Raw genomic sequence first — 54,830 nt, forward strand, 5'->3', positions numbered from 1 at the left:
ATTTAAAGGAAATTTATCAAAATGCACTAACATAGGGACTTTTTACAATATGAGAAAGGGTATAGGCCTATAATGTTAATCCAACATAACCCCTCGGTACATATAAAGCTTATAGACTTCCTTCAAGTTAAAAATAAATAAAATATGTTTAACCTACTCCTTGTATTTTTCAATGTTTAAATTACTAAATTTTTTTATTTTTTTTCTATTAACCCATCGTATAGATAGAATTTTGTATGCCTTTTTTAACCTACTTGCAAGGTTCACGAGATGAGAGAGAGAGAGGAAAGGATGTACGAGATGAGGGGGTTTTCATGGACCCGAGAGCTTATTCGGAACTATAATTACAAAAATGTGGTGTACATGTATTTTTCCCTAATTATATTTTATCTATTTTCAATTATTCCCACTCATATGTGCATCTTAATGGGATTTTTGAAATTAAATCAAAAGCAATTGGCAAATGTTAAATAGATTATGTGGTGCATTTTGGCAAATTTCCCAGAACTTAGTTCGGGCAAAGTTTTGGCAAGTAAGCTAACCCACCTATTCAAATGGGTTTGCTTTACAAAATCTGATGGATTTCCGATTTAAAAATTTGTCATTCATAATCTCAACTACCACAATGCTGAATTTACGGAAAAAATAAAATCAAATTTTGAACCTAAAGAATAATCTAATTTCAACTTTCTTTTTTTTTTTTCTTCTTCTTCTTTCTTTTTTTTTCTTTCTTTTTTTTTTTTTTTTTTTTTTAAAGTTGAAAAAAAAAATCAAAATCACTCTAATTCTTTGTTGATCATCAGATTTATAGATTTATACCCTCTTTGGATATGCAAATTTATAGATGTAAGGCGGAAATGCATTGTAGTGTTCTAGACATTAAATCCTAAACCCAACCCTAGAAATGATTATGCAAGTTCTTTATTTCTTTTTGACGCTTGGATCAAGTTCTCATGAGTTAGCAGTCTCATCTATTCATATGAGACCCCACTTCAAAATCCATCTTAGAGATCAACTTCGGATTGCAAATTTCAGTGACTGCTAACCTCAACAATGGTGATCATGAAAGAAAAATTGAAATTTAAATGGAGAAATTTATTAATTTTTACATTATCCATTTTACATTTAAGAAGAGGGACCATTTTATGCAGTCCATCTTAGGGATTGTCGTTAGCTGTGGTAATGGACCTAGACCCGACCCGTCTAGGATTAAAAATTTGAACCCCACGGGTCAGTCTGGGCTCAAATTTTGGATCTGAACATTATTTGGATTTGGATTACTAAACTGTTATGTACCTCCCACTTCGAGACATTATTTTAGATCAAAAGTTTCAAAGTTTGTTAATCAGGGATCACGGATTTGGACAAAAAGAAATAAAAAAGAAAAAGAAAAAAACTTGACAAAAAGCATTTGTATCCGGTTCTATTCCCCGTGATCCGTATATTTCGGTACTTTCTTTTCGATCTTTTACCGGATCGGGGAATTACAAAGCCAATCTCGTCATTTTAAGCTTTTTAGGGGGCTTTTCCGAGATTTCTCAATTTAGGGGTAGTTTTCTTCGATGCCCTACGTATCTCGTTTTGGTACCTCTTCTTCGTAGAATCCCATATGTGTTTCGCGGGAGCCCTCACAGCGAAGGAAGGAAGAGAGAGAGAGAGAGAGAGAGAGAGAGGGCATTTTTTGGAATAGATTTTCTCTCTCTATTTTGTGGCAGGCTTTTTTTTTGTTGTTCTTTCTTTTTATTTACTGATGCTTTTACTGCCTTTGTTTCAGATGATGGTTTAATTGGTTTGTTGATGTTGGTTTTATGTTCTCAAATTAGGGTTATAGGGTGTGCATTTATCAAGGCAATAATCTCATTTTCGGTTTCCAAATAGGTAGGATATTGTTTTTATTCATTTTCTTTTACCCTGTCCTCGTTCATGGACTTTTGGTTGCATGTTAATGATTAGTTGTATACCCAATCCGTTGCATTGTTTGTTTCAGTATGATAATTTCTAACGATTTGTCTTTTGGGCTATTCCTTTTTCTCAGTTTCTGAATGGAAAAGGCGGCACCTTTGTTTTCTTTGCGTGGATATACTGGTTTTTTCTGTATTTCTTTTACTGCAAGCATTGCTTCGGTGAATACGGAATGATAATTGATTTCATGCAAACTTTCTTTCTCCCTCTCTCTTTCTCACTCTCTTTTTTTTTTAGGGAAGATAATAGATGAAAATTGGGTCTTCTCTGGTTGCACTAGATTTTTCTTGGTAGTTGCTGATTTAAAAAAACGAGCAAATTTATGTATAAGTTTCTTGTTGATTGGAGATTTTAATACAGGTTTTTATAGTACATGTATAAGTTGTTTGTTAAATTGGAGATTTAAATACAGTTTTTTATTTTTTATTTTCATAAGAATTGCTTTTTATATGGCCATACTCTGTCCACTATAGATATGGGGCAACAATGGATCATTTAGCATTGAATTTTGAACTATATTGACACTATGCCTTTTTAATGGAAATGCCTGACAATTAGGTTTTCTGGAACCTCTTTTATTGTTTGCTAGAATTGATGTCACTTTAACCATGTAACTAAATTTGATTCCTTGCTGAATTTAGGAAAATTTTATGCAGTTCAATCAACTGTGGGTTTTTTTAGTGCTGGGATAGTGAAAACTTCACATCGTGTGGTTTCAACATGTAAGGAAGCCAATTAGTCCCATGTCTAGTTAGCTCTTACTTGCTTGAAGGCAGCTCCATTATCAGGAAAAGCCATTCTCCCCTAAAGCGAGGGGATTCTCCAAATTTCATTTAATGTTTTTGACCCCTAAAATGGACTTCAGAGAGGGAGGATGGCTGTTGTGGTGTTCGGAATTAAAATTTTAGATCCTGCAGTAGATATTTGAGCCTGGTTTCAAAATGATTAGGTGGTTTCTGGGTTTTTCTTTCTTGGGTTCTTGTTTCACTCCTTTATTGGGCTCTGATGATTTAGATATTCACTGACCTTTTGATGGGTGATTTCCTCACTCACTCGGGCTCTGATGACTTAGATATTCACCGACCTTTTAATGGGTGATTTCCTCTCTCTCTCTCTCTCTCTCTCTCTCACACACACACACACACACACGTACGCTCTCTTGAAAAGTGGGAAGGTAATAAATAAATAAAGATATGGCTCTAGATCTTATAGAATCAAGTTCAGATGGTTTGTTGAAATGCATTCAACCAAATTAACCATTGGTGGGATCATGAGTTAGTTAATTTAGTACGTTTTTTAAAGTTAATTGGTGACTCGAGCTTCTAGAAGCTTCATGATGCTTAGCATTTGCAAGAGGGCTGTGATTGTGCAAAAGTGCCATATATCTCTCTTCCTAACTCTACTTTTGTCCTATGACCACTCTATGGATACGAGTTTGACAAGAGAAGCCTTGAAAGTCGTGTAATATGAAGGAAGAACATCATTTCATGTCCCATAGAATTGTAGAAAATTGAATTCGGGCAATCTAGTTTTTAGACTAACGGTTTGAATTTTCAAATATTTAGGGTTAAATTGATGTTTCATACTTTTTTCATAGGCCTTTGAATTTAAATATCAAGGTGTGAACATATTCTTTTGTTTGCGGATTACTTTCTTAACCAATTTCAAGAGAACAGAGGTGCCGATCAATGAAAAGGAGCGAACTGAAGTAGTTACAATACCAAATGGAGAATCAAATATTGTATAAGAATGCTATATCCCCAACCCCAAATTGACTTGAATTTTATGGATGATTAGGGTTCAGCATCTAAAACTTTATAACTGGGATATCACATAGTGCGGAAAGTAATGAAGATGTCTTGAATTTCCTCAAAGGCATCCTCTGAACTTCAGGAGTTAGGACTTGTCCTACTTCCCTTGCAAATCACTATCAGTGGATATCGCCTTCCAACTGTGAAAGACCAGAGACAGAATGTGAGGATATTGTTATCCAACCAAGGAGAGCTTTGGTCTTAACTTCCAAAGAAGCCATTGGTCCTGATCAAGCCAGAAAAGGTCTTCGGCACCACACAAACATCATCCAAAATCAGACCCTCCATGAAATCAGTGGTTTATCTGAGAGACAGTCAGGGTTTAGAGCCTGAGCGAAGAACAGGGGTGTCACTGTGATGATTGCAATCCATATAAGAAGGATGTGCTCCCAAGAAAGGTTCCGAAAGATGTTAATATATTGGATATATTTAATAGATTGGAAATATTGGCCAATTGGCCAACATTAATAGCACTGCCTTGCCTGAACCAATATATGGCTGTTATGTAATGGTGAACCACGAAGTCAAAATCCCCCATATTGTTAAGTATTTGTAATGGTCATTATGTATCAATGTGATGGCTGATATATCGATTTTCTCAATGTATGAAACAAACGAGCTATATGAACACCATTACATTCGTTTGTGCCTGGAAAATCGATTATAAATCCATTTTTTCTTGGAGATATTAATAAATAAAAATTACACTATAATTTTATTGGGTATAAAGTTTGTTATGTCCAATATTTTCCAAATATCGGTCATTACACTGTTACATACTGAAAAATTATCATTAGTTTCCAATTTTAATTTTTGAATACCATAAACTATTGGTTTAGGTCGAATACAATTTAAACCCAAATGCTGATCTTCTGAACATCACTCCCAAGTGCCATAAACCAGGCCAACTGTTGAAGGCCTTTTGGAAGTGGAAAATCAAATAAGCAAGTTGATCTTGAGGTCTACTTTGGGAGGGAACCACATGGAAGGTCTTCCATACTGAAGATAGTTCTTAGTTCTGTCAACCAATTCTCCATTCTCTCTCATTTTTTTCTCCTCAGATTAGCGTCCAAGACATAATATTGAACTCAATTTTCTCTCTTACCACCAGTATCTTTTCATCCTCCTCTTAAGATGCGATGATATTACCCCTTGGAATTTGTTGCAAGATTGCCAACAAGGTAGAGAACTATAGAGAAAATTCACCCACATGACCATACCTTCCTTTCAAAATTTGTTCGTATTGTTGCTCCATTCCACATTCCCTCTAACATGTGACAATCCACATAGCCAGTTTCTATCCCCCCCTAACCCACATGATCATCTCATTTCCCTCTCTAGTCTTATTTTTGGTTGTTTAGTACTATTTTTTATGCTTGATATATTTAGGATTGGGCATTTGCGGGCCTGGAGGGAACTTGTGTATGACCAAAGAGTTTGAAGGGTTGGCTGTCTTTAAAGGCAATTCACAATGGGCTCTCAGATGGCCTGAATTTCTTTGATTCTATGGAGCTAGAAGGAACTATTTGAGAATTTTCTATGATTGAATTGTCAGAGAAATTAACCTTGTGTATTTTTATTATGTAGTATGGTGGCATACAGCCTAGCAAATTTGGACATACCTAGAATAGAGTACGACATTTGGACATTTTTTTGCTACTAGGGGTACCATACTTCCATTTTGTACTTTCACTGCACTTTAGTTTTGTTTATTAGAGTTAGTTACCTATAAAGAAGAAGATTACTCATAGATGATATGAAGTGGATGTTATGGTTATTGTTTAATACCTTTAGACTTAGGGTTGGGTATGGAACTCAAGGATTTCTTTGGTTAATATCTGCGATTTATATGTGAAATTTTCAAGCTTAGCTGTGCGTGCATGTGTCGTGAGTGCGTGGCTGCATGTATGTGCGTGTACACACGTGTGTGCATGTATTCTATCCCATTTAATAGGTATGGACTGTATTTCATAATTTTAGGTTTTCCTTCTGTTTAGTAGATATACAATCAAACATTTGAAAAATTTATTCTTTTCTAATTTTTCACTTTAAAAGTTTTTTGTTTACATGTTCAATATCATTTCTATTACTTTTACTTACATTGTACAGTATGTGATGACTGGATATATATGATTTGGGTTCTCTTGATGTTTAGGTGACTTTCACATCCGTATTTTGCTTGAGTAACACTGGAAGGATGCCATCTAAGTACCCAGTTCTTGGCAATCGGCCACTTGAACAATGGAAAGTGACAGAATTGAAAGATGAACTTCGGAAACGTAATATGATAACTAAGGGCTTAAAGGAGGATTTACTGAAGCGGTTGTCGGAAGCAATTCTAAATGATGAGAACTGTGTTCAAGAAAATGTGGGCGATGGCTTGGATACTGAAGTTATTCCTCAGGTTCAGCAAAATGATGAGCTGACAGATTTGGGAAATGCACCAGTATATCGACCAGGTGAAAATGAAGCTAAAAAGAACACTACTGAGTCCATCATAGATGATACTGAAACTAAGGATAAGGATGCCACAATGGTTGACAATGATAACAGCAATGCCATTCCCAATCAAGGGGTTGAAGCTCAAGATTGTGAATTGACTGATTCTATGAAAATTGAGACCTCTGAATTTATGGTTACATTTCCAACGGGTTCTCCAGAAGTCAGCATTTCGGTGAGTCATAGCCCTGTTAAACAGATAGAATCCGTTGAGAAACAGTCTAGTCATGAAAGTCTGAAAGAAGACGAAGCATCAAAGAGTCCCGACAAAAGCGAGGAGCCCAACCTTGTAAACCTGATAGGGTCCATGGACAAACAGTGTAAGCATGAACCTGTGATAGAAGATGAGGCATCCAGGTGTCCTATCAAAAGCGAGGAGCCCAACCTTTGCAACCCAAATTCTCAGGTATCTGTGAAGGGTCCCTACAAAAGCGAGGAGCCCAACCTTGTAAACCAGATAGAGTCCATTGACAAACAGTGTAAGCATGAACCTGTGATAGAAGATGAGGCATTCTGGAGTCCTATCAAAAGCGAGGAGCCCAACCCTTTCAACCCAAATTCTCAGGTATCTGGAAAGGTCAGCCCTATTTCAGGGGTTCTGCTAAAGTGTGATTCTGTTTCTAGCGATTCTGTGTCAATTAATGAAAATGAAAAGAATGAACTAAAGGATAATTTGAATGCTGATAATTTACATTTAGAATTAGAAGCTAGTAATCCAGAGGGGGCCTACCAATCATCCACTGAAGTACCTCCAGTTGGTGGTTCTTTGGATGGTCAAGAGCCAGGTGTGTATCAGAGCTCTATGGAGATTGATGAGGCCCTTGCTGCTAGTACCCATGCAGACCTTATCAAGAAAGTTGATAGTGCAGATGGTGGTTCTTCTGAAAAACTGAATTTAGATAGAAGTTCGGGGGATGAATCACTGGAGGATGATGGATTAGAGAGTAAACAAAGTGATGTTATTCAAAATACTGTTGAAGTCAGAGACAAGGATGAAGTATCAAAATTGTGTCCAATAAAAGAGGACATTGCTGCTGTTGCTGCTGTGGCTGATTCCTCTCCAAATGAGAAGAATGTTATTGTAGACAGAAGCAATGACTCAGTGAATATTGGGGAGAAAAGAAAAATTGAAGGTGGTATGTACTATTGCATTGTCTTGTTTACATGCATAATTAGTTTTTCTTTCTGTGATTTGGACCTATTTATTGCTTGTACTATTTGAATAATTTAGCTTGAATTGTGTAATAAGTCACCATGATGTTGGAGTAATGCTCTTAGGTTTCTAGGTCTAGTAAACAGTTGTGGTCCAAGGCTGCCAAATTTTTGCAAAAGCACATTTGCAATATTGCTTTTTCTCAGTAACATGAAAAGTTGCTTATGAATTATATAAAAAAGTATGTATAGTTTTCCTCTTTGGAATAATCTAATGTTCTCAACTCTCCTATACATTTCTACAATAGTGGGAAGTTTTTCTTTCATAGATTTGGGTACATGGAATGTAAGTGATAATCAGTGTATTTCCCAATAATAGTAATTTGTATGTAGTGGGTGTGGTGTTACTATCCTGCACCTTGTGGTTTTTCACCAAAGAGATCTATGAAATTGCCTTCATGCTATCCTGCACCTTGTGGTTTTTCACCAAAGAGATCTTTGAAATTGCCTTCATGTGCATGATGCAAGGGTATTGAGGCAATAAACTTTTGTACAAGTTTTTATGCAAACCCTTGATAAATATATGGAAACTGTATAGTTTTGCACGACTTTCGCATGTTAACCAATAGAAGCTAAAAGCTACATAGTTACATATACTGTCATTTAGATGTCTTTCCATTGGTACGTTGGTCCTTTTCTCGTCAGTGTAAATTTCTTTATGGCCTGTTCTCCAAGTTTACTCTAGTTGCGAGTTGCAACAGACCATATGTCGTGCCGCTTCATACTATTTCTGGGTGTAAGGCGTTCAACTTATACCAGAGAGAAAGAAAAACTTCCCTCTTTGAAAGCCAAGTGCTTATTGGAAGTGTCTAACTTTCCCTTTTATTATATTTAACCTTACTGTACTTTTAAAAGGCTGAAAGAGGTTAGTTCATTGTGAAATATGACTTCTAACGTTTCCATGATTTGAGTTTTTCCTTTCTTGTTTTCAAGAAAAATTGCAATTTTTTTTTTCTGAGAGAATTAAAATAATAGCTAGTTTACATGTTTTATTATTGATTTTTCCCCTTTTATTATGTGCAGATCAGGAGGCACCCAGGGTCAAGGACCCTTCAAAGAGGCAATGTCGGTGGAACTCGGAGCCACTTAGGGTATCCGAATCTCAAAATTCTCTTCGTTCTGCTCCTCCCCTTAGTAATTCTTTTTCTGTGCCTAGAGATAGATTTTCATCCTTGCCTAAGACCACGCTCACTAATCCCGACTCTCCCAATAATGGAGGTGCCCCCAAAGAGCGCATTGGTAAGCTTCATTTTGTTCTTCTTCCTCGTCTTCTTCTGGTTGTGCAAGTTGGGCTTGCAATAGTTCTTTTCCCCTTGCTTTTTTAATGTGGGTAAGTTGGTTTTTAGACTTGACTTTACCATGCTTTTGATTTGTTTGAATGGGTGGTATGGTAGTAGTTTCAAGAATTACTGTGCTATACTTGGAATCATGCAAGATGCAAGCCATTTGAAATGCAAAGTTCTTTTTTAAGAAAACGTGAAATGCAAGTTGGGAAATAGAGCTTACAGATAAGCATTTGGGTATATATGCCATGAATACAATAGAAGCCCAGGAAGATTTACAAACTTCTGTGGGACAAGTTTCTTTTATTTGTCGTTTGTTAAATGAGTAACTAGTGTGGGTTCTTCTCTTTTCTTTAAAAAAAAAAAAGGAAGAAAAAGAAAAAGAAAACTAAAGTGGGTTCTTAAAATTTTTTTATGCAGTTCCTCCATCGGAAAAGCCTGCAACTACTTCTTTGAGGATTGACCAATTCCTGCGTCCATTCACTCTAAAAGCTGTTCAAGAGCTTCTGGCAAAAACTGGGACTGTCTCCAAATTCTGGATGGACCACATCAAGACCCACTGTTATGTCACTGTATGTCTTTTTGTACATAAATTCTCTCTCTCTCTCTACTCTCTCTCTCAGCCATAAATTATTAAATATCATATGCTTGGTGATTGAAAAGAATAATAGTAGCAATTCAACCAAAAAAAAAAAGATAAAGAAAATCTCCTTTCGGCTTTCCAATTCAGCTGCTTTCTCTAAATAGTTTTCATGGGCTGTAGTGAATCCCTTTCATATTATTTTGTCATTGTTTAAGGGAGAATGATTAACATACACCTAACTTATCAACTGTTTAAATCAAACGAAATAGGTCATCATCATCATCAAAGCTTTATCCCAATTATTTGGGGTTGGCTACATGAATCCCGTTTCGCCATTCTGCTCATAGGTTTAGGATTCATGACAGATTTGACAAAGTTTTACGCTGGCTCCCTACCTGACACAACCCTCCTTCTTTACCTGGGCTTGGGATTGGCTTGGGGCCAGCCAAGGCGGAGTTATGTAAAATCAAAAGAAATAGGTACAATGTTAAATCGTGCATCTCTTGATAAATTTCCCTTTTTTTAATTCTGTGTTTTTATTGTAGTATTCATCAGAGGATGAAGCAATGGCAACTCGAAATGCTCTCTACAATCTACAGTGGCCTTCTAATGGTGGCCGCTGCCTTACAGCTGAGTTTGTTGATCCTGAAGAGGTTAAGGTCAAACTTGAAGCTCCCTTATCTTCACCTGCTACTACAACACCAAATTCTAACAAACAGAACTCACGTCAACAACCTCCAAACAATGCCACTCCCTTGCCTTCTCAGCCTTCTCTCTCTAAACAACCACCCCTAGCCAGAGAGACACTGGCTCCACCTCCTCCCCCTTCTAAGAAACCAGCACCACCTATTCTCACACTCGACGATCTCTTCATGAAAACAAGAGCGAGCCCGCGCATCTATTTCCTCCCCTTGTCAGAAGAACAGGTTGCTGCTAAACTAGCTGCACGGGAAAGGCGCCGGAGGGTGTAGAAAACTCTCTTTAATTTGCTATATATAGTAGCTGAGCAGTGGTTGCTCTTTTGCAGGCCTCTCTCTCTCTCTCTAAGTTGCCATTCTTAGTAAGGAGCCTGTTTCTGGTAGTGGTTGCTCTTTTGCATGCTGCTCTCTCTCTCTCTCTCTCTATTGTGGTTAGCTTGTTCCTTTTAGCGGGTGTTGTTTTGCAGGCTGGAGATGCACCATCTCGAAGGGATGTTACTTTTGTGAACTCCGTTTCTCTTTTATGGATGTCACATGGATGGGAAATGACAGTTAGAGATACGATCTATGCTTGGTCTGTACAGCGATGAGATTCCTTATTGTTTTAACCTTGTATTTAGGGTCTAGAGTAGAGAGCACCATCTTTGTTATACCTCAAGAAGTTTGTCTTTGCCGTTCTGACCAGGCTTGTTTCCATTACTCTACTAAGAGATTAGGAGCTTTAATGTGGAAGACCTTTGGGTTTTTGTATGTGGTTGACTATGGAACTTGTAGTTTGGAGTAAATGATGTCATCTTATGTTGCAGGTTTAATTACAATGCCTATGAAAAGAAAAAGAACTAAGCAGAAATGTTTTGTACTTCTATAATGGGAAAAGCTTATATTAATGATGACTCCTTAAATAATCAAATTAAGGCGCACCTAACAATTCACTAAAAGAGGTGGTTTTGATGCCAAAAAAATCCTCAAATTGTTTTCCAGATGTATGATTAAGAGAAAAAATAGATTTCAAATCTTGAAAATAGTGTATCTTTGCCAAAATGATAAATAACATTTAAAAATACTTTACAAACAAATTTCTTAATATTTGGAATTTTATATATTTTTTTAAAAAATTTAAAATACTTAGCCTGACCACCAAAACCAGATCCATCAATGCCGGGTTTGCATTTGACCAGCTGGGTCTGAGTTGGACCGGCCAAGTTTGCGACCACTGCTTTTAAGGTTTCATATGCTTAGCAATAAAAGGTAAATTATGCAATTACTGTTTTAATTGGATTTATGCACTCAAAAGTATACATATACCTTATGCAATTACTGTAGAGAGAGAGAGAGAGATTGGAGACTCCATTAGCTAGTAGAAAAGTGGGATAAACAGGAGGTCCCATTGAAAATGGGAGACAAAATTACACAATGAATAAATCACGGCCGCTAGTCTATTTATAATCGTATCGTTCCTCAATCGCTAATAAATAAACCAATTAGAACAAAAAATTAACAGAAAATAGGTTAAATGAAACACGGACAGTTAGACACAGTTAATAAGGAGGCCTTCAAAAACCCAAAACTTGGCTTGCCAACACAGGTGGACTAACTGGAATACCCAAAGGCAAGCTCCAATCCTGGACCCACCTCTCAACATTCATGGGCTGAGTACCCACTGGGCGGGGCGGGCCAGCGACTTGCTGGAACTCTGGGTCCGAGTATTGTTGATGTGGCAAGTTACATGGCAGCTGAGTCCCCGGAATCCCCGGAAAAGTGTCGATAAACTGGCCTTAACTAGCCTCATGTTTGGGAGCAAATTTAATCTCATTCCCAACCTCTGGAGTTGCCGAAAAAGTGTGGCTGCGAAATCGCTTCTGAGAATTCGCAGCAAATTTACCCCATTCTCAACCTTCAATATCTCTATGTTTCCCCATCTCTAAAAACTGATCACGTTCTCTGATTTTGTGCAGTAAGACATCGATATGACTAGAGAGCTTCTGAAGGTCATCGATAGATAATTCATCAATTTTGTGATGGCCAGATAGTCCATAAACCATCGCTTCCAATTTAGCCTCCATGTTTTCTTCTCTTTTTTTTCTCAATCTGTTGCTTTAAACTCTGTATTTTCTCCGACATCAAGTGAGAGCAATCCTGGAGTTTCTTTTCTCTCTCGGATTTGTCGAGACCGAGATATCTTTCACAGAGCGAGAGAGTAATTGTTTGTGTCTTGAGGCAAAATATCCAGAACACGGGAAGATGAGGCGTCTGAGAAAGATATGATGCAAGCATCAATTCCACGCAGTACTGAGAGTTCGTGTAATTTCTTCTGTAAACCATTTCTTCTTTTGACATTGTTGGACGGGTTATGAACTTGAATATCCTTGGCCTTTCTTTTGGTCGGCATTCTTTCATGTCCCTTCCTCTTTCTGGACCTGCGATATTTCAATCAACTTTTAATAGATTCAACTCTCCCTCTCTCCCTCTCTCTCTAACGGTCTAACCCTTCACCTCTTCGCTCTCAATTTACATCGTTCATGGTTCCGTATTTCTCAAGCTTTTCTACGATCACTATGATGACACAAATATCATGAATAATCAATCTTCTCTTTAATTAAAAAAAAAATCTCCAAAAATTTGTCTTTTAATAACTATTGAGCAAAAATACAAGTATGATATTCCAATGAAAAAATATGATTTAAACAGCAAAAATTTGTCTTTCACAACCTATAAAAAGCCATAAATTTTGGTGATGTGGCATCGGATTCCCCCTCTTTCCTCTTTTGCTCTCTTTCCTCTTTCTCTGTATACTATCTTGGGCAAGTGTTCCTGCTCTGTCTCAAACAAATATATTACGGTAAACGAGTTTGGTGTTTAAAACAAGGAGAATGGCTAAAATTACAATTTGATCTTTTAAAATTCTTTACATCAAACATCTCCGCTTGCTTGAAAAAATCATTTCTACATATGCGGGCTTGTCCGCATAAAAACTAGGTCCATTTAATAATCCACCGAAAATATTACATTTGTCATGCCCAAAATAGGAGTGGCAGTATTGCATAATTATGTAGCCCAAAAATACCCTACAGTTCATTTACCTCCTCCGGTAAAACCCCACCGGGAGTTAATTTTAGGATCCGAAATTTTGGGGATGTAACATTTTTAACTCATTGATTGACTAAAATTTTTTCTTAATTGTACCTTCTATACACTTGAAAAAAGTAGAGAAATTATCATAAATATACCTTAATTTTTTTTTAATTGAAAAAAACTCACTTTCATAAACCTCGTTCACATCATTTTTTTTTAATTTTGGCATCTTTTTATCAAATAGCATTCACGGTAATCGTATTACTGTGAAGGTTCTATCATTACAGTACTTTTAAGTAGTGTAATGCGGTAGTCGTATACGGTAATATGCCTACCGTAAAAGCTATTTTGGTAAAAAAAATAATATCAAAATTGAGAAAAAAAGGTGTGGACGAAGTTTATGAAAGTTGAAGGTTTTTTTTCAATTAGGCAAAAATTAAAGTATATTTCAGATAATTTTCCCAAAAACTAATGTCTCTTGAGATTGAATAGAGACCTACAATTTTTAGATGGTGAAATCTAACTATTTGAAAGCTCAAATTTCATAATTTTGCTTTTTTTAAAGAGAAATGAGCTTGTATCAATTTAAAGAGAGTCATGAGTTTGTGAGATGCCACGTCAGCGTTAAGAATGTTGCAATGTAGAGTTTTTTATTCTTTGTATCATCGCTTTTGGAAACTTTAAGGAAATGGCAAAAATTATGCTTTTTATGAAGGGTGCAGTTTGCATACGGATGCATATGTAGGTGTAGAGGTAAGATGGATCTTCAAATTTGTTTTAAGGATTATCTCAAAATCTATTTTTATATCTAATTATAAAATTTTAAATTTTAAAAACGATTAAAATCAAGTAGATCTATAAACATATGAAAATCTTGAAAATGGACGGTGTAGATAATATGCTGCAAAAGCACTATTTATGAGACTTAAAATCTTTTTATTTTTCATTGTCATAGATCTCGATGTCAATTAAAGGGTCTTTCAACATTAAAACTACTTTTTCCGATGGATTTTTGAAAGGCATCCGTAGTTCTGGGTAGCATCCTTATATAAACTTTTTCCTTTTATAAATTGTAAAAAAATATATTTTAAACTTGTGTAAGTAGGTAACAACATTTTTATAATCCACTTTGTGGTTGCGCGACCCAAAATAGTGGTGGTAATTTCCAACGGTAATTCATGTCCACGTGGTCTCAATTGTTTTGGGGATTTATTAAGGGTGCGGTTTTTACACAGCTGAGGCTCTATACAATAGTAAAATGCACCTTTAAATAGTATCGAAATGTGGTTTCTGGAAATTTTTGTGATAGTTTTAAAATATATTTTTATTTTTTATTATAAAATTTTAAACTTTAAAAATAATGTAGATCGAGCATATCTATGAAAACTTGAAATTCTTGAAAATTGACGGTCCAACAATGCGTTACAAAATGCACAATTTCCAAAAACTAAAATCCATTTTTTTTCTCATGTCAATGCATTTTGATGCCGAGGATATTTGGGCATCAAAATAACTTCTTCTAGTGAAATTTTTGATGTGGGCTCTAATTTGATTGTTTAGAGCCTCAGCTCTATATAAACTTTTTCTTAAATATTTTTTAGATGGTGAGATCTAAGTATTAAAAAACTCAAATTTTAAAATTTTATTTTATTTTTAGAGTAATCATCTAGTAATTCTTAAGTGGTTCCCAAAATTTCAGATTGAAAAAATTCTTCCAAGTAAGTCTTGTGACTAAACTATGCTTCTGAAGTAGCATAGTATATGTGCTCCTTTTTTTGGATTGGATATTTTTTTTTTTAAAAAAAAAAGATACTTGCGATTGACTTAACACATGGAATATAAACAATCCGGATTAGCCCAAGGCAAGATGTAAACGAACAGAGAGAGATGGTGACTTCTTCGAAAGATGGAGGCAAAGTTGTTTTTCTTAAGATATCAAGTATTCAGATTAAATTGTTTCTTATTTGAAAGATAGACTTGAAGCTGGTGATCAAAGAGAGAACCGTGTATGCAAAGAAGGAAGAGAACCATTTCTGTCAACAAAAGAAAGAAAAAAGAAAAAAAGGAAGAGACAACCATGACAAGTGGAAAGAGTGAGATCTAAAGGAATTTTGTGTGAAACAGAGAATATAAGATAATATACGAGAATTTATTTGAGGAAAAAAGTTGTATGAGTTGGGGACGCATGCATCACATACCATTTATGGTCCATTTTTAAGATAGATGTTCAAATAAAAATAAAAATAAAACCATTTTCTAAACTGCAGCTCAATATATCTAGAATGTATAGAGAAATGGTGAATGAAATGAGTAGATTCATGAAGGGAACATATCAACAAATAATATTAATAACTGTCAGAATTTCTCTTATGAAATTCCTTCAACATGTCCAGGCAAAATATTAATAGATGTATTGTGTGTAAAACATCAGAGCCAAATATTTTGGGCTCTAAGAGAGCATAGGGGGCAAAACCCGTTTTAGGAGTATTTTTAGGACCCTAAATTTGGAGATATAACCTCCTCAACCCATATTGTATATTTAATAAAAAAAATATCTCCAAATTACATTCTCTCTGAGCTTGAAGAAAATTATGCCCCAAGATTGAATAGAAACCTTCCAATTTTTTAAGGGGAGATCTAAGGATTAGAAAGATCATAATTTAAATATTTACTTCTGAATATAATCATCTAGTGATTTTTAGGTGTTTCCCTAAATTTCATATAAAAAAGAATCTTCCCAAGGGAGTCCTGTACCTGAGGGAGTACGCATATTGTATGCTCCCATGGGATACCTTTCTTGTAAAACTTGGGTTGGGAGATAAGTTAATTTACACATGCTATGGTACATACAGTGGCCCTCAAATAAAAATAATCTCAAAAGATATAAGAAAAATGTGAAGTTTACTAGATTCTCCAAAACTTATGATCAAATCAACCATCCAAAACGATTGTTATAGCAACCATATTGCCATAAAAAAATGACTATAGTACCCTCGTCTCACTAAACCAGTAGGGTTCAAAGCTCCCCAACACATTCATCAACTCCCTCATATAAGGATTATCAAAATCCCCCACTGTAAACCTATGAAACTCACCTCTCACTTGAACCCAACTCCATCCAACCTCTTTCTTCACCCCACTCTCTCTCATCCGCTTCCTTGTTTCTCTAACTTCTTCCCACATTCTCTCTCTAGCAAACATATTGGAAACTAGCACATAAGGAGACCCAATATCAGGACCCATTTCCAAAATACTGGAACCCACTCTTTTTCCAGTCTCTAGATCCCCGTGTAACCTGCAAGCTGAAAGCAAACTACCCCATATCACTAAATCCTCCCCTCCAAATCTCTTTGCATATTCCTCTCCCTCACTAACAAGACCAGCCCTCCCCAACATATCAATCAAGCAAGAGAAATGCTCTATGGAAGGCTCAATCCCATAATCTTCTACCATCATTTCAAAGTAGACCTTCCCTTCTTCTACCAACCCTGTGTGACTGCACCCTGTTAAGAGAGCAACAAACGTGACTGAGTCAGGGGATGGTGCTTTCAAGTCGTTGCGCATGGCTTCAAAGGTCGATATCGCCTTGAGCCCGAGCCCATGGCACGCGAGCCCAGCAATGAGCGCATTCCATGAGACTACATTTCGAAGAGGGATGAGTTCGAAAACAATGCACGCTCGGTCTATGCGACCACAGCGTGCGTACATGGTCACGAGCGCGTTGCATAGTGCAGTGTCAGGGGGGTTTGATATGGTCCTCAGGGCACGCGCATGGACCATGGAGCCAAGCTCGAGAGATGCGAGGCCTGTGCAGGCAGCGAGCACACTCGAGAAAGTGAAGGCATCGGGCACTAGGCTTGTGGTTGCCATCTTAGCTAAAACGTTTAGGGCTTTGTTGTGGTCACCAAAGTGTGAGCACGAGGCCATGAAAGTGTTCCAGGAAATGGTGTCCTTCGCATCTATCTCGTCGAATAAAAGTTCGACCTCTTCGAGGCTTGAGCCACACTTTGAGTAAAGGGTCAAGATCGAGTTGGCGACGAAGGCCAATGATGCAAGGCCTAGCTTGGTTGACAAGCAATGAAGCTGATGAGCACACCACCACGACCACTCATGCGCCCCTGCACAAATAGATAGCACACCCACTAAGGTGAATCGATCAGGCATCACCCCTTGTGTGCGCATTTCTGAAAAAAGCTCGAGCCCTACCTCACATTTCGCCTTATCTATGCACCCTGAAATCACTGCATTCCAAGCTGATACTTGAGGCTCCTGCGAGTCGCCAAACGCTCTCATCCCATTATCGAACATACCACATTTCATGTAAAGCGACACAAGCGAGGCCGACACAATGGTGTTCTTCTCGTAGCTTAACTTAATGGCGTGCGCATGGATTTGTCGACCAAATTGAGCGTCTAAAAGGCGAGCTGATGCCCCCAAGGTGGCGCCATAGACGTACTCATTTGGGGTGAAGGGGAGGTTCGAGAAGAGAGAGAGAGAGGTTGAAGGATTGAGGGAGTGAGAGTAGGCAGATATGAGAGTGGACCATGAGATGAGGTTAGGATCAGGCATTTGATCAAAGAGTTGGTGGGCTTGAGAGAGAGGGAGGTTATTGTTGTTGTTGAGTTTAGAGTACATGTTGAGGAGGTGGTTGCAGAGGAAGGTGAGCAGAGGGGTTGATTTGGTGATGAGGGCGTGCAGGGCCATGCCCTGCCTCAGGGTGCCTGTTTTTGCACATTGGTGCACCACACGGGTCAACTCTTGGATGTCCATGATAAAAGTGCAGGATCTCAATCAAGTGGTGGTCTGCATCTGTAGAACATCTTAGCCGTTCATAGGGGCCATTGGCAAGAGAGATGGAAATTCCATGGCAATGAGTCGTTCAATTTTAGCCATGGGTGAAAAGTTGGGCAACCAAGCCCTAGAGAAGTAGTTCGGTTACTTTCAGAGGTGGCATCGCGGTTTGCATTTTTCTAGAGAGAGTGAGAGAGAGGTCCGAATTTATGAATACACATACCTGTAGAGGTTTACTTAGTCATAGTTCACACAATAAAACAAATGTCTTAAGCCAAATAGGAATGAGAGAGAAAAAGAAAAAAGACAAAAAAAGTATGCCCATGTCCTTTTTATATACAAAAGTCACAATCACCCCTAATCCTCAAATGTGAAAATCGTATAACTAGGGAGTGCGGTTAAACATGTTCAAAGTTCAAGAGAAAATTTTAACAAGCATTGTGCGGAAAAAATGCACCTTAGCCATACAAATTCCCATCTAAGGGCTTGGGGTAATTTTCACCTTATCTGAAAGATAAGCAGTCATATACTATAAGAATTCCAAGGAATTACCACTATCCTTTTATGTGGTAACCACTGCTAAAGATCCAAGACCAGCTCTGCATTTCTCACTAAAACCAATTCAACCCATAAAAGAAACAAAGGTCATAACATAGTTTACAAAATATATATCTTCCACATTGATGCAAACAAACTAACATAATTTTCCATAACCACCATCCAAATTTTTTGGTGAAATCCAAGATATGCCCAGCACCTAAGCCATCTCAAACTAACTTTTATATGTTCTTCATCAACATCACTAAATAAAATATACAATCCTTCTCCAAAATTTCTCCAGCATCGAGCCCAACTTACAGATCCCCAGGCAGAGTTTTGATGATATCAGAATCCCCTGGAAATAAGGCATCCATGAGTGTCTATCACATGCCTACATTCCATGAACTTGCATAAAGGGAAAAAAATGATATTTCTAAAACTCAATTACCTGGATCTGTGATGCTAAGACACGAAACGCGGTAATACTTTCCACATGCCGTCCCCAAATCCACGTTGTCTGAAGGAAAAATGCAAAGTAGAACTCACTTCCCAAACTAATAAATTTTTAAAACTTTTGACAAGTTCCCAGACTCCAAAAGATTTCTCATGAACTAATTATAAAAAAAAAAAAAGTTTCCCATGATACTTTGTAATGTTATAGTAAATTATTGCATGATGGCACTCCATTCTGGTATTATCTTTGTCATGTAAAGTTCACACAGAATATGCCATCCATAATCATGTTCTACACAGAATATGCCATCCATAATCATGTTCTACACTTCAGCTATACAACTTTCTCATTATTTTTTTTGCCGATATAGGTTTGTGTGGTGATATGACTGACAATTGACCGGTACCTTCATGCCGAAACAAAGTTGAATTTTAGTGATAAGGTCCAGCACAAGGAGGCAGACTTTTGCAACGCTCTCTTTGGAGAATGATCAGCAAAGGTATCTCACGTACAATAAAGAAGGAAACTAACAAAAGGGTAAGGATGATCTATTCTAAACAAGAACATAGAAGTTCCACTCCAGAAAAAATCCATTCCTCTTTTTATGATGGGTGAACCTTCTCATCATCTCCTATGCAAAACTGAGAATCTGCAAAACTTTCTTTCTTCTTACAAGGAATTGTGAAGCATAACGATCACATTTCTTTTCTTTTTTCTTGATAAGATAGCAAGGGATTATTGACTGCACTATCTATCCAACCACCAATTGGTTTTGAACAGTTGACCAAAACAACTATATCTGAAACATAACTATATCGGAAATCCTATTATCAAGAGAAAAAATAAAATAATATATATATATATATATATATATATATATATATGGGAAATCCAGCGTTTTAAAACAATGATTCACATGGGGTGGGACAGAACCCGGTTCCAGGAAGGTACAGTACTGGCTCAGCTTCCCCCCATCACCCCAAAAAAAAAAATCCACTTTTTTTTTCCAAGCTTAAGTGATTGCTTAGGTCCCCACTGAACCCTCTCCAACCACCCCCCCACAGCAAACCCAGCAAAAAAAAAACAGTTATTTCTTAAATTTTTAATATTCTCAGGGTCACCTATTTGGAGGAATCCGTTGATCCAACACAGATCTGTGGGGTGGACAATCCACCCCACCGGTCCGAATTTTGAAACACTGAGGAAATCTATGCGAGGCTGATGCCTTGAACAAAATAACATTTTTATATATTGGTAAACAAAATATTAAGAAACGGGCTGTGGCTTCCTTTACAATATCATATAGGATGCAAGGGAATCGAGTGATTGGTTCCATTATCGACCAAAGCTGGATTCTTGCCACATAATACATTGATAATGCACAAACCATCTCGGGAACCACTTTATTTTAAACAGTCAGCCATAACAGCTTTATCTAAAACATAACAGTCACAGAAAAAATCCATGCATGTGAGGCTGATGCCTTGAACAACATAACATTATAATATTTTGGTACACAAATTACAAACAAACTGGATGCTGTTTCGTTTATTAGATCATATAGGGTGCAAGGGGATCTAGTGCCCGATTCCATTATCGACCTCAGATACACATTGTTGCCACAGCATGCATTGATGGTATCTCTATCAGATGAACATTAGGGATGTCTCTCTTTATACCGAATATATGAAGAAACATACACATGAAGCCCCATCTTAGTTATTTATTTGATCAATATTCAGTCATCAGCTTAGGAAGTTCATTATGGTCTCAGAAAAACTCCAAGTTTGACATATTATGGGGAAATGGTTTATATTGTGCATGGTGCATGACCACTCTAGTTGGCCTGATGTTCAAGTGATTTGATAACTTTGGTCCTCACATGTGAGGATAATATTATCTTCAGTAATTTACGGGGATGACACTTACTGTTACTAGTAATGTGACACCTTGATCATGCTTTCTCAAAGAACAACAGTTTCAAGTCAAAGATACCAGGAGAGTTTTCATATTTCTTAGCATTTCAGCTTACTTGAGCATCCGAAAAAATGCATGAGAAATTTGCATGAAAGGAGAATTGATACTCCACTAGAACCCAATAAGAAACATTCAAGAGCTCCTTCCTAGTCTGACCACATTCGGGTCCTCTGAAGACTCTTTTTCTCAAAAAATTAATTAAAGAACTCCGTAATCTGTTTTAATAATTTAGTTAAAGAACTCTAATATATCATCACTAAACCAGTCGTTACACAGAGCGATGCAGGTGGTGGGTCAGTTTATTCAGGCATCACAGATCTCGCATCTAACTAGTAAATTATTATATGTACTGGCTTGACTCCATTGTATGAGGTTGTAAGGCGCTCATTATTAGACCTCTCCAGAATGAAGCATATGAACGAAGACTGGGCGATCCATATTCTACTCCTATAAAAGATTGACTTTTTCCATGGTGTAAGTTCGCAAGATACAATAAATCGTGCCCAAACCCAGTATTGTATCAAAGACAGAAACATGTCAAAAGTCATATTGGTGAGATCATATAGCATATGGTTTTGAGCTCTATTCAATTGTTAAGAAGTCTAGATTCCAAGAACCTCCAATCTTATATTATGAGATAGGACTAAATTTATTGCTACAATGTCATTGCAACAAAGTAACAATCTAATATTATGTGACAGGACTAAATGGATTGAGGTTGACTGTCATCACATTACAGAACCAATGGATTAATTGATTGTGTTACCTGTCTTTGATGTTACCGTCTCAGCAGAACACATTGCATTTTCACCAGGTCATCATTCAAGGAAAAATCTCATCTTTTTTTGAAGCAGTGACATAAACTTACTTGGAGAAGAATCTATCGATCAAATCAGTTGAGGCACTAGTTTAAGAGGGAGTGTCAAAAAAAAAACATTTATGTACCAAGGATGCTTTTAATCATGCTATACACACACGATACATGTTCTTAACGGATATGAACGTGTGTGATGTGTATGTGTGATGTGTATGTGTATGTGTGATGTGTATGTTCTTAACGGATATGTAAGCAATTAATTTAATCCCTCATTGGAATTATTCAAGAGAAATGTAATTCCCTCTTTTTTTTATCTACTACAATAAATTTCATCTCAAATTAACCCACAATTGGCATAGAGACACGGGCTCCTCAAGATAATCAAGAGAAAGCTAGATGAAAGGAAAACATAGTAAAATGAAGTTTCATGATGAGAACGGAAAAAAATGCATATGCTTGTTTATCACTACAAACTTGTACTTCACTGCCCTTTTAGAGAGTGAGCTCGATGACCATGCTTCCACCTATACATGTATACTGTGTTCTTAGGAGAACCAAACCCATTAACTTCAAGAAGAAAACCACTTTGATCTCACAGATAACCAACAAGGTTCCCCTTTTCCAAGTAGACTTAACACTAAACTAATTTGACACCGAGATTCTAACATATCAACCAAAGAGGAGCCTTCAAGCATGACCCACGAGCAGTCCTCAAGCCATAGAAAATTTTTTATGATAGAAGCCCCCAATAGAAAAGAAAGAATAGCCTTGAGTGTGAGAAAGAAGATTAATGTGTATGTTCTGCCAGTACGTTCCATAATTTAGGGCTTGGAAAACAGGTATTATAAGATTGAGCTAAGATAAGGTGCCCTTGTTTCAAAGAACCCAGAAGCTGAAAGTCTAAAACTGACAACTAAAACACATAAATGCTCATTCTTCAAAACAAAATTACATTATCACTAGATTTGTACAATAAGTTTGACTTAAGATAAGGTGCCCTTGTTTCAAAGAACCCAGAAACTAAAAGTCTAAAACTTAAAACTAAAATACATAAGAGCTGCTCCTTCGAAACAAAATTACATTATCACTAGATTTGTACAACTACTTTTGAGCCAAACGAGTCAAACAATTTCATGGTCAACTTGGGTCAGTTGGACGTGCAACTACCAAATAAAAAAAATTGCATTATGAATAATGAAATAAATCACGAGGCAAACATGTCACCACCAAATTTCTATAAAATGCTACTCATTTCAGAAGAGAATTTCATATTCCTCTTTCCTATAAGGTGAGATTTTAGATTCAATTCATGTTCACTACTTTGTTGTCCGGGAGATGGAACCAAATATGTGTATGTGCCAAGTTTGAGCATAGCCCCAGAACAGTATCCGCCCATCTTCTAACCATTTCCAGTTTTTCTCTTTTGAAATATTTTTTTCATGGCTGTTACAGTGGAGCCGAGAGGTGATGCCAAGTTTGGGTAAAACAAATGCTCCTAAGGCCCTAAAATGGGGGTCTGCAACCAATGTAGCCATGCAACTAAGGGGGGACAAAATGATTTCCCTTTGGATTTGATTCATTGTAAAACATTGAGAGGCTCCAAGAGGAGGTTTTGGGTGATTTAAAGCTCAATATTCACCCAAAACATCGAGGATTGGAGATCAGGCAACAGGGTCTTTCATTTTGCTTGCTTTTCCTTTCGTGTACTTTTCTCTATATTGTACCTTTGTGTTTATTTATTTGAGTAATTTTAGTTTATGGTCTTGGACATGGAGCAATCAGAAGTGTGGCATTGGAAATTTGACTATATTTGTGGTTATGTTCCATCTGTGAAATGTGATCCAACATTTAGCTAATTATTTTCAAAGTTTGAGTTTTTCCCATGATTCAAATTTGTAATGCTCAATTGATTATGCATATACTTCCTGTAACATAAATAATTGTATTACATGAATACATGTTAACATGATACCATACAAAGACGTGTATTCATATCCTAAATACATATGCATATTTGTACAGCAAGTGCGCCTCAAGGATGAAATGCCTGCTTAGGAGACTGCATTGCACCCAGGCAGCCTGCCAGGCGCCTACTCCTGCTTTTAATGCATTGATTGATAGAATATAAAACCTTCAAAATCGAACACATGCAGATAAACCACTACATGTATGCATATATAAATGTTTATGACAAGAAAAAGTAGAAAAGTTCGAATTAATGGATAGTGGGATTGCTTACTTCCATTAAAATGATGCACCCCAACCTTGCAAAGCATGGCATAGTACTCAATCTCGGACTTCCTCAGGGGAGGACAATTATTTGCAATAATTATCAGCTTCCCTGTCAAAGATTAACACACCTAAATAGCAACCGTGTAATTCTTTTTCATCACAAAATTCATATAATTTATTTTTTCTTTTTTGATCAGTTATAATTTTGTTTTACAGAAAGATCATTCTTAACGTACAAATAGTTGTTCAAATCTTTGTTCACATTTCATAAGTGGTTTTTCATCATAACATTCAAAACTTACACGCCTTAATATCATTCATAAAGTTCACACTGATTATCTAAACAATGTCATAAACATCAAATAAAACCATGAGAAATTCAATTAGGGGCCCCAAACACAATATCACAAAGAGATAACAACAAGAAAAATCTTATAAACTCACAAAACAGGACAAAATTCCTCTTAAAATTTACCAAGACAGAAAAAATGAATAAATTTAATCTGTGTTAAATAAAACATTTCTGGGTAATGAAAGAAATTCTCATGGGAAATAAGAAAGTAAGAATCTTGCAGGCTAATTATTATTTTTTGAAACGAATCAAAAGTACGATAAATAAGGGACCATACCTTTGGAGTTCCTCATAGATTTAAGTACAGTCTTGTAACCAAGAGTGTACTTCCCACTCTTCATAACCAGAGCCAACCTATTATTAATGGACTCATGGGTCTTCTTCTGAAAATTATAAATACAAGATCACAAAAGCATCAGTGTATTGCAATGGTTAAAATGCCATAAAACATGGAGAAGTGCATTAACCATATAAAAAAAAAAAAAAGAGAGAAAAAAGAAAAAAGAAAAAAAAGAAGAGAAAAACCATAACAAAAGAAAAAGAACGGTCCAATTATGGAAGAATGAAAATTCCACATACCGTTTTCTTGGTGTTCACCATTTTCACTGATCCCTCTCTGCAACTTCTAGGCAAGAAGAGAAAATTAGGGCAAGATGGATAAATTATCCAACCCAAGTTTTAAAAACCTAGGTATCTTATACATCGATAACGCGGTCATAAATGAAGTAGATGAGCGCTTATACTGTACTCCCGGGGGTGCAGACAGTGCATCTACTCTGTCACTCGAAACACCTATTTAGGAATTGTTTCTGGTCTAAAATTGTGGGAACAGAATTATAAGATGATTATTTTAAAAAGAAAATTTTGAATTGTGAATTTTGTAACACTTGGATATAGCTCTTCCAAAATTTAACAGCCTCTATTCAATCTTGAGGCATTATTTTTCTAGTACAAAGATAGTATGTTTGGGATATTTTTTTAATGTAAAATTACAAAAAAACCTCTAAAACTATACTTTTTATCCAACTTACCCCAGCTTAATTTTGTCTCTCACTTTTTTTACTAAATTATATTTTCTATACAAACCCCCAACCAAAAAATAAATAAAAAAATACCTAAGCTACCCTCCCATACTTTTACCTTACCCAAGCCTCTCTGGTCTCTATACCACCAAAATAAGGGCTCGGCACCGTGTAACTATGGTCCAACAGCAGCGCTCCGATACTATGCCAAGCTCGGTCCGGCAATAAGGCTCCGGCACAGTGTAAAATGCGGTTCGTCAGTAGGGCTCCGGCACTGTGTAAAGGGCAATTCGGCACAGCAGTAGGGCTCCGGTACCGCGTAAAGTGCAATTCGGCAGTTGCAAAGGAAGGTCCGGTAATTGCAATGGGTGGTCCGGCAATTGCAATGGGGGTCTGACACTTTCGCTTTGGCAATGTGATAGAGCGCTCTAGCAATGTGCTATTGGGTCCAAAAGTCAACATCAAATCTGTCCAAAATGATTTTGTGTACAAGAAGGGCATTTTCGTCTAAAATAATGTATTTTTTCCCTTGGAGGTATTTGCATTAAAAGTAAGTTAGGGTAAGTTGCATAAAAAGTGTGGTCTTGGGTTTTTTTTTTTTATAATTTTCCCTTTGTTTTACTAAGACTAATATATATGTGGTAGGTATTATATATCCAAAATTTGACCTCCAAATAATATCCCTAACATATAGTTTACCCAAAGGAATAGGAAATCTTTTAAATAGGGGGACCATGCTCGCACCAAAAATACGCTAACCTTATACACATTACATGATAAATAAAAGAAAATGGAAAGTATATGAAGGCATTATTTAGTTTTAATACAAGGAGGTCACAATCATTTTTGTCTGTGGCATTTTAAATAAGATGATTATGAATGTGTCATTGACTAGATTCACTTAATTTTATATCTAATGGTTATTAGCATTTGTGAGCTCATTGTAACAAAGATAAATAATCTTATGGTATACAATCCCGAAAAGAGGAAAATATGCAATTAGATGAATTTAACTTTGATACAAGAGGATTACAATCACATTTCGCATTTGGATATAAATTTGAGTTCATGAAGTTGAGTCACTGTCAAAGATCAAAGTCTAAAATAAAAATTCTCAATTTTTGTGACACTCCCCACCTTTGAATTTCTATATGTGGTTGTGACCTCCTTGTACCAAAGATAAGTAGCCTTGTAATATATAATCCCGCGTGTAAAATACACCCTAAAAAACATGTCTCTAAAAGTTAGAGTAAATAGTGCAAGTTATAAACTTAAAAAAAAAACTAGGAAAACAGTTTGATAAACCTGTCAAAATAAGTAAGTCTTCCCTTTTAACTCTAGGCCAACCTGACGAACACGGATGTCTAGTAGTGTTTGAATTTTAATTTTTTTTTCTACAAATCCAAATCATTTGAAATTTTAGGCGTGTATTCTTCTCATCAAGCCGCACCTATTAAAATTATATAAAAAAATAGTTTACGAAAAAAATCGACCAAAATACCATCAAAATTTTTCGAGGGTATTTTGATCAATTTATTTCATGTAAAATATTTTTTTGATATTTTTTGAAGATTCACCTAATTTTTATGTACACATGCTCCAAAGTTCAAGTGATTTAGATTTGTAGAAAAAAAATTAAAATTCAAACACTATCGGATATCCGTGATCATCAGATCGGTCCAGATTCAATCTGACCTGTTGGGTTTATACTATTCCATGATCTAGTAGGTTCACCCAAGATTTTTCCTACAATATATATAGCAAGATTGAACATAGACCGTCCAATTTTTGAAGCGCGAGATCTACATGTTATAAAAAGTCAAAATTCAATTTTTTTTGAAAAAAATCATTTAGTAATTCTTAGGTGGTTTCCAAAAATTTTATATTGAAAAAATGCTCCCATCGTTTGAGTGAGGGATTAGGGGCAAGTGTTGCTTCACCAACCTTAGCACCTATACTATATGGTTTTGTAGGATCATACTATGTAGCTACTCCCTCACGCAAACACCTATTTGAAAATATTATGTTATTCTAAAACTTTGAGAGCCACGTAAGAACTACTAGACGATTATTTTTAAAATAAAACTTTGAATTTTGAGTTATGTGAAACTCATATCTAGTTCTTAAAAAATTGAACAGCCTCTATTCAATCTTGAAGCATTATTATTTTTAGTATATGGAGATTTATTTTACTTTATTATTAAAATTACTTTATGGCCCGTATAAATTACGTATCCAAAATTTGAAATCTAAAAAGGTAGTTTCAGCATATATTATATCATAGGAGTAATGACTATCAATGTTATCAAATTCGTTTTGCTTTGGCCAGATTCGGACCGTTTTGAGCTGTTTCGGTCAAATTCGAACCACTTCGGGTTTGCTTTGGATATGCTATGGCAATCAAAGAAATAGCTCTATAAATGTATTTTTTAATATATATATATTTTTTATTTTTATTTTTTTTCATTACTTATATATATTCTATATATAAATATTTAATTTATTTATACCAAATTAAAAAAAAATCCAAAGTCTTCTTTCGAATCGGCCGAAGCACTGAATAGCTTCATTTTTTTCATCAACCTGAGGAAGACTCCGAAACGAATCCGAAAACATTGATGAATACTGTACTCCGGCGGGAGTACAAAATATTTTGGCATAATATTATATCTTTGGCCTAATATTTAGTATCTTTGGTAGTCCCCGCTTCTCTCTCTCTCTCCTTGGTAATCACATCCTGTGTCTCTATTGTGCTCGTTCCCACCGCTCTATCACAACAAAAGCATTTGCACTTTCTACTCCCACCTCTCTCTCTTCCCTTTGTAACATTCACAGTCACAGTCACATTCACTCAGAAACGCACGCGTGGTGGTGCGCATGGTGGCTCGAACGTGGTCTTGCTGCTGCAATTAGTACATACCTAAATCTTCGCAGGAGAGCATCTAGGAGTAGGACGCAGCGGTGCACGTGAACGCTAATGAACCTTAAATCCAATTCCAGGACCCCCATGTTTCGCTTTCATTACTTGTGAGTTCCCAAAATAACTCTCTCTAACCCCTCCTTTATTAGTTTCATAACTTGTAAGCCCCCTAACATCTCTGATTTCTCTCTCTCTCTCTCTCTCTCTCTAACCCCTTCTGTATCAGTTTCATTTCTTGTAAGCCCCCCTAACATCTCTGATTTCTCTCTCTGTCTACCTCTTCTCTACTTTCACTTGCAAAACTAGGGTTTGCAGCTTTATTTCAGCAGAACACAAAGTGAACCAGAACAGGTGCGCACAATAACTTTGCTTATTTTCTCTTCCAGTATTTTGCCCTAATCGTACTGGATCTTTGCTCTTTTTGCCTGCTCTTCACAAATTCTATGTTATTTTCTTTATATTTGTCGCATTCTTTTTCTGGTAAATTTTCCCACTCTTTTACCCTTTTTTGTTATATATATATATATACATATATATACTATGTTCAATTCATATTTATTCAATACATCAATTATTGATGGCAAACCTGTTGATTGATATGAATCTGCTTCTCCTAAGTACTTGAACTAGGATATGTGATCCTTTTGGCCATTTATGTGCAAATTTATTGCTTATGTTCTTCATCTTTTTCTGAGTATACGTACCAAATCTTGTTCAAAATATGAAATGATTCTCTGCAGCGCCTGATTGAAGTAATGAGAATCGTAGTCCAGTTCGAATGGAATTCAAGAAGTCCAGTTCGAATCGTAGTCCACCTAGCCTAGAGCCCATTCCCCCATGTAATTATAAAGAAAGTTTATTAAAGAAAGTTTATGATTCAAGCATTCATTCTTCTTTCGTCAAAATGATAAACAAAGTTTATTATTTAATTTTAGTGATAAAAAAAAAGGTTGTTGTTTCATCATAGAATGTCCTGGCCAATTTCTAAGGTATGGTACCTGTTCCACGTTGTGCGGGATTTTTTTTTCCCTTTATCTATATCTTATCTTTTATTTTGAATTTGGCGGTTAATAAAGAGTAAATAACTATTGTTTTGAAAGTTATTATTCCTATGTCCTATTTTTGTTCTTTCTTGTTGTTATATTTATGTGATCAAGAACTTAGTTTCTGTTATCTGAAAAATATTATTGTCTCTAATTATGACTGTCTAACACAGGGAGCTTTTAGGTATATGAAAAGAGCATTTGGAAAGGCGGAATGAATAGTGTATTTAATGAACAGATATTGGCTGATAAGCTTTCCAAGCTCAACAATTCACAACAGAGCATTGAAAGTATCCTTATATCACATGTATTTATTTTTATTGGACTAGATCTTGTTGCTTCTTATGAATTCATTTCTCTAAGTAGATTAAACTAAGAAACGACCTGTAGTTTGGGCCTAAATACCCCAGAATTGTTATATGCAACATTATTTGCTTAGTATGATGGTACACCATTGACTATTTGATTATGAGCACTATTCATAAAATTTATGATTCGAGATGGAGCTCCACGATAGCGTTTTCTGTAACTCCCAGCGTTAACTGTATGCATTATCCTCTCGTTTGAGTTTTTGATAGCTAATTATCTGTACAGTTTTGAGAGTTGGTCAATATATTCATGGACAGTGTCACTGTGGTGTTTATGAATAAGCTTTATTTGCATAAGAGCACAATGGGGAATGTTGTGAGAATTTGTCACATCAGGGGAATAATTGATTGGTGTAATTTATCTGTGATCCAAGATTTTTGTTATGAGAATTGGGAGCCAATCCGACCATGGTAGTCAAGTGAAATGGAATTTACTTCAAAGTATATATCTCTGGGTCATGCTGTACGTCATTTGTTTCAAGTTTAACAAGAGGTGCAAGAAACTACCAATTGCATGTGAGGTGCACGTCTCATGCCTTACAGGAGCGGTTTTGTGGTTGCCAGCTTGATTTGCATGCTCTTTTTGTGAGTTAGTGAGGTGCACATCTGTTCTCACTGTAATCCAAAGGCTTGAAGGGTTTTGTCATCTTAAGTCCACACAAGCTTTGTAGTTCCCCAGCCCTTTATTTGTGAGTAAGTGCAAATTCGCAGTTTTTGTCCTCTTTTCACGAGGATCTGTCTTGGTAGTTGGAGTATAAACTAGCCATCCGAACTCAGAGCTACTACTCAAGAACTGTGCAGTCTTCGCTCTAGAACCCTTGTTTAAGTTTTGCCATGTAAGTAACAAGCTTTCTTCTCATATGATGAACAGATTCAAATCTGACAAGGAGAATTTCGACATTTATACATAATATTACGATTGGTTGGATCCTAACAAGATGCTTTTTCTTTAACATGGAGCCATTGTTCTTCCTACAACCAAAGTATTGACCAAAGTACTGTTCTATTGAGATGGCGATTATCTATTCGATTAAATCTTAGTATTATAGAAAAGGAGAAGCTTCTTGAACTTGCCAAAAGTTTTCTATGGATCAAAGCTGTTCTTGTTGGTGTTTGCAGAAAGACAAGAAAAAGTTGACGAAATGGACAGGAAATTTACTGCTACCATGGTTTTATCAATCCCGTAAACTTTGTCCTGAAGGTTCACCTGTACAGCCATTCAATTTGTTCTGTCATTTAACAATCTCTATTGCCAGTCAATCATTGGCAGTTGTCTCAAAATCATGACTCGTTTTATTGATAAAGAAGAAAAATATTCTTACTTGCTTCTTCCTCTGCGTTTACTTTCTCATTTGAAACACTCGGCCTTTGATCATTTATATGAATCAATAAACTTTCCAATGTCTTCAATGATAAACACCAGTTACAAGAAAACAAAATGAATGATAATTGGATTCTACAGAGTGCTTAGTTAAAAAAAAAAGAAATGCTAGCTAAAATGCTCAACAACCCCCCCCCCCCCCCCGCCCCCCTCTTGTACCCCGACAGACCCCGTATACACAACACATACAAATATAGATTATTATGTTCCTCTTTCATTCTTTTCTTTTTTACATTTTTCGGAATTCATGGTAGTTGTTCTTTTATTTATGGCTCTATACAATTATCTTTGTATGGCGTAATATGGCTTAAATCTCGTAGAATCCCATTCTTTATGAGTAAGCCTTCAAGTTTAGTTGTTTATGTAGAGTTTCTTGCCTTGACTCAAAACCCAGCATTATCACATTGGTGTATTTTTCACCGAAAGAAGGCAAAGCAGGTAGTGGAAACATGGGAGAAGCAGTTTAATAATTCTCTCAAAGAGCATCGGGTTCCTTTCCTCTATCTTGCAAATGACATCTTGCAGAATAGCAGGCGCAAAGGAAATGAGTTTGTGGTTGAGTTTTGGAAGGTTCTCCCTGCAGCCCTCAAGTACGTCATTGAAAATGGCGGTGACCATGGAAAGGTTGTGGTGTCCAGACTGGTATAGTTCTCCTCATTTCTTCTGTTGTACACTCAAGTGTAAATGACTATTAATTTTCTGAGTTACGAAATCTAGTGTACATGACTACTAGTTTCTTCAATTGTGAGATCTAGTGGTTGCTAGAGCTTTACGGCATCTCGTATCAATGGCTTAAGTTCTTGTTTATCCACATTGTCCCTATCATTTCCTTTCTAGAATTTTTCTCCTGAGAAGTGCTCAAAGTTTGGTAACCATTTTCATATTTAAGGGTGTGTTGATGGAACCATAGAAAATTATCACTTGATGGAAGACACCATTCGTTGATCTTTGCGTTTATTAGATGCTACACTTGGGTGTTCATTCAATACACTTTTACAATGAAATGAACACAGCAATAACTCGGTCTGCCGCTATTCTGATAGGAATATATGGTTAGAAGTTTTATGATGGACCCATGTTTCCTTACCTATGATAGTCATCCAAAATGAAACATCTCATAGGCTGTGACATTTTGTCATCGTTTTACCTGCTGCGTCTGTTGTGTGTTGTGTGTTGTGTATGCTGATTCACATGCAGTTATGTAGTTGAGTTTTCTGTAAGATAGACAATCCTGTAAGTCAGCCTAGAGTCTATGGTTGAGTGGATAGCTGGTTAAGTTGCATAAAAGTTTCTATGCTAAGGTGCCGAGTTGTTAAGAGTAGCATGACTGACATCAAACTGGTGCTTGAAAAACATTTATAGGTTAATATCTGGGAAGAAAGGAAAGTATTTGGATCTCGTGGGAAGAACCTCAAGGAAGACATGCTTGGAAAAGATCCTCCTCCTCCTCTGGAGCTTAATTCCAAGAGTTCACGTTCAGTACGGATAGTAAGAAGAGATCCGCATTCCATAAAAATTGTAAGGAATTGACCCACTTTGAACTCCTCTTCTTGAGGGTCTTACTACCTTCTTCATGCATATATTTCTACAGTAGTTTTCTATTTTCATTTTGAGCTCTATTTTTTTTATTTTATTTTTATTTTTGATGGTTAGCAATATAAGCTACTTTATCACATGATCATTTTTCTATTCTATGTTAAGACTTTCAGATAAAGCTCACTTTTCACTTCTTTTTGTACCAGAAATTGGCTATTGGAGGTACCCCAGAGAAAATAGTATCAGCGTTTCAGTCTGTGCACAATGAACATGCCAATGAAGAGACGGCTCTAAATAAATGCAAGACTGCGGTTCGGCGAGTGGGAAAGATGGAGAAGGATGTTGACAATGCTTGTGTGCAAGGTAAGGATTTTAGGACAATTATACGCTCTTTGGTTGCTGTTTGTCTTTTGGCTCTTGTCCTGCTCTGCATAACGTTGTGGTCTCTGGATTGTGCCTTTTGTGTTGTGGAGTGTTATCTGAAAATCTTGACTTCTCTCTGCTTTTCTTTCTTCAATCTTTCTTATAAATCATGTTCTATGTTCATGTTTGAAGCAAAATGTCAACTGCTACTCAAGGCAACCTCTCTTTTGCTACTGTTCTGAACCTCTTGCAATCTGTAGATAAACAACTCGGGGCTATTTATAGCTAAAACATTATGAGCTCAGCTGGTTTACACAAACATCTGAAGATATTCTGGGTGTGCTGTTTAAAGATGGCAATTTTACTCTTATTTTTTCCAGGTGGTGATCCACAACGTACTACCTTGGCTAATGAGCTACAGGAACAAGAAACCCTTTTAAAACAATGCATTGAGCAACTTGAAACGGTTGAATCAAATAGAGCTGCTTTGGTGTCTCAGTTAAGAGAAGCACTCAATGACCAGGTTTGGGATTAAATAAATAGTTATATTTTCTTTTTGTAGAATCTGTTACATTATTTGTGATCAGACCGAAAATTTTGTTTTGCATTTATGAAATAGAGTTCTGTCAAGTTTGATGTTCTCACTTCTCACTGAATCAATTTGGTCAGGAATCTAAACTGGAGCATGTTCGCACACAATTGCAGGTCAGTCTTTTTATGTCCATTCTTTCTTGGAGATTGCGCTCTTGGAGATTGTCTTCTTCATAGATTTCTTTTTTTTGATGAGCAGCTTTTATCATTGGGTGATGCTCAGGGGCTCAAACCCCACACCATGTGGAGGGTCTCTACATGTTCCTATACAGTCTAGATGATTGTTTATTCAGAGTCTGTGTTGTTTGACTAGGTTGCGTTCATTTTGCGATTCATGCATGGTCTTGATTGGTTATGTCATACCAACAGTACGTGCCATGTTTGAAACCCATTGCTGATCTACCCGAAAAACAAACAATTGTCGTGTTCATTTTGCAACTGGCTTATCTCCATGCGTAATTGTGCCAGAAAATATGTTTGTGCTTGTAATGACTTTTTTTTTAATCATGCATTGTGTTGAAATCAAATAAGAGTCACTAGAGAACTGTTTTGGGAGAATTGAATCAATAGCATCTGGCATTTGCACTAATATAAGTTGAAAACATCAATGGGCTATCTCCAACTGGTTTTTGTTCTATTGAAGAAATTATTTATTTATTGAAGATGTCCTTTTCAGTTCAATAGATCTTATATGGTGCTGGTATTGGGACTTCAGGCTAGTGCAGTCAATCTGTTAGTTATGGTTTCATTGACTTTTACCTGAGTGAGGAATGACCCACAAGATCAATTACTAGTCACAATAGCTTCTATAAAATGGAGGTCTATTTATAACGCTGTTTTTATTAGTATCAATGTCAAATCTGGGGTTGTAAGATCATTTTTCGTTTTGATAAGCTAGCCCGAGGCTTGTCTCCTTGTCCTCTTCAGTAAATTGGCACCGTGGTTGCCTAATGTGGCATGGTATGAAAGCTGGGTGTGTCGGATATTGATGTTAAGATTGGAAATTGATTCATCAAACCGGAAAACTGTGCGGGATGGGGAAATGCAATAAGGTAGCAGGAAAACACCTGTCATCCTTATAATACCTGTTGACTTAAAGGAGGCAGATGGAAACAACAAAGGATGTTTGATGGAACTATATAGGGTTCAGACACATCATTTTGTACCCAACAGGTCGAAGTGATGCTTAGGTCTTTTAGTTTATAATATGCGTCACCTCCTTTCCTACAAATACTTGGTGCCAAAATATCAGAGCCTACTTGCTTTTACAAAAACCAACATTTAAATCTTCCAAGCTCGAAAGCAAAGTTTTATAGTTCTCGAGAGATTTTTTGATAGTTTGAAAGAAACCAAGGATTGTATTCTAATAGCTCTATTGTGGTACGTTGAGTTACACTCTGGACAGGCTAATGAGAGTGTTGACTCTCTTGCTCCTAGGGTGTTGGGTATATGAAGAGAAAAACCAGCATTTAAAATCTTCCAAAGGTTGAAAGCAAAGTCTTATAGTTCTAAAGAATTTTCGGTAGTTTGAAGAAACCAAGGATTGTATTCTAATAGCTCTATTATAGTAAGTTGAGTTACGTTCCGGACGGGCTAATGAGATTGTTGACTCTCTTGCTTCTAGGGTGTTGGGTATATGGAGAGCTAGTTATCTGGAGGATATTCTCAGTCTCTAGTAATTTTTGAAGTGTTAAGGAAACAAGATTCTTTTCAGAAACAAATTTCATAAATGCTCTCTCTCTCTCTCTCTCTCTCTCTCTCTCTCTCTCTCTCTCTCTCTCTCTCTCTCTCTCTCTCTCTCTCTCTCTCTCTCTCTCTGTGTGTGTGTGTGTTAGAATTACCATAGTTGTTCTTTTAAATATGGGTGTGGTTTCTATAAGGTTGGAACCATAAACAATCCAATTAAGGCGCACCTCCAAATTTTACTTTAAATTTTGGTGAAAAAATTCTTAGGATTATCTCAAAATCTATTTTCATATCTAATTATAAAATTTTAAACTCCAAAAATGGTTAAAATCTAACAGATCTGTAAATATATGAAAATCTTGAAAATGGATGGTCTAGATAATGTATTGCAAGATGCACTATTTCTGGGACTCAAAATCTTTTTTTTCTTTCATAGTCATACATCTCAACTTTGAGATGATCAATTAGAGGGTTTTACAACATTAAAACAACTTTTTCTTATGGACTTTTTATGTGCATCTGTAATTCTATAGAATGAACAAGGACAATTTTGTCATTAGAGAGGGTATTGTTGATATTTTCACGAAAAGACAAGGAAATTATGAAGTAAAGTTCCAAGTACTTTATTATACAAATGCCCTTTTATTTTGGTGATTTCATTATATTGCAATGACATGGTGACATAAAATCACTCCCCATATGTGTGTGTCATATTGTCTCTTTAACTTGTTCTGTCTCTACGTCCATCTGTTGAGTATAATGCCAATTATGAGATATTTTGATAAAAATAAAATAGATACTTGCCTAGACATGTCTCAAACTTATTCTCGGCCTCTATTATCTATCTGTTGCAGGTTGCACATGCCCAAAGTGAGCAAGCAAGCAACATGCGGCAGTGCCTCCTAAATGGTGGGGTCCCCGTCCCCACCCAAGCGCGTGCCACATCGACCCCCACCAATCAACCAACAAGCCTCACCTATCTGTCACCATCAACAACCACCCAAAAAACTCCATCTGAGGTAGCAGCTGAGGTCGCAGCCAAGCTTGCAGCCTCAACCTCTTCAGCTCAGATGCTCTCCTCTGTCCTCTCCTCCTTTGCGGCTGAAGAAGCAGCTTCTTCTCAACCCCCAGAGAAGCGAACAAAGCTTGATAAACCAATGCCAGTTCCTGATAGCACAGGGGGCACCGCATATTTCACAATACAAGTACCTGTTATCCAAGGCCAAACACCTCCTCCCCAACAACCACAACATCAACAACAACAGCAACAACAACATTATGTTCAAGCACCAATGGTTCCTTATGCTTATGCGACAAATTTGCCTCCACCTCCTCCACCTCCATTGCCGACTCATATGGTTGGAATGGTTAGGCCTGCACCACCGGGTCCACCTGGCTCAGCCATGATGCATCAGCATCCGCGTCAGCCTCACATGATTGGGTACTATGGCCATATCCTGTCTCAACCCAATGGTGGGATTGCTCCTCGATAACTATGATGCGAGTTCATGGATTTGAACACGGGTTTGGTGAGCTTGAATTTTTTCTATGGCCTGTAGTTTGTGCCTTCTGCCCTTATTCTTGGAATTTGAGATGGGGGTGTGAATTTAGGTCATGTTGTATTATGTTGAATGATGTGGGACAATTTATGGGGAAGAATGTGAAATATCTTTTTTCTTTTGAGAATTTTTTAAATTTTATGATAACATGTGGGTCGTGGCTGAGTTATCAGGGGTGCCTTGGGATTGGAGGGGAAGTCTGGCATTTCAGTGAAGGTCGATGCGTTTTCATTCTTGAATACACGGGGATAATGGGTCAGTTTTTGAGTTTTAGGATTAAGATATTGTTATTACTTTTTCTTTACAGGTCTAGTCTAAACCATGGCAAAGCCATTTGCGCTTCTGAGAAATTGGGCAGGAAGCTCTAAAAATGGTTCAAATCCGACCGAAGTTGGGTCCATTGAATTGGAGAGTACAGATTGCATGTTAAGATGGCGATCAAATGACGTACTTTTAGGGCTTCAATTTCATTTTTTCTCCAGGACAAGCTTTGCAGATTTTTGAGGTCGCAATAATATGATATATGGAAAAATAAAGGCTTATCATATATTTTTGGGCTGAGGCCCCAAGCTCACCATTTAATCATTCTTTTCGTTTAAGCATACGATTTCAATCAAAATGTAAAGAACACTTTTCCACAATTTCCATGTAAAATAAATACTATCTCGCCACATCATCATTATCATCCAATCCTTATACCAGCTGTTATCCAATCTTAATATCAGCTGTTTATGGTGCGTTACACAAAATCCATTCTACTCTATTAAGAGGCATGCCGTTGGTCAGACTAAATAAAACTATCTCATTAAAGATGAAAAAGAGGTGCTACTGGCCACTACCATTAATATTGGTTGTTGAGATTAGCACTTCCCTTGTCATGGAAGTTCAATGGTACAACTAAAATTTGAGATGTATTGAAATTGCATTTCAAGCCTAAACTTAGTTCCTGTAATGTACGACTACGAAAGTAAGTGGCTTTAAAACAGGGATTCTATTATTATATTAAGTGGCTTTATATGAATTATTTGTTGGTCGAGTGTTTCTCAAAAAAAAATTTCTGAGATGAACTTACAAACAAATTTGTATATAAGTTTTATCTTTTTGAAAAGAAGTTTTTACTTTACCCAAAGTAATTTGCTAAAAATTATATTTTTTAGCCCGAAATAATTAAAAATAGAAGGTTAAATAATTAAAGAAATCTTTTTATAAAGAGCTGTGGCTCTAAACAATCAAATTAGAGTGCACCTCAAAAATTTCATTAGAACAGATTGTTTTGACGCCCAAATATCCTCAAATTGATCATCTCGACATCAAGATGCATGGAAATGAGAAAAAAGTGGATTTCGAGTTTTGGAAATAGTGTATCTTTTAATGCACTTTTTGACCGTCAATTTTTAAGATTTTCAAATTTTCATAGATGTGCTCGATCTACACTATTTTTTTAAGCATAAAATTTTATAATTACAGATAAAAATATATTTTAAGGGTATCACAAAGATTTCCAGCATTGAAACCACATTTCTCCATACTATTTGAAAATGCGTTTTACTTTGATTGTTTAGAGCTTCGGCCCTGTACAAATCGCACCCATAATTATTATGGACCGAATACGTAGCTGACAAAATAATATTACGCTTAGTATATTAACCTTAAATGAAGTAGTCTACTCCTACAGACAATTAAATATATTAGTTTTGATGGAGCTTCTTCCCTTTGTAATCTTCTGATGTGGAGATTCAAATCAAACTGAAATAGAGAGCCTCTATAAGCAATTCCCACCATAAATACTTTTAGAGGCCTAACAATCCTATTATGATGTCCACCTTTGAGCCTTGGGAATAAATTTTCTTCGGGATTATATACTTATAAAACCAACACTTTTAGTACAAGGAGCTCACAATAATCCAACAGCTTGAGGTATATCACAGAGTTAAAAAAAAATTATTTTGGAATTTATACTGCATCAATTACACGCCCCGATTCATCCAATTTCACATCTAACAATCAATTATGATTGTGAGTACCTTATACTAAAAGCAAATGGTATGGTCTTGCAGTATATATTTCCAATTTCCTTGTAGTTAAGGTGGTGTTCCCCAATTTTGAGAATATAACATTGCTTAATGGCCAGAGGCAGTTCCGGGGTCTCGTAGATAGCGGTTGCCAAAACATAAAGTTCCAATATGGCTTCTTCAAAACGTCCGAACATGGCCAAAGAGCGCACGTAGTGAAAAAAATGATAGTGGCCAGTTACAGTAGGTTATCATGAAGGGAATTCCTATCTTTTTTCACTACCTCACATGTAGCCCCAACAGAGAAAAAATATGACATCAGCCATTACAGAAGTTGCAAACGGCATTTCTTTTTCCACTATCCCATGTAGAACCTGTATAGGATCTCTCGATCTCTGTCGAATTCACAGTGCCCAATCATAGACTCACTCACTCTCCATACCCGTTTGCTGTCTCATGGACCCATATGCCCATATGCAAATACACAACACAAATGCTTCTAAGAGACTGCATAACCAATCTCAACTCTTACCACCAAAAATAGAACTCCAAAAAACTCACGTTTACTCATTAATACCAAAAAAAGAAATCCAAAAAACTCATGTTTAAAAATGTTTGGGGAAAATAAATTCATGACGATTATATGAAATGAGCTACATTTCCAACCAAGTGGACCAACAACATCTACTGTCTTTCTTCAATATTCTGTTACAACTTAAACCATCAGGAGGCATGGTATGAGACAAGTAACAACAGGCAGGTTACCCCTTACCACAATTGCATCATCCATGAGACATGGTATTTCATGTTTGTCCATTCAAGAAAACATGTAAACAAGGTGACTTATGTTTGTCCATTGAAGAAACATGTGAATCGAATTGGTTCAGCTACCATTTGTGAGATTTACATTTTGCCCTGAGATTGCTGATAGCCCCTTCTAGTCGTCAATCGGAATCTGAGTCATAAACTGCAGAGGATCTAACTGTTCTTCGGTTGCTTTTCACTTCTTCATCTTCATCTTTGTCTTCCTTATTTTCCTCTATTATCCCTAAATAAAAATGTGAGCCATCGGTGAGTTGAAGAGAGAAATAAATAAGAAACGAGCAGCTCAAAGTTATATACTAGTTCATGCATCAAACGAATAAGCAAACTCCAATAAGTACCTTTCTTTATAAGAAGATTTTCAAGAGCTTTTGTTGTGAAATCATCTTTACCACCCAAATCTTGAAAACCGACCAGCCTATCTACAGCAATGCCCTTTCTGAGAGGTAAGAAAAGCATATGATTTAGTCCTGAATTCATGATGATTCAAGAGGCTTGAGAAAATACTAAATTCGGTGCTAATCAGCACTATTTTAAAACCAAATCACAATCTAAGGCCTAACACAAACCCAGTGCAGAGAATTGACAGGCAGGCACCAAACATGCCAGCTTTATTAAAATAAGAGGCATTGTACAGAGACAACTAGCACAATAACAAAACCCACCATCAAAGTCCACCTAAAATTTAGAGCTGCAGCCAAACTATCCAAAACTCATATTTCCTTCTGAAGCATAAATAGCATAGAAAGATTAAAAACAAAATGATACATAAGAAGAATACAAAGATTACAGAAAATATGGACATGAATCATGGAGGGTAATGGACTAAAAGCAAGAGAAAATCAGAAAAATAATCTCTCACCTAAACAATATGACACAAGGCAGAGTTCTAACTGCCAGTTTGTTAACAAAGAAGGGAGCATTCTGCACAGATAAAATGCAGCAGTAAGTTTCCCAGGGGAGGGAGAGAAAACCATTAAGAAGGTTTAGATAACTAGCCTCTGCATCAAGCTTGATGAACTTAGTATCAACATGCCTTGGAGCAAGTGACTTCAAATGTTTATCTACTATCCTACACGAGGTCATATAAGAAAGACCGGTCAAGATTGGACAAGTAATTACCTTCTAACCCGTTCGTGAAAAGGGAGAAGAAGATAAGCCATAATGGGCGGTGAAATAAAGGACACCCTCTTACTTGCAACGGTAAAACTCCTTATGGTAGAAGTGACAAATTACTTTCTCGCTTCCAGTAACTTCACCCAAAAAATCCCCTTCTGTTACCTCTCGACATTCTCCATGACCCTTCCTTTGTAGGGCTTCTCGCTTCTCAGCTTCTTTCTGTAGAAAGCTTTCTGTTTTTTAACAAGTTGTGTATCTAGGAAAGAAAGTCCCGATATTTATGTCTTCATATCTTCATATGTGAAGGCTTATAAGTGCATAAAACATGAGTAATACAAACATTAGTTGAGGAGAATGAGAAAATAAATTGAACCTTGAGTGCTGCAATCCTGTCAGCATGTAACCTCTCCAGCTCGGGATCCTGAGATTTTAGATCAGTTTGTAAATGCTTTCTTTTGTTTACGAATCATAAAATGATTAAGGTATTCCTCCATAAATTTAACTCACGTCCATTAGTTCGTCCAAATCAACCTCTTGATCAGCCGCACTAGAAGCCTGGGGCTTCTGCTGAGCAAGCAATTCCTGTAAAGGCAAACAAATTGTAACATAAGATGCAAAAAGAAAATTTTGGCAATCAGCATCATTCAAATCAAGGAATTAAATGATCAACTCTTAGGTTATGAACACAATTACAAATGCCAGTGTACTTGGTTAGCACTGGAACCTTTCTTCTTGCTTGAGCTGAAGCAACACAACCATCAATGGCCTTAGATGCTTATGCTTTTGTTTAAAAAAAAACTACTTTATTGGTGTGTATGATACACCATAAGTAACCACCTTCTTTAATGCCTTTGAATAAAGAAATTGTTTTATCTATGTTTCTACATTGTTGTTTCAGAAGTGATTAAGGGTTTGAAACCACTAGACATAAGATAGAACAATAAAGTAGGTCTATGATTTCATGTTTCTGGTGAGTCCATTCTCTTTGTGACCTGACTTTGCATGCCGCGGCGACCTTACATGTCAGATCCTCCTCATTTGTTCTCTGAACAACCCTCTTCTGACCTGTTTACCTTTCTGATATGATCCAAATTGAGTTCAAGTCCCTTCTAGGAAGGCTTCTCTATCCTATTACCCTATACTCATCTCTTCACTCTGCACCATTACCTTCAAATTCCTCACAAAGTCGTTGACCCCATCTTCACAAATATTGTCCTAACAATCACCCAAGAACTCATAGTAACATACGTTTATGTTTCACAACCACGAACGTCCCTCCATAAAATCCATCTCTAATTTAGGAAATACCATTATTACTCCCACAACACTTGCTGCAGAACAGAAAAATGCAGATTACAAAGAACTGTCCCCAACTTAGTAAAATAACCATCATCATCATCATCCAAGCCTTATCCCAACTATTGCAGGTCGGCTACACGAATCCTGTTATGTCATTTTGCTCTATCAAGGTCCATACCCTTAGTCAGACCCATAGGTTCAGGCTTCATGAAAAGATGTGGCAAAGTTTTACACTGGTTCCCTAACTAACACAACTCTCCTCCTTTATTTGGGTTGTGACAGCCATGACCGGCTTGGGACTAGTAATGGCGGAGTTAGTAAAATCCATAACAATCCACACAAAAAAATTTCAAATTTCATGATTACTCCCCCATTGATGGGATAGTTTGTTAACGTTCTCAAATTCCGATTTAGTTGGTTAAAATACCAAAACCCCATGGTTACTTAGTACTTAAATGATGTCAATTCCATTATAAATGAAGGAAGGAAGAAAGCAGTTAAGTACTATGAAAACCATGACCCCTCAACTATATGTAAAGGTAACTATACTGCTCATCATACCTCCTAAGAAAATAACCCAAGAGCTCTAGGAGAATAGAGCTCCACTGCTTCATGCTTTTCCAACCAATTATAATTGTAGTCATTGTTGTAAGCTTTTCCCTTGCATTTCCACATCCAAGTATTTTTCAGCTGCTATTTCATGAGGAAGATTTTTCACATGCAAGTAAGACTCAAGGACTATTAAGATGTTAATAGTTCGTGGGCTTTGCCATCGAGAGGATATTCATAACACCTGATGATTTATCGCTTTTCTTTCCATCACTCAATCACAAACAATTTCCTCAGAGAACTTAGTACAAAAAATAGCTGACCACCTAATAGGCTCTAATCAGTAAGAACTCACATTATGGCCGAGAGCCAAAGGATTCTAGCCACAAGCGCCAAGAGAACATCAACCAGGGTCCTCAATGCAAAGGAAAAGTAAAAAGATCAAGAATGCCACCCTTTTATAAATACAAAGATTTTTGCTGGCTATCTATACTTCCAGTAACCTTCGAAAGAGCAAACAAACACTTGTTCTCACCTCAACCTCATTTTCTTCCGGTTCATTTTCATATTATTGCCTAAATGGCTATCGGATACTCAGTGTAACTTTGGAAACCTGATAACATAAGATCCACTGATATTTCTGCCGAGGTTTCAAAAATGATTTGTTAGATTAGTACTAAATCTCAAACTGGTAAACATCATTAAAAAATAAGGTAGAATTTTGGGAAACATATCGACCGAATGGATTGAAGTGTTACGCCTTGTCCAAGTCAATTTGTGGTGGAAATGAGTACATTGTGGCCATCAGCCAAATGCATGTTAAGGAACAGATCACAGAATATAAGCAATACATTCAAACATACACTCCTAAAAAAAGTTTCATATAAACCCATAGCTTCAAAATGAAAGTTAGATATCCCCAATCCCTATAAATTCAACAATTGGGCTCCAATTTTAAGTGTAAAAAAACCTAATTTCTTACTAAACAATGCAGCTTCCCAAATAAAAAGACCAAAACATTAATACAAATCGATGAACAAATCTTTGATCCCAAACCCATTAATACTTCAATTCACAATCAAGATACAAGTAATGGGTACAAATATCCACACCAACTGATACATCATGTCAAATTGAAGAATTCCGACACATAAATAAGCGCCATATATATCTTATTAAATGAAAAATAACTTGAAGCGGATGGATCCAAAAGAATAAAATATACAATCTGAGAATGAGAAATTGAAAAGAATTGTCTTTAAAAAGGAATAAATTTGCCTCTGCTAAAAATTTAATGGAATGCAATCAGGCAGGGGTAAGAATGAGTTAAGATCTACCTTTTGATAGTTTCTTGCCGCCGCAGCCATGACATTTCCAAAGGCCAAACCGGACATTTTCGAACGAAATGCTTCTGGATCCATCTCTCTGTCTACAATTGCTCCGTAAAGCCTTTAAACCCCCGTCTCTCTCTCAGGGCAATTGATGAGTCTCTCTCTCAGGGCAATTGATGAGTCTCTCTCTCAGGGCAATTGATGAAGAAACCCTGTAAACTTACTCACTCTCTCTCTCTCTCTCTCTCTCAAACCCTCTAAAACTCCCACTCTCTCTCTCTCTCTCAGCCTATAACGCGATTGATCCATCCACTCACTCCCTTAAAGTATGAATGAACAAACTGCGCGCCCAATCCCGCATATGTAGAAATACGGGCCTCTTAATAAACAATTTTTTTGAGATGGATTTTAATACTTAATTTTTAAGTACATGTAATCTCTAAAATGGAGATTATGAATATGAAAAAAAAAATATATTTTAAAAATTAGAAATAATAATTATAGTAAGAAAACCTACTTGCATTCCTCTTTAACATGGATGTTTTATACTTTCTAGACCTTATATGTAGAAATGCGATCCAACCAGTATGAAACAATTTTCCTTTTGTGCGACCTTATATAAACTTTTTACTCGTCACCTAAAATGGACGAAACTTGAAATTGCTTCTAGCCATCGGATCTTAATTGAATGGTTAAAGGTATATATTATTACCTAAATTTTAATTTTTAAAAAAGTAGTATTAACCTTAAATTTTATGCATCTAGCGTGAAAATTATCATAAAACGTAAAAAAAGTAAAAATTATTTTTAAAATTTTAAACTGACCAAATTACCTTTATAATATTCAAGGTTAGTTTGATCATTTTAAGTTTTAGAAAATATTATTTTATATTAATTTTTGGGTCTTAATATGTAGTATGCAAGCCCAAAATTTAATCTTGATTCAATTTGTGTAAAAAAATACATTTTTAAGGCATCTAAAAAATCCAATAGACAAAATTGTTTTCAAGTTAAAAACTTTCCAATTGATCATATCGACCTCTAGATGTATGGATATTAAGAAAAAAAAATAATTTTGAATCCTCAAATTAGTGTATATTATAACAAGTTATCTAAACCATCTATCTTCAATATTTTCAAGTGTTTATAGATTTGCTTCATCTGTGGGACTTTTAAAATTTTAAAATTTATAATTATAGTTGAATATGGATTTTTTTAATGATTCTGACATCAAAACTAAATGTTTCAAAAAAAGTAAATTTAGAGACGCATTACTTGTACACTATAAGGTGGGCACCTTATAGAAACTTGGGAAAATTACATATATATCCTTTATACTTTACGTTATTATGGTTACACTTAATAGTTTCCGTTATTACTCATATGTCTGTTTTTTATCTTTCATAACGTATTTTTTTTAAAAAGACACTTTTACCCTTTTTTGGATGTTCAACATCCGAATTTATGAAAATTTCGAATGCTCAACATCCGAAAACAGCCAGCTAGTATTGTCACTTACAAAATTTCGGATGTTGAACATCCGAAATTTTGCGCGCCAAGACTTCCCGCGCACGGGCGGAAACTCATATATGTTTATTTTTATAAAGTTAGGAAAAACCGATCATTAAAAGAACATACCCCTTTTTACTGTCCTTAATACAATAACCCACAAAGTTGAAGAGATTGACTCACTAATTGGACGTGATTGGTACCGTTCTTACTCTTTCTTTATATGGTTGATTAATTAAATTTTATTTATGTATTATTATTTAGAATATATAATTTTGTTAATAACATTTGTTGTGTATTTGAGATTAATAAATGGAATTTGTTTAATATTGATGAAGTTGTTTTTTTATATAATTATTTGTTGTTTGTTTCATGTTGATACATTGTATTCTTTGTTTTGACGAAATAATTGTTAAACTTGTTTGTTTGTAATAAAATTTATTATTTATTTTGTGTTTATGTGAGTATTACTCACACACTATTTCAATCTATTATGTAATACTCAGATTTTATGAACCCTAAAGTAGTTAGAAATATCCCAATTTTTGGTAATTTTTTTGTAACACTAATTTTGCTATTCATTTAATACATGAGTATTGACGATCATTACTGACAATTTTAGTAGTACACTATTTCAATGTATTATGGAATACTCAGCTTTTATGAACCCTAAAGTAGTTAGAAATATACCAATTTTTGGTAATTTTTTTGTATTGCTTTTTAATAACAGTAACTTTGCTATTCATTTAATACAGTAGTATTGGCGATGGCTACTGAGGGAGTGCAGCGGACGTGTTATTTATAAAGGAGAAAAATTGAAGGTCACAAAGTATAATGGGAATAGTTCCTTGGAGGAACTAAAAAGTCATTTTGCAAATTTAACCAAGTGTGATCCAAACAAATTAGCTATTATATACCACAACACAAGTCTATCTAGTGGGCTTGATTTGATTAATATTAGTGATGATATAGATGTATCTATTATGTTGGGACGAGAATCTTCGAGAATTGTAGTATATATTGCCGAGGCACAACAAGAATTTGTTGCTGAGGGCCCATCTTCAAGGAATACGTATATCTACAATTTAATTTTCATCTATAAATTGCTTTATTTTAATCTTATATGTGTAGAAATTGTTGCTTTATCTTACACTCTATCTGTTGTCAACAGTCGGCATAACACTTGACCTGAGCAAGATCAAAACATTGGAGTGGTACCCAATCCTGAGCTCGCACCAGAGCGTGATATGCAGGACATTAAACTACTAGAGAGTCCATGTAGGTGAGTTGGTAACGAGGTTCAATTGAATGTTGGGCAATTTTTTGAAAATGTTAATGAATGTCGGCATCATCTAGTTGATTTTGCAATCCACAACAATTTTGTTTTGAAGTTTGACAAAAGTGAATTAGGACGGGTGTGGGCAAGTTGCAAGGCAGATGGATGCACACGACAAGTGCGGTGCTTACGAGTTGACAGCACCACATACTTTAAAGTGAAGTCTATAGTTAAGGGGCACACATGTAGTAGTCTAATGGAGACGGTCCATCAGCCACTAACTCGTAGTGATTGGGTGGCAAAAAAGATTAAAGACTGCTTTCTTGACCAACCAAAAATTAAATCAAAAGACATTGTAAAGGATGTTCAACGTGATCGCAGGGTCAGGCTTTCCTACATGCAAGCTTGGCAGGAAAAAGATGTTGCTAGAGAGATGATAGATGGATCACATGAATAACAATACCATGATCGCCCTCTATATATTGAGAAGATCAAAAGAACCAACCCGGGAACTGAAGTTCACATCCACACATATAAAGACATATTCAAACGACTATTCATTGCCTATCGTCCATGCATTATGGAGTTTGTCAATGGATGCAGGCCACTAATTGGTATTGATGGAACATTCCTAAAAGAAAAGTATCAAGGCATTTTATTGTGTGATATCACGGTAAATGCAAATAATGGGCTCTTTCCATTGGCATTTGCAGTGGTTGAGAAGGAGAATTACCAGAGTTGGTATTGGTTCTTAAGTATATTGAGTGAGCTCTTAAATGAGTACCCTAATCTGCCTACCTTAACCATTATATCAGATTGATAGAAAAGCCTGCCAGAAGCAATAGAAAAATACTTTCCAACCTGTTTTCCATCATTTTGCGTGCAACATATGTGAGAGAACTTCAAGGGCTTTATGAAGAGGTCAGCAAATACTGAAGTATTGCTGATGCTGTTTTGGAAGGCTGCTCGTAAAGCGACCATTGGTGGGTTTGAAAAAATAATGTTTGATATATAGTGTGCCGACCTAGAAGCATATGATTGGATTAAGAATATTCCACCCAAATTTTGGGCAGATGCCTATTTTTCAGGGTCTAGATACGGTCATCTTACATCAAACATGGCCGAGTCTTTCAATACTTGGATTTTATTGGCTCGAGAAAAGCTAATCATTACAATGTGTGAAGAAATAAGGATACAGTTGATGACCAGGTTTGAAGAGAATAGGGAATTAGGTAATACTTGGAGCGACATGCTAGTACCGAAGTCTCAAGAATTACTTGACATGCGAAAGATGAAAGCTCGATTTTTGTACAAAGTTAGATCCGCCGTGGATACGCTTTTTGAGATCCGCTATCTTAGAATGAAGAACGCTATCGATTTAATGCAGTGGACATGCAGTTATAAAAAATGGCAACTCAGTGGCAGTCCGTGTGCCCATGCTATTGAGGCCATTAACCATATGCATATAGTTCCTACTGTGTAGTGCCTTAAGTATTTTACAGTGGGATACTTTAGAAGGCCATTTGAAACTCCCTTTGCACCTGTCCCAGATGATATTGAGTTGACAGGTATTTACAACCGGACAGTGTTGCCACCAAGGACTATACGCCTTCCCGGTAGGCAAAAAGAGCAACGAAGAATATCCGAGACGGAACATCTGATCACCAGGCCTTTGAAGTGCGAATGATGCGGCGCAGAGGGTCATAATAGGAGGACATACAGAGAACCGATAGAGTGAACTTGATGTTAATATTGTATTCTTGTATGAAATTATGATTTTTATAAATTAATGAATTGAGTGAATATTGTATTTTTGTTGTCAAATTTGTGTCAGAGCAATTAGAATTCTTTGTTGTCATAAATCTTCTAATGGACGAGTTTGCCAATCTTTGTGTCGAAATAGATGATTTCAATATTGGAAATCTTTGTGATAGCCTTAAAATAAGAAAAATGAAATTCATATCCATACATCCAGGAATGAGTTATTCTCATGTCCATGCATATAAAAATGATGTCCATTTTTTTATCATGTCAATGCATCTTGATGTCCATGATCAATGTGATGTCTAAATAATTTCAAATGTTCAACATCCGAAATTGACATATTTTCGGATTTTCAACATCCGAAAATGGTACTGTGAAAATCCAAGAAGGTCATGGATTTTCACAATGAGTTTTCAGATGTTCAACATCCGAAAAAATAATATTTTCGGTTGTTGAACATCTGAAAACTTATTGTGAGATCTTCACAGTGAGTTTTCGAATGTTGAACATCCAAAAATATGATATTTTCGGATGTTGAACATATAAAAACTCACTGTGTTCCTAGATTTTCACAGTGAACATCCGAAATTGTTTATTCTATCACATTGATCATGGACATCAAGATGCATTAACATGATAAAAAAATAGACATCATTTCTGGATGCATGGACATGAGAATAACTCATTTCTGGATGTATCGATATGAATTTTATTTTCTTATTTTAAGGCTATCACAATTGTTCTCATTGCTGATTTTGGATGCACAGTAGCTGTTAGTTTCATCACCATCAATCACAAGAAGTAATGTAAAAAAATTAATAAATCCCATTAATCTTATATCGAATGTATACTGGATAGCTCTAGGCACTGATATGATGCTAAACCCAATATACATATGCAACCACTAACAATCAAATTTCACCAAGACTCAAAGTCTTCTCAAGATGGCCCATAAGTATAACAACACACATTGATATCAAGAGTGATACTGAAGATTCTGCAATATATTTAGTGAGCAATAATAATACAAATACTGTAACTTTTCATAAAAAAATATGCTAGCTCTATATGACCCTCAAAATGACCCATTGCAAAATTTGGATCCTCAAAATGACCCATTACAAAATGACCCATTACATGCCTCGCCTTCTCTTAAGCTGATACTATTTATTTTGTGTGTTATATCTTTTGGGTTCCTCAATTGCAGGTTGTGTGGAGGGAGCTAGGTTTTCTACAGCCCGACTACTTTGACCTACTCCATCATCTACGGCCTCGTCAGGTACAGCTTCGTCATTATATTGACGTTGTAAATGCTCCATCATGGCTTATACGTCACCCATATCCACATGCATAAATTTAAACAACATTTCAAACGCGTTGTTAACGCGATTAAGAATTTCGGGGTACCACTTCTGTCTAGTGTAAGTGTCTCTGCTAACATGACTGTAGATGCCTTAACTGCACTAACCTGCACAACAAGATTACATAATTAACATATTTAAACAATTGAATAGAACTGATAGGTAAATAAAATACTATACGAATTTATAGGTCAATATAAACGTACCAACTAGTCCTCATAGCCTTGATGTCTCATTATATGCTGTGGTTCATGAGCAGGAACCACTTCTTATTCTTCATGGATATGAAGTTGGAATATGTCTTTAGGTGGGTTAGCGACATTATGCATCAAAGGATGGAACACCAAGTTGTACCAGGCCTTGTACTCTTCTGAAGGCAACCCATTATCAGTATACTGTTGAATATCAGTCATGAGGAGGTCATGACGAGATAACCAGTTAGAGATTTAATCTGCATTGACATTTCCCAAGTCTCGATGTCCAACTTGTCTGCTTGCCCTCTTACTAACAACCAAGGGATTTTTAAGAATGCCCTGTTTTGCTCCAAATTGCCGGCATACTCGGTCTGGCATGTACGGCTCGGCAATATCGTCAAATATCAAAGTTGTAGGGCACATTGCAGTTTGAAATGCCTGCTGCCTATCATCTGAAATGACCTCATCAGGGTTGAAATAAGGATTTCAGATTACCTGTTCTATAATATGCAATCATGCAATAAAAATAATTACAAATACTTAAATACTATTGAAAGAAATCAATATCAAATTATACACTAACCTCATTAGGTTGGAGGTTATCAATTTCTTGTCTGATGGGAGGCATTAATTTATGTAGATTGCCATGATATTTCTTCTGTGGCTCCCATCTTTTGGCCTTGGGAATATTTGGAGGGATACTATGCGGTATGGGCCTCATATGCATAATATGCTTATATGACCAGCATTGCAATAAATTGAGTATGATAAATATTTAATATATTAAGAAAGCAGTCTAAACTATTACGCTTATGTCATATACCAAAACTAGTGGTTACCTGCATGAGAGTGGCTGAACCACTAAAATGTCTTCGCGTGAAAGTGCAAGCTTTTCCAAGTGAGCGATAGAGGAATGCAAAAGTTGTAGCACCCCAAGCATATGTGCTGACACCGTCAATATCTTCGAAAAACTACAGGTATCTTGTTGGTACTGTTGAAACTGATGCATCAGCAAATATGGTTACACTGATGAGGAAGAGTAGATATGCTCGAGTATATCTATAAACTTGAACTGAGGTTGCATCAGGTGGCAATTCCCTAAAATTTGCCTTCAGCCATGTATGCCTCAGGCTTGCCAAGTTGCCATTAGGGACTATACCCAAATTATCTTCTATAAACTTTCGCAGGTCTTTGATAGGACGACATGTGACTGGGTCGCCATCGACAACCAATCCTAATATCTCGTATACATCAAAAAGTGTTGGTGTCATCTCACCAATATAAATGTTGATATGAAAGGTGTTGGTCTCAGAACGCCACCTCTCTATATTAGCTGTGACCAAAGGATGATCAATTCGGTTTGGCCGAATGATAGCCAACGGACCCAACCTAGAAGCATGAACTAACTGAACTTGTTCTCTTGTTAATTTCCATTCATTTAATTGTTAACTCTTCTCATCAATTTTAATTTCCTCTTTCTCCTGAAATACAACAAATAGACAACATATTAGAATCAATATATATACATGCACTTTCCATAGGATGTTTGAACCAAACTACCACTTATTAAAAATTAAAAAATAAATAGAATGGGTAGATGAATATATTCATATACATGTCCTTCCCATATGAAATATGAGCAATGTTTTGGATGAAGTTGCAACAAATTAGGGTTCTGAGGATCTCCTGGATATCCTCCATCGGGATGTAAACGATCCATATTCACTGAAATCCTATATGGTCACCATGTTAATCATAAGGCTACACATGTAGAAATTAGCTGGATAACAAAATAATAATAATGACATACTATTGATGAAGAAGAACATTGCTACAATCCATTGATGAAAGAAGAACAGTGCTAAAATGAAATTGCTATGCTAGTCCAACTAAGGATCGTATACTTGAAAATCGAAATCAATCAGTGAATATGGTGGCCAAATAAAGAATTGATTGTTTGAGTCAAACAGACAACTAAAAAGATTTCAAAGAGTTATTAAAAAACCGCTAAACAACTTCCATAATTAGCTACAACAAAAAAACAGTCTTATATCCAGCTCTTAAATCCAATTTAATATCTCTACTTGAAGAACTACTATACAGACTCCTTAATTAACTAGATATGCACAATCCTCATCCACTTCTTTTATCAGTAACAATTTCAAAACCACGTGAAATACTACACTAAGTCCAATTCAAGGGACCTTAGCTAAACAATAACCAAACCCTAGATGGATAAACAAAAAAAAAACACAATAGTCCCCTTCCAAGTAACCATCCTCGACCAAAAACTAAAGAATTCAACTTTAATGAGTAACAAAATTATTTCAACGGAATTCGACATTGATAAGCAACAAATCATTTCATTGTAAAGACAAGAATCCAATTTTTATAAGCAGCTAAATCATCCCATAAAAAACAAAGAATTCTTTGGTGGATGATGACGAGGTCAACAAAAGGTGGAGAGTTTATTTTTAAAAAATATTCGATGACGAACACAATGGGAACATAGCAATAGATGGAACTGTTGTATAAATAAGGGCGGAGGTCATAGATACATTAGTAGGATTAGGATGTTAGAAGTGAAAGAAGCTTTGAAAAGAACGAAGACTATAAAGGCTTTACTTCTTTAGGACTACATGGTATCCCAATAGAGGTTTGGAGATTGAAATTGACTGACTGTTGAAGTTGTTCAACAAGGTATTGAGAACACAAAAAATGTTAGACGAATGAAAGCAAATGATTTTACTACTTATTTACAAGAACAAATGAGATATACAAAATTGTGTGAACTATGGAGGGATTAATCTTATAAGCCATACTATGAAGCTCTGGGAGAGAGTGATTGAGCAACGACTAAAGTATAAAACGAGTGTATCTGAAAACCAATTTTGTTTTATGCAAAGGTCAACAACCGAGGCTAATTTCCTACTTTGGCAACTGATTAAGAAGTTTAGATCGAAGGGAAAGGGCCTCCACGTGGTTTTTATTGACCTAGAAAAAGCTTATGATAAGAGTACTTCGAGATTTGATTTGGAGAATGTTGGAAAAGAAAAGAGTCTCCAGAAACTACACCCACTTGGTGAGAGACATGTACGATGAGCGTTAACTAGTGTGGCGAACAACTCGTGGAGAGACGAATGAGTTTTTAGTGACAATAAGTTTACATCAAGGATCAGCATTGAGACCGTACGTCTTTGTCTTAGTTATGGACAACTTAACTAGGCACCTGCAAGATGAGGTACTGTGGTGCATGTTGTTCACAGACGACATAATTTTTATTAATGAGACCCAAAACGACGTCAACATAAAGTTAGAACTTTGGTGGGATGTTCTACAATTCAAAGGTTTTAAAATTATCCAGATTAAGACAAAGTATATAGAATGCAAGTTTAATAATAATAGGAGTAGAGATGAGGAAGTAGTTAAGATTAACGACCAAAAAATACAAAAAAAACCGCACTTTCGATACCTTGAGTCGATAATTCAAGAAAATTGAGAGATTGAGGAAAATGTTGCACATAGAATTACAATTGGGTGAGCGAAGTAGAGATGTACAATTGGAATGTTATGTGAATGTCGCATACCAATGAAGCTGAAGGGTAAGTTCTACAGGACAGCTGTGAGCCACCTTTGTTTTATGGGGCAGAATGTTGGGCGGCCAAAAAATAATATACTCATAAAGTGAGTGTAGCGGAGACGAAGATGTTGAGATGGATGAGCGGCAAGACAAGAAGGGATAGAATTCAAAATAAATCCATTCGGAAAAGTTTTAGGTGTGGCACAAATTGGCAATACAATGAGAGATAATAGACTTAGATGGGCTGGCCATATCTGACGTCGACCCAGTACAACACCTGTTAGAAGGTGCGAGTTAGTTCAAGTGGAAGGATTGAGAAGGGAAAAGGGCAAGTCCAAAAGGATGTGGTTGGAAGTATTCCGAAAAGACATGGGGACTTATGGCCTCACTGATGATATGGCCTTAAATAGAACATAATGGCAGACCAGGATTTGTGTAGCCAATCTTAATTAATTGAGAAAAGGCTATGATGATGATGAATCCTTATCGAACACTTGTCTAAATCAAACTCAAATATATATTTTTTTTAAAAAAAAACCCTTCAATAAAGGCATTGTGAAGTAACTTAAAACTCATCTAGTCTTACTCATACTTGACTGAGTTACTCAGATTTGGCAGCTAGCCAAGTCAAGATGGAAAAGCCTTAGGAATTGACCAAGCCTTGCCATGTCCCAATTTTTTTTGTAAATTTATTTAGGACTTGCCCAAGCTCACTAAGACTTAGCTGAGTCTAGTTGCCTGACTTGAGCTCCAAACCCTAGTGAACACTAGGATTAAGTAATCATTGAAAACTCTTGCCATATCAAATATGAGGAGAGTAATTGTCTTAAAAAATTCGAATTGAACACCTGGTAGAGCAAGCCAACACGCCACTGAAGAACCCAAGGTTGACTTGTGCCAAGTCATGTTACCTAAGTGTTATCATCCTTTTTTGAAAAAAACTGAAATGTATCATGCTAGCATTTTATATAAGTAATGTGGTTAACGCTTAACATTCTTGCCTTCTCTTTTATATGAAGGTAGTCATGCCTTCGTATGTTAGCTTAGTAACCAATCTATTAAAAACCACGCAGTTCAATAAAAGATTGAAGAAATCGATTTATAGATAAACGAACAGCTCCATCAAAAAAGAAAAAATTCAATTTTATGTCACGCAACAATTTCAAACAAATAACATAAAACAATGCTACTTATAATACAAGCAACAGATTAAATCTAAAATGTTCAAATAAATATAGTCATTGTTACTTAAATCATAAATC

The 54,830-nt window shown here is 36.2% G+C and overlaps 5 protein-coding genes across 8 annotated transcripts; 2 read left to right on the plus strand and 3 right to left on the minus strand.

Moving 5' to 3' along the window:
* Nucleotides 1-1,581: 1,581 nt before the first annotated feature.
* Nucleotides 1,582-10,898, plus strand: LOC18422129 (SAP domain-containing protein). 4 transcript variants are annotated; one of them, XR_016054898.1, is made up of 6 exons: nucleotides 1,582-1,878; nucleotides 5,929-6,837; nucleotides 7,142-7,408; nucleotides 8,508-8,723; nucleotides 9,188-9,339; nucleotides 9,896-10,898. XR_016054898.1 is itself a non-coding variant. In XM_088865773.1 (6 exons), the coding sequence occupies exons 3-6, from the start codon at nucleotides 7,075-7,077 to the stop codon at nucleotides 10,319-10,321; spliced, it is 1,128 nt and encodes a 375-aa protein (XP_088721899.1). In that variant the 5' UTR covers nucleotides 1,582-1,878; nucleotides 5,929-6,837; nucleotides 6,971-7,074; the 3' UTR covers nucleotides 10,322-10,898. The 4 variants fall into 4 exon arrangements, 2 of the variants coding, with proteins under 2 accessions (XP_088721899.1, XP_088721900.1); XR_016054899.1 differs by having other exon boundaries at nucleotides 7,142-7,405; XM_088865773.1 differs by having other exon boundaries at nucleotides 6,971-7,408.
* Nucleotides 10,899-16,004: 5,106 nt separating this feature from the next.
* On the minus strand, nucleotides 16,005-18,128 carry LOC18422146 (pentatricopeptide repeat-containing protein At3g53360, mitochondrial). Its single transcript, XM_020665281.2, has one exon. It carries the CDS (start codon nucleotides 17,888-17,890, stop codon nucleotides 16,103-16,105), a length of 1,788 nt encoding a protein of 595 aa, XP_020520940.1. The 5' UTR covers nucleotides 17,891-18,128; the 3' UTR covers nucleotides 16,005-16,102.
* A 387-nt stretch (nucleotides 18,129-18,515) lies between these two features.
* On the minus strand, nucleotides 18,516-24,909 carry LOC18422148 (large ribosomal subunit protein eL30). The gene is made up of 5 exons (XM_006826950.4): nucleotides 24,863-24,909; nucleotides 24,561-24,666; nucleotides 23,939-24,040; nucleotides 18,900-18,968; nucleotides 18,516-18,806 (listed from the first exon to the last, which is right to left on the minus strand). The coding sequence occupies exons 1-5, from the start codon at nucleotides 24,881-24,883 to the stop codon at nucleotides 18,766-18,768; spliced, it is 339 nt and encodes a 112-aa protein (XP_006827013.1). The 5' UTR covers nucleotides 24,884-24,909; the 3' UTR covers nucleotides 18,516-18,765.
* A 3,218-nt stretch (nucleotides 24,910-28,127) lies between these two features.
* Nucleotides 28,128-36,879, plus strand: LOC18422130 (ENTH/VHS family protein). The gene is made up of 9 exons (XM_006826951.4): nucleotides 28,128-28,332; nucleotides 28,532-28,576; nucleotides 29,442-29,558; nucleotides 31,412-31,659; nucleotides 32,380-32,535; nucleotides 32,760-32,916; nucleotides 33,297-33,439; nucleotides 33,586-33,621; nucleotides 36,048-36,879. Exons 3-9 carry the CDS (start codon nucleotides 29,483-29,485, stop codon nucleotides 36,684-36,686), a joined length of 1,455 nt encoding a protein of 484 aa, XP_006827014.1. The 5' UTR covers nucleotides 28,128-28,332; nucleotides 28,532-28,576; nucleotides 29,442-29,482; the 3' UTR covers nucleotides 36,687-36,879.
* Nucleotides 36,880-39,378: 2,499 nt separating this feature from the next.
* Nucleotides 39,379-44,153, minus strand: LOC18422149 (thioredoxin domain-containing protein PLP3B). The gene is made up of 8 exons (XM_006826952.4): nucleotides 43,891-44,153; nucleotides 41,213-41,287; nucleotides 41,079-41,126; nucleotides 40,782-40,924; nucleotides 40,586-40,658; nucleotides 40,449-40,510; nucleotides 39,928-40,025; nucleotides 39,379-39,812 (listed from the first exon to the last, which is right to left on the minus strand). Exons 1-8 carry the CDS (start codon nucleotides 43,972-43,974, stop codon nucleotides 39,709-39,711), a joined length of 687 nt encoding a protein of 228 aa, XP_006827015.1. The 5' UTR covers nucleotides 43,975-44,153; the 3' UTR covers nucleotides 39,379-39,708.
* Nucleotides 44,154-54,830: the final 10,677 nt, after the last annotated feature.

The sequence above is a fragment of the Amborella trichopoda genome, chromosome 4, assembly GCF_054954075.1.
Source record: "Amborella trichopoda isolate Santa Cruz 75 chromosome 4, AtrichopodaSantaCruz75HAP2 v2.0, whole genome shotgun sequence".
NCBI classification, from domain to species: domain Eukaryota; kingdom Viridiplantae; phylum Streptophyta; class Magnoliopsida; order Amborellales; family Amborellaceae; genus Amborella; species Amborella trichopoda.

What these genes read in the sequence shown, in the direction of transcription:
- LOC18422129 (XM_088865773.1), top strand. Translation starts at nt 7,075, where the DNA reads ATGGAGATTGATGAGGCCCTTGCTGCTAGTACCCATGCAGACCTTATC. An exon ending in TGCCCCCAAAGAGCGCATTG is followed by an intron (nt 8,724 to 9,187) that starts GTAAGCTTCATT and finishes TTTTTTATGCAG; the next exon opens with TTCCTCCATCGGAAAAGCCT. An exon ending in AGACCCACTGTTATGTCACT is followed by an intron (nt 9,340 to 9,895) that starts GTATGTCTTTTT and finishes TTTTTATTGTAG; the next exon opens with TATTCATCAGAGGATGAAGC.
- LOC18422146 (XM_020665281.2), bottom strand. Translation starts at nt 17,890, where the DNA reads ATGGACATCCAAGAGTTGACCCGTGTGGTGCACCAATGTGCAAAAACA.
- LOC18422148 (XM_006826950.4), bottom strand. Translation starts at nt 24,883, where the DNA reads ATGGTGAACACCAAGAAAACG. An exon ending in TGGTGAACACCAAGAAAACG is followed by an intron (nt 24,667 to 24,862) that starts GTATGTGGAATT and finishes TATAATTTTCAG; the next exon opens with AAGAAGACCCATGAGTCCAT. An exon ending in TCTTAGCATCACAGATCCAG is followed by an intron (nt 18,807 to 18,899) that starts GTAATTGAGTTT and finishes CCTTATTTCCAG; the next exon opens with GGGATTCTGATATCATCAAA.
- LOC18422130 (XM_006826951.4), top strand. Translation starts at nt 29,483, where the DNA reads ATGAATAGTGTATTTAATGAACAGATATTGGCTGATAAGCTTTCCAAG. An exon ending in TTCACAACAGAGCATTGAAA is followed by an intron (nt 29,559 to 31,411) that starts GTATCCTTATAT and finishes CTCAAAACCCAG; the next exon opens with CATTATCACATTGGTGTATT. An exon ending in AGGTTGTGGTGTCCAGACTG is followed by an intron (nt 31,660 to 32,379) that starts GTATAGTTCTCC and finishes AAACATTTATAG; the next exon opens with GTTAATATCTGGGAAGAAAG.
- LOC18422149 (XM_006826952.4), bottom strand. Translation starts at nt 43,974, where the DNA reads ATGGATCCAGAAGCATTTCGTTCGAAAATGTCCGGTTTGGCCTTTGGA. An exon ending in CGGCAAGAAACTATCAAAAG is followed by an intron (nt 41,288 to 43,890) that starts GTAGATCTTAAC and finishes TTGCCTTTACAG; the next exon opens with GAATTGCTTGCTCAGCAGAA. An exon ending in TCATCAAGCTTGATGCAGAG is followed by an intron (nt 40,511 to 40,585) that starts GCTAGTTATCTA and finishes TTATCTGTGCAG; the next exon opens with AATGCTCCCTTCTTTGTTAA.